The sequence below is a fragment of the Oratosquilla oratoria genome, chromosome 2, assembly GCF_046742065.1.
Source record: "Oratosquilla oratoria isolate Oo_2021 chromosome 2, ASM4674206v1, whole genome shotgun sequence".
NCBI lineage: Eukaryota > Metazoa > Arthropoda > Malacostraca > Stomatopoda > Squillidae > Oratosquilla > Oratosquilla oratoria.
Window position 1 is genome coordinate 75815860 of NC_134778.1, and position 61461 is coordinate 75877320.

General features: G+C 38.7%; 1 protein-coding gene across 3 annotated transcripts; it reads right to left on the minus strand.

The window, feature by feature from the left end:
- Window positions 1-6830: 6830 nt before the first annotated feature.
- LOC143040297 (protein argonaute-3-like) lies at window positions 6831-59391 on the minus strand. Of its 3 annotated transcripts, none has more exons than XM_076211156.1 (17): window positions 59260-59391; window positions 38677-38862; window positions 36987-37164; window positions 36171-36294; window positions 34703-34840; window positions 33751-33943; window positions 30703-30842; window positions 30065-30292; window positions 27999-28184; window positions 27034-27209; window positions 21015-21193; window positions 20127-20293; window positions 18839-19023; window positions 17931-18131; window positions 17163-17280; window positions 14837-15009; window positions 6831-7696 (listed from the first exon to the last, which is right to left on the minus strand). In XM_076211156.1, exons 2-17 carry the CDS (start codon window positions 38699-38701, stop codon window positions 7540-7542), a joined length of 2568 nt encoding a protein of 855 aa, XP_076067271.1. In that variant the 5' UTR covers window positions 38702-38862; window positions 59260-59391; the 3' UTR covers window positions 6831-7539. The 3 variants fall into 3 exon arrangements, with proteins under 3 accessions (XP_076067271.1, XP_076067283.1, XP_076067292.1); XM_076211168.1 differs by lacking the exon at window positions 59260-59391 and adding an exon at window positions 59024-59151; XM_076211177.1 differs by lacking the exon at window positions 59260-59391 and adding an exon at window positions 58998-59012.
- Between the last annotated feature and the right edge of the window lie 2070 nt (window positions 59392-61461).

A 61461-nucleotide genomic window follows, 5' to 3' on the forward strand; every position in this document is an offset into this window, starting at 1 on the left:
GACACGATTTTATGAACGGCCGTAACAGAATTTGTACCATACCTAAAGTGAAGCAACAAAGCCAACATAAAAATTCAAACTAAGATGCTGTGAACATGGGCAAATATCATGAATATTGATCATGTTTCATGGTGTTTAGGCCTATTTAAACATGAAAAATAAGATTCGATAGATACCTACCTATACCAAATATTTATATACGGTAGCCCATGCTGGCGTATTCTTTCATGTCACCATGGCTGTTCTTCTTGTTCTCACGGAACGTCACGGAGAAGTGTGCCTCCCGACTTTGTGACGGCCAACATCGTCACATTGTGAAAAAAAATTACACACACAGCCGCAGAATTTTTATCGTAGGCCGTAGATAATGCGCACCACCGGATAACGCGCACCCCCCATTTTTAGACCCTTCCAACGGAAAAAAGTCGCGCACTATACGCCGGATAATACGGTACTATGATTCAATGCCACTTAGATTCAATTTCTCCACCTGTCTGCTTGACACAATCTTCCACAGAGCTGTCCATTTTTCTTTGAGGACACACACCCTAAACATTCTTGAGGTTCCCTTACCAATAAGCACAACTAGAAAACGACCGTGTTGTGAACAGCTGCCCAGGATGTAACACTTCACCCCATACCATACAACACATAATGGAAGACTGCATTATACACAATCATGCACGCAAACAACACAACATACACTCTATAAAGGATTTGTGGGAAAACCCAGTTTCGGCTGTGGCCTTCCTTGGGGAGACGGGACTGCTCGGACAGACAGTCTAGGGAACGACAACAACAACAACTAGAAAACTTGTATTCGAACTATTACTACAACAATCTAAATAAAACTAGATGCTCTATTGTGTCAACATATCCCAATTCCAACTCAGCTGCTGGTACTGTACAGGGAAATTATTTACCCTTACTTCCAGCTGCTTGGAGTGACTTTGCCCCATCAGCATCTTACTTCTTACTAACGAATTTCAGCCTCTCCATGTCTGCCACAATATCTGTATCTCTTTCCTTTTAACCACTTCAGTACAACTCAAATTCTCACCTGCAGCATCAGCTGCCATCTGTAATTTGCATCACACTACTTGCATTATAAAATATAAAGTACATACATACACATACCAATAACTTATTCCCCCTACATGGGGAGAAGCCAAAAAGAAAAAGGTATAGAAACAACTTCCACCCATTCCACTCCCCTCCCTCCCTCTCATCTTGGCACCTCCTGGATGACGGGTCATCCCTGCATCCTGTCCCTGCCCTGGGTCAGAAGCAGTGTCACAAGACACAGCACATCCACAGCAAGGCCACTTCATAAATTCGTCGACCCCCCCCTCTCCATCCCCCCATGCAGAAAAGGAGATGGGGAGAAATCCCTTCGGGCTGTGTCAAATTCTTTCTCATACATACTTCCTTACCCCCAATCTCCCTCATGCATCACAGCATCATCTATACACAACCCCTCTCCATTCACCCTTATCTTCTGTCCTTCCTCAACAGACATTCCTCTCTTTTGTAATGCCCCTTTCACCCCATCCATCCATCTCATCCTAGGACGCCCCCTCATATTCACTCCTTCCACACTTCTTTTACTAATCTTTCTTCACTCATTCTTTCCATGTGTCCAAACCATCCTAATACTCTTTCATCAACCCTATCTCCCAGTTCCCTTTCCACCCCTGTTCTCCTCCTCACCTCCTTTCTCACTCTATCTAGCCTAGTAACCCCAATCATACTTCTCAGACATTTCATGTTAAATACATTCAAACTCCTCTCTTCCTCTCTATGTTCCATGTTTCTGCCCCGTACAATGCTGTTGGCACAATCACTCCTTCATATAACCTCCTCTTAGAATCCATTCCCAGATGTCTATTTCTCATTACACTTTTCAATCCACTAAAGCATTTACTCGCTTCTCTCAATCTAGATTCTACCTCCACCTCCACTCCTCCCTTTCCTGCCACATTCACACTCGAGTACCTAAAACTATCCACTATCTCCAGTCTTTTACCCTTAATGCTCACTTCCAGCCTGCTGTCACTCTCTCCCCTTGTACATCTCATTACCTTTCTTTTGCCCACATTTATCTTCAGCTTACTTCTTTCACACACCCTCTCAAACTCTGTCACTAACTTCCTCAATCCCTCCTCTGATCCTGCTACAAATGCAATGTCGTCAGCAAACAACTGGTTCACCTCCCATTTTTCTCCATTTTCTTTGACCATCTCCAATCCCTGACCCACTACCCTTACATTCACCTCTCGCACCACCCCATCCATGTAAAGATTGAACATCCAGGGTGACATAACACATCCCTGACGAAGTCCCACCTTTATCTCAAACCACTCACTCTCTCCATTTCCAATCCTAACACAAGTTCTACTACTCTTGTAAAAACTCTTGACTGTTCTTAACAGCTTTCCTCCTATCCCATATATCTGCAGTACCTCCCACAGTGCCTTCCTGTCTACCCTGTCTTTAGCCTTTTCCAGATCCATAAAAGCCCAAAAAACATCCTTCCCCTTTCCTATAGCTTTCTCACATATCTGTCTTACCACAAAAATCTGATCTATACAACCCCTACCTGTCCTAAACCCACACTGTTCCTCACCAATTACTCCTTCTGTTCCTCTCCTAATCCTCTCAATCAAGATTCTCCCATAAGCCTTCCCAACTACACTCAACAAGCTGATCCATCTGAAACTACTACACTCACACTTGTCCCCTTTTCCCTTATAAAGCGGAACTATACAAGCACTCCTCCAGTCCTCCGGCACTCTACCCTCTCTTAAACAAACATTAAATAACCTCACCTTCCTCTGAAACTACTACATTCACACTTGTCCCCTTTTCCCTTGTAAAGTGGAACTATATAGGCACTCCTCCAGTCCTCCGCACTCTACCCTCTCTCCAGCAAACATTAAATAACCTCACCAACCAGTCCACCATAACTGTACCTCCTTTCTTCAGACATTCTGCATGGCATCCATCCAGACCAGGTGCCTTACCTGCTCTCATCATCTTAACAGCTGCTTTCACTTCATCCTTCCCTATTTCTCCTCCATTTTCCTCACTCTCATTTTCTTAGCACTTCCCACTGCAACTACCTTTCCCTCTCTATCCTCCTTCACATTTAGCAACTCCCTAAAATACTCTGCCCACCATCCTCTCACTGCCTTCTCTTCCATTATCATCTCTCCATCTGCACCTTTTACCTTTTCTTCTCTACTTGATTCACCTCCTCTTTCTCTTTTAATTTCCTCCCAAAACATTTTTTTATTGCTTTCAAAATTTTCTGTTATACTCTTACCCCATTTCACATCTGCTCTCCTCTTTGCTTCCTTTATTCTATGCTTAACTTATCTTCTCTTTACTTTGTACCTCTCATACAGTCACTGCTGTATTATTCTTTCTTTTTCACTCCCATAGAGTAATGATACATACATACATATACCAAAGGCTTTTTCCAAGTACAGAAAACACGATCAAACCAGTTAACAAAATCCAGGGTTAACTCATGTACAACTACAAAAAATATATATATACATAACCAAGAAGCCAACGCTGGCATCTTTGTGTACACACTCACTCCTCATGATGCCTACGTAGGTGTCATTGTACCTAAGTGGTTAATGGCTTCATGAATGACTATTTTCTCAGAAACCAATTGTACCTCTCCTCCTTAATAGACCACACAGCATTAGGTTTTCTGAAAAGTCTCTTTTTTTTGTGTGTGTATTATTACTTTTTGTAGGAGTCAACTAATGCACTCTGGTCCCTGGGATCAGGGTCACCTGCATAAGAGCTGGTGGCAGTGGTGTGCTGTGGCTGTTTGACCCCAATTCTTGGGGTTGGGGGGTGGTCCCATGATGAAGATGATAACATTTACAACTCATTATGAAAGACTGTATTGTATACAATCATGCATGCCAACAACACAACATACACATTATATGGAATTAGTGGAAAACCCTGTTCTAGTTGTGGTGTTCCTCAGGGAGATGGGACTGCTCGCTCAGATAATCTAGGAAATGACAACAACAACAACAACAACCAATATGCTCTTTCTTCCATCTACAAGAAGGTTTTGCAATTCTATCTTCCCTCTGATGACTTTCTACTTGTCTGTTCATTGGACAATCTTTTGTAAAGGAAATCTCAAGACATTTCCCTTCCACTGACAATTGGTTTTGAATAGGTGTACTCCTATCATTTATTTATTTATCAATCTATTTATGTATCTAATTTTCATTCCAGAGTGGACCCCTAAGGTATTTTACTTTAGTACTGTAATTGCTTCAACTATTTTGCCATACTTGAAATATGTAGATAAAAGAAATAAGCAACACTTCATCCTTGAAGAGGTAATCAAAGACCAAATATAGATCAATATTAAAAACATCATAATTATGTCACATAACTGAGACAGAAAAAAAAAAATATATATATATATATATATAATATATATATATATATAAAATGAAAAAGACAAAAAATGAGCCTGTAGTGTACAAAACACTTTATGGAAAGACAGAGTTTTTGTGTATTAATTCTTTAAAATCCCTGGATACTTCACCAGTTTAAATGAAACCAGGAATGGTTCTCAACAATCATGAAAACATAGAAACCCTACAAACTGTACAAAACAAAGTCTTAAGACTAACAGGACATACCAAATCCATCCCAAGAGAATATCTACACACTAGAACCAAGATCTTCCCAAAGGACAGCACATGAAAATGACATGCACACAATTCCATGTAAGGGCACTGTCTCTCACATCCATCCCATTATACAACTAACCCTACCACCTGAAAAAAACAGCCCTACACAACAAGCACATACAAAAATCCATAAACACTTGGCTCATTAAATAAGCACTCAAAGACCAACTACCAAACTACCCCAGACTGCCCTACAGAGAAATCACATGGCAAGCAAGAACCACATTAGCATATATGCATGTGGGCCACCATCCAGCTTTGGAAACCAATATCAGGTGCCTGCATGTGGTGGTCCTGCAAGATGGACCGTCAAAACCCATCAACTTCCTCACCTTCATCAGCCTCCAGACCAGGCCCAAGATCTCTCCCAATCAACTTGAGTTTTATTTCTTACATTTTTTCACATGGAAAGCTAACAATCAGTGATAGCTCTCCTCTACCTATAAATTTGAGCAGGTAACACAGAAACAGTTCCACACTGATACAACACAAAAAAACAGTTCAAAGTTTCTTCCCAGAGAGATCTGTGGGAAGTTCCAAGGACTCTTGCCAGCCATTGTGGGGCTGTGGGTTTTCCACTTCATGAAACTCGGAGCAATGATGGATTGTTTGGTTCTCCTTTTAAATAGCACCAACACAGAATAGGCCCCCAGATATAAATCCCATAGAGAAAACCCTCCCTTTCTTGATAAGAATCATATTGGGATGCCAGTGCTCAGATCATTGAGCATTAACAGTACAACACAGAATAGGGCTGGCCACAGATTCAAACTGCCAAAAATGCAACCATCACACAGGAGAGACCGAACACTTCATACTACAATGCCCCACACTAACACTTCCCCGACGACAACACAATATCTCTAGTGAGTTAGGGTCCTACCCAAAGGATGATATCAGTGTCCTGGAGGCTGCAGGTCTTCTGCATGAGATTGACTGGTTGAGAAATAAGGGGCTCAACCTGCCAATATAATACATATACCAAAGGCTTTTCCCCCTTACAAGGGAGGTAGCCAGAACACAGAGGCATATCAAACCACTCCCACCCATTTCATCCCCAACATATTCCACTCCTACCCACTCTCTTATCTTGGCACCTCCTGGATGACAGGTCATTCCTGCATCTTGTCCACTGCCCTGGGTCAGAAACAGTGTCGCAAGACACAGCACATCCACAGCAAAGCCCCTTCATTAAATCGGCAACCTCCCCTCATCCAGAAAAGGAGAAGAGAGGGAGAAATCCCTTCGGGCTGCATAAATTTATTTCTCACCCACTCCCCCTCATGCATCACAGCATCATCCATACACAACCATTCTCCATTCACCCTTATCTTCTGTCCTCTCCAGTCCTTCCTCAAAGAGACATTCCCCTCTTTCCCAATGCCCCTTTTACCCCATTCATCCATCTCATCCTAGGTCAACCCCTCATATTCACTCCTACCACATCTGCCTTCCACACCTCTTTTACTATTCTTTCTTCACTCATTCTTTCTACGTGTCCAAAGTCCAAACCATCCCAATAATCTTTCATCAACCCTATCTCCCAAATCCCTTTCCTCCCCGGTTCTCCTTATTTCTCACTCTATCCAGCCTAGTAACCCCTATCATATTTCTCAGGCACCTCATCTCGAACACCTCTCTTATGTTTCATGTTTCTGCCCCATACAGTGCTGTCGGCACAATCACTCCTTCATACAATCTCCTCTTAGCATCCATTCCCAAATGTCTTTCTCATTACACTTTTTAATTCCCCAAGGCATTTTACATATTGAAACTACAAAGACAGTACAAACCGTTTTGTTGATCATGTCAATAGGGAATGGAATAATAATAAGTAGATGAAGAAGGGAAAAAATTGACTGAGGTAGTTGGATGTATAGTTCATAGTTGCAAAATTCATTTGGCTAAATATGTAATAATTATTTTTTCATCAAGCACTGATATGGACAACTTTATTGTTGTAACTCAAGGAAGAAATAAATGGGTAAAATTTAGCCAGAAGGAAATTTGTTGGAAGCTTTCATGCTAATTTAAGATGGTCATTCATACTGTTAAGACATCTAATTCTAGAGGGAAATTAAATTAAAAGAAAAAAAATTACATGATTTATTTCATTGTTACTGGGGTTAACATGACAAAAAGAGAAATCAGTACATAAATACATATACATATTCTGAGATTTATCTTTACACAAGGAAAGGTAGGAAGCTATGCTACTTCTCTACATTTATTGCAACACAAAAACAAACCATTCCTTGCACTTTTACTACCTAATACCATACAGATTCGACCCAAAATTATACAGAAAACAGGGTAAGTGCTTTGTGCAGTTATAAAAGTTAAATGTCCTTCTAATCTTAAAACTATGCATGCATTTCCCTGTGATGTGCAACATCACATTAATGCATACAACAGATATCTGTTAACTCAATAGCTTCAAAAATGTAATCCATATGTAGATTTTGTTGTAGCCTACACCACAGAACTTCATAAATCTGGAGAACCCTTATGCTAAATATTACTTTTAATGACTGTAACCCTGTAAGGGCAAAGGCAATCTATGCTAAAATTGTTTGGCATGACCACAACAAAGGCTATAAGATTTGTCACTCCAATGAAGAGGATGTAGATGGAACGAAGAAACTACAAGGTTCTACATGACTGTAAAAAATATAGATGAAAATATAATTTCATTTTTCAAGAGAAATAAGTTAATAAAACCTTATCTGGCCTTTCCATTACTATAGCTACTACAATACTACATGTAAATCTTTTTTAAGTAGATTAAGAACATTTGACATCAAAGAAAATACATCTTCCGCTGTGTTTCAGAATCTTGAGGTGTTTGGATTGCCTGGTCCACACTCTTATCTGAAGGAAGATTTGATGCCCTCCCATCACCTCCATCACGATCATATTCATAGCTACGAGTAAGATCATCCAGGTGCACTTTTGCTCTGCCAAAAAAACATTCTTGTGTAATAATCTTATCTGCTTCAGATCAATGAAAATAATGTTTATCTTTAAGTTCAAAACAGAGCAATTATGATTAATAGAGATCTTGAAGAAAGTGTGCATACCATACTTCCCATATCATTACATGCATTATCTTTAAAAATTGCACTAAAAAAACTTTGTGTTTTAGGACTAAAAGGTTGGATTATAGAGGAGTTTCCCAAACTTCAAACACCAACCATGAAATAATAAATATAATCTAAGCTTTTAATTACCATGAACATTAGTGAGAGAGAGAGAAATTACATACATACATACATATACCAAGGCTTTTTCCCCCTTACAAGAGAGGTAGCCAAAAAGGAAAAGGCATAAAATCATTCCCACCCATTCCATCCCTGAATACACTCCACACCCCTCCACCCTCCCTCTTATCTTAGCACCTCCTGGATGATGAGTCATCCCTGCACCTTGTCCACTGCCCTGGGTCAGAAGCAGTGTCGCCAGACACAGCACATCCACAGCAAGGCCGCTTCATTAAATCGGCGACCCCCCCTCTCTGTCCCCCCATGCATAAAACGAGAAGACGGGCTGCGTAAAATTTTGCTCACACATACTACCTCACCCCCTACCTCATTCCACCTTATGTATCACAACATCATCCATATACAACCATTCTCCATTCACCCCTGTCTTCTGTCCTCTCCCGTCCTTCCCCAACAGACATTCCCCTCTTCCCCAAAGCCCCCTTCACCCCATCCATCACCTCATCCTAGGATGTCCCTTCATGTTCACTCCCTCCACATCTGCCTTCCATACCTCTTTTACTAGTCTTTCTTCACTCATTTTTTCCATGTGTCCAAACCCTCCTGATACTCTTTCATCAACCCCTATCTCCCAACTCCCTTTCCACCCCCGTTCTTCTCACCTCCTCATTTCTCACTCTATCTAGCCTTGTAACCCCCATCATACTTCTCAGACACCTCATCTCAAACACATTCAAACTCCTTCTCTCTTCCTGTCTTATGTTCCATGTTTCTGGCCCATACAGTGCTGTTGGCACAATCACTCCTTCATACAGTCTCCTCTTAGCATCCATTCCCAAATGTCTATTCCTCATTACACTCTTCAATCCACCAAGGCATTTACTCGCTTCTCTCAATCTACATTCTACCTCCACCTTCACTCCACCTTTTCCTGCCACATTTGCACCCAAGTATCTAAAACTATCCACTTCCTCCAGTCGCTCTCCCTTAATGCTCACTTCCAGTCTACTGCCACTTTCACCCCTTGTACATCTCATCACCTTACTTTTACCCACATTTATCTTTAGCTTTCTTCTATCACATACTCTCCCAAACTCTGTCACCAACTTCCTCAATCCCTCCTCCGATCCTGCCACAAGCGCAGTGTCGTCAGCAAACAACAGCTGGCTCACCTCCCACTTTTCTCCATTTTCTTTAACCATCTCCAATCCCTGACCCACTACCCTTCCATTTACCTCTCGCACTACCCCATCCATGTATAAGTTGAACAGCCAGGGCGACATAACGCATCCTTGACGAAGTCCCACCTTTACCTCAAACCACTCACTCTCTCCATTTCTAATCCTGACACAAGCTCTACTACTCTCATAACAACTCTTGACAGCTCCTAGAAGCTTTCCTCCTATCCCATATATCTGCAGTACCTCCCACAGTGCCTTTCTGTCTACCCTATCATAAGCCTTTTCCAGATCCATAAAAGCCCAAAAAACATCCTTCCCCTTTCCTATAGCTTTCTCACATATCTGTCTTACCACAAAGATCTGATCTACACAACCTCTACCCGTCCTAAATCCACACTGTTCCTCACCAATTACTCCCTCTGTTCCTCTCCTAATCCTCTCAATTAAGATCCTCCCATAAACCTTCCCTACTACACTTAACAAGCTAATCCCTCTGAAACTACTACATTCACACTTGTCCCCTTTTCCCTTGTAAAGTGGAACTATACAGGCACTCCTCCAGTCCTCCGGTACTCCACCCTCTCTCCAGCATACATTAAATAACCTTACCAGCCAGTCCACCATCACTGTACCTCCTTTCTTCAGACATTCTGCATGGCATCCATCCAGACCAGGTGCCTTACCTGCTTTCATCATCTTAACAACTGCCTTCACTTCATCCTTCCATATTTCTCCTCCATTTTCCTCACTCATCACTCTTATTTTCTTAGCATTTCCCACTGCAACTATCTTTCCCTCTCTATCCTCCTTCACATTTAGCAACTCCCTAAAATACTCTGCCCATCTTCCCCTTACTGCCTTCTCTTCCATTATCATCTATCCATCTGCACCTTTTACCTTTTCTTCTCTACTTGATTCGCCTCCTCTTCCTCTCTTAATTTCTTTCCAAAACATCTTTTTATTACTTTCAAAATTTTCTGTCATACTCTTACCCCACTTCACATCTGCTCTCCTCTTTGCCACCTTTACCTTTTGCTTTACTTCTCTTTTCTTTTCTTTGTACCTCTCATATGACTCCCTAGTCCTATTGTGTAACCAATCTGTGAAAGCTTGCTTCTTCTCTTCTACAACCTTCTTTGTTTCCTCATCCCACCATTCACTACCCTTCCTTCTATTTCCTCCTGTCCTTCTTGTCCCACACACCATCCTTGCACACTTTGTGACTCCCTCCTTGAACCATCCCCATTCCTCCTCCACATCTAGCTCTACTCTATCCTTCACTCCCTCCCACTCCTCCTTCAGCTTCTTCTTGTACTCCTTCTCCTTTTCATTTAAAGAGTTCACTCTAAGCACCTCCCTACCTTTTGTCCCTTTCCTCTTTCTCCATCTATCCTCCACTCCCAACTTACCTTCCACCAAAAAATGATCTGATATTCCCCCACCCTCTCCCCTTAGCACATGTACATCCTTAACTCTTCCTATCATAGTCCTATTTACCACTGCATAATCCATCAACACTCTATCTACCACCCTTCCATCCACCACCCTCTCCCATGTGTACTTATGCTTGACTTTCTTCCGAAACACTGTATTTGCTATAATCAACTCTTTTTAGACACATTTCCACCATCAACTCTCCACTACGATTCTTTCCTGGAACTCCACATTTCCCAACCACTCCATCAATTGAACCATTTCCTACCCTAGCATTAAGGTCTCCCAGTACTATTACATTGACATTTCTCCCGAAATCCTCTATGTACTCATTTAAATCTATCCAAAAGGCCTCCCTTTCTTCTACACTCTTCTCACTGCCAGGCTCATATGCACTTACAAAGACCCACATCTCCTTTCCCAGTTTCACCTTCATCCACATTATCCTTGAGGAAACCTCCTTCCACTCCACTACACGTTTACCTATCTCTTCACTTACTAGAATAGCCACCCCTTCCCTCCCTCGCCCTCTCTTCACTCCTGATAACCTCCCACTTACACTCCCAAACTTACACTCACCCTTCCCTTTCAACTAGTTTCACTCAAAGCCAACACATCCATCTTTCTTCTCACAAACATACTACCTATCTCTTCCCTTTTACTCTCATCTGTACCACATCCACGCACATTAAAAGACCCAAACTTTAGGGTGCTGTTCCGAAAACTCCCAGACCCTCTTATGCCTTTACTTTTCCGTTTAGGAATGTCCCCTGTGGGGCTACAAGAAGGATGCCTAGTCCCACTCCCCGTCCCTTTCTTCTCGCCTCTTACGATCCAAGTGGAAATGCTTGGTGGCAGTATTCTTTTCCCCCACCACAGGGAATTCCCCCACAGCAGAAAATGAATACTCATAGAAATGGTACAGGACAGCAGCAAGGGGTTGGGAGACAGCATAATGGAGGGACAGTCATAGTACAAAAGTGTCATCATTTCTCTATGAAGAGTTTTCCTCTATCATAGACAAAATGATGTGTGGCTCTGGTCCATAGGGGCGCCCCATATAGACCCTAAAGTATCAACTGCATGCTACTTTGCCACAATAACAAGCAGCCAATACCCCAGATGGGGAAAGAGAAATTACCAACCAAATATATTCAACAACCTACCACCAGTACTACACAACACATAGCGACTCAGATTACTGAACAAGCTTTTCAGGAAAGATAACCAATACCCCCAGTCCTCAGCCCCATTGAAAAATCCTTCCCAAGAGAAGCAAGATCCACTCTGGCAAGCAGGACTGCATCCAGGATTAAAACAGTATCAACATAGAATATGCCTGCCCACAGAATCAAACTGTCACAGATGCAACCAGAGAAGAGGACACTGAATACCCCATCCTACCCTGATCCACCCTAACAATTCCTAGATAACAACATAGTATCTCTTCACCGGGCGATCTTTTGGCCCGCTTGTTGGGAGCTGTTGATCTCCTGCAACAAAACTGGGGCAATGGATTGAATGATTATATATAATGGGAAGAGAACTATGCTCGTAGTGACCCTCTATTGTATCCTTCAGCATCCAGTTTGATCTTAAATTCTTGTATCGTTTTTGCACTCTGTTTTCTAATTCAGTTTGTTCCAGATATCTATCACTCTGTTTGGGAAGTTATTCCTTTTTAAGTTTATTTTCATGTCCTTTTATTTTTCTTTTATCCCACTTTAGTAAATAATCTTTTGCACACCTTCCCAATCTTTGTCACTAACTTCCTTAATTCCTTCTCTGATCTCATTACAAGCACAGTGTCATCAACAAACAACAACTGGCTGATCTCCCATTTTTTTTACCATCTCCAACCCCCAGCCCATTACCCTTACATTTACCACTAGCACAACCCCATTCATGTATAAATTGAACAGCCAAGGTGACATAACATCCTTGGTGAAGTCACCTTTATCTCAAACCACTCACTCTCTCCATTTCTAATTCAAACACAGGCTCTACTACTCTCGTACAAATTCTTGACTGCTCTTAACTGCTTTCCTCCAATCCCATGTCTGCAATACCTCCCACATTGCCTTCCTGTCTACCCTGATACAAGCATTTTCCAAATCCATAAAGGCCCAAAAAATATCCTTACCCTTTTCTAAAGCTTTCTCACATATCTGCCTACCACAAAAATCTGATTCATGCAACCCTTACCTGTTCTAAACGCACACTGTTCCTCACCAATTACTCCCTCTGTTCCTCTCCTAATCTTCTCAATCAAGACCCTCCCAACTACACTCAACAAACTGATCCCTCTGAAACTAATACACTCACACTTGTCCCTTTTTCCCTTGTAAAGTGGAACTACAGACACTCCTCCAGTCCTCCTGCATTTTACCTTCTTTTAGACAAACATTAAACAAACTCACCAGCCAGTCCACAATCACTGTAACTTCCATTTTTAGACACTCTGCATGACATCCATCCAATCCAGGTGTCTTCCCTACTCTCATAATTTTGATAACTGCTTTCACCTCATCTTTCCTTATTTCTTCTCATTTTCCTCATTCATCACTGTCATTTCCTTAGTGCTTCCCACTGCAACTACCTTTCCTTTCCTATCCTCCTTCGCATTTAGCAACTCCTTAAAATATTCTACCCATTTTTGTCTTACTGCCGTCTCTTCCATTATCATCTCTCTATCTGCACCTTTTACCTTTTCTTCTCTACTTGATTTGGCTCCCCTTCTTCTCTTAATTTCCTTCCAAAACATCTTTTTACTACTTTAAAAAAATTGTCATACTCTTACCGCATTTCACATCTGCTCTCCTTTATCTTATGCTTTACTTCTCTTTTCTTTGTACCTCTAATATGATTCTCTCATCCTATTTTGAAACCAATCTGTGAATGTTTGTTTCTTCTCTTCTACAACCTTCTTTACTTCATCATCCCACCATTCCCTACCCTTCCTTCTATTTCCTCTTGTCCTCCTTGTTTGACACACCATCTTTGCTCACCTTGTGGCTCTCTCCTTGAAACATCCCCATTCCTCCTCATCTCCTTGTTCTACTCTATCCTCCACTCCCTTCCACTCTTCTCTCAGCTTCTTCTTATACTCCTTCTTTTTTTTTCTTATTTAAACAGTTTACTCTTAGCATCTCTCTACCTTCGGTCCTTTTCCTCTTTCTCCATCTCTCCTCCACTCTCAACTTACCTTCCACCAAAAAAATATCTGATAGTACCAAGGTATGGTAAATGTATTTCTCTAGTTATTTAATCCTCAATAAAGAGATAAATAAACAAAAGAGTAAATAAAATAAAAAAGCTAGTTTTAGGGAGAGTATGACCACTTGTAATGTCTTATTAGAGGAAACACTGAAATCATTTGAGGTTTGACTGCATAATTATATGAAGTCAATACTTTAGAAATTTTAGAGAAACCCCTACGGATCAGAATCACATAGCATTTGATATCAAAGACAAATTTCCATTCATAGTAGAATGTTGATCTACTTTTCACTTTTGCTGTCCTCTTCTTTCTGTTGCCTCCTCGGATCTATGATTTACAACTCCACAGTCTCCATCGCTTTATTTTCCTATGCTTCAACTGGGATAAAGATGCCAACACTGTGATCCCATGTGTGTTGCAGATCAACTCCTTGTAAATGATAATATACTATAGGTTTTTATTATGCCTAATGTCAAATAATTTCGTTCAGCCATGGTATCTCCATTCCAACCCCTTTCTGTATCATTCTAACATCACTAACTCCCCCTATTAGGAAGTTAGGACAGTGCCCCTCACAGAGGACTTTGTAGCATGGAATTTAATGAACCATCCCCTTTGTTCAACTTTGTCAGTGGCACGGTTCGAACCACCATCCCGCAAGTAATGACACTCTAACCCACTCGGCCACTGGGCTTCCTTTCTGCATCACATATTTCCCAATGAACCCTTCCTCTTCAAAAGAGGAGGTGGTTGAATCTCAGTACACATGTACATCATACACAAATAAATTCACAACATATTTCAAAGATTTTGTTCAATTTAAAACAAAACAATTATGTTCAACTTAGGAATCCATGGGTAGTTAAAAACTATGCCATCTCAATTAGCTCTAAACATACCATAGCATATTTTCAATATTTTGTTCAACTCAAAGCAACCCCTGTGACTGAATGTGTCAAGTATTCTATACATCATTAGCATTTTTTTGTAAAGTGAGATCTAGGGTTGTAGAAAATGACAGAAAACTACCAAAAGACTTACCTGAAGGCAGCCAAATGAGCATAGTAGGCAGGTGCTGGGATGGAGACGGATCTTGGACAACGTGAGTACACATGACATAGAGCATAGGTGAGACGCTCCAGTTCGTCTGCTGTCAGGTCTGAGTCATCCCAGAGTACATGGTAATGCGAGGGCTTGCTTGTGCCTTGGATACCCTGATAGAAAAATTGGTCAAGTAACATACCCATACCTGTTTACATTTTACATTGTCATTATCTACTTCCTCTGCTGGCCCCTGCTGTGAAGTTCTGTACCTTGCTGCTTTGTCTTTGACAACTTCATAATTGTATATTTTTGCCTAGGTGAACGGAAATATCTACTTCTGCATACTCATACTATTAAGTCCATATTCATAAGTATTTCCCAATACCACCATTATTCCAACATTGTGTATCTTCATGCAAAAGACCTTGTTTTGTTTCTTATTTTTCATGAGTACCAACCTCACTGGGGACAGTGTGGCAGGCTGAGCCTCTGTTATCAACCCTTTCGATGTCCAGGAGCAATACGTGCGCACACATGCATATGGAGCCAGAAGCACTCAAATGTCTTTCCATCTTCCAACCAATTCTCCAAAGACCATCTATTGTCACAGATCCTCCCAAGGGACATTCTATTTTCCCTAAAAGACTAGAGGACCGACTTTTCCACCCAATGCCCCGAACTGAACAATAGGCTTTGCAACATCTTGGGTCAGACACCTGAAACATCTGCTTGATCAAAAGAAACTGCCAGTATGTAGCTGAGACTCCCGGACACCTGCACCTCGTGCCACTCATTGTCATCCAACTGAACCTTTTTTTATATGTATATATGGCAACCCTTGTAAATATCTAATCTAGCAATTCCCCCAACCCCGAGTCTCCCTTGGAGGTTGCAATGTATATGTAGACCAGGGAGCAGTCTGGAACATTAAAGACAACTCCCAGACTTTAATTCACTTATGTAGAAGTAAACAACTCTACAGCATTAACCTCACTGGGGTCAGTGAATGGTAGCTGAGCTGAGCATCTGTCGCAAGATGATTGAAGGGAATATTCAATCCTTTAGATGTCTAGTGTGCACACATAAGCATTAGCTAAAGAAGGTATTATCCAACATCTCCAGAGAACTCCCACAGGACCACCTATTGTGTTTGACCTCACAGTGGTCATTTGGGCTGAGTGTGTTTGACCTTACTGTGGACAATTAGGCTGAGTATCTGGAGACCTGTGTCTGAAATTGCCAACTGCCAAATGTCATCATACAACCAATATATTTTTAACCTCTTCCATACCGTGCAGCCTTCGTAGGCGGCATGAGGAGCAAGTGGATACGCGAGGCTGCCATATCGGCGTCTTGATTATATTTATTGTAGTTGTCCCTGCATAACTGACATACTCTCTAAACTGGCTTCATCACATTTTCTATGGTTATCAAAATTCACGGGTGAAAGAGAGAACAATCGATATAAGCGGTGACTATTTTTTATGGTGTGAGTATTATGACGCAACATCGTACATCTGGCAGCTAATGCTGCCCGCGAGATTTTGGCCCAGAGTGAAGTGGTTAATGTGTTCCTATTGCTTGTAAATAAATCACCCATGCATAAATACAGTGTCCATACTCAGTTCACATATTGTACATTGCAGAAGTAGAATAGACATAGATAATAGAGAATAAATTGTATATAGCTCCTTGTTTTGGCAACAGCCACCATGTATGTTAATATCACCATTGGCAATTGCTAGTTTTCCTCAGGGAATATTTCAAGATGCAGATCAGTCTAGACCAGTGGTTCCTAACCTGTGGGGAATTCCCCACTGGTGGGGAATGGCGGAGTTGCCAAGTGGGGAATGACCGGTCGGACAGAAGAACCACTGTCTTTTTTTTTTAATTGATGTGTTTTTGTTTCTTTTTGTTTGTTTCTGGTGTTAGAAATGTCAACACTGCATGGGTTAAAATCGAATTTGTCAAAGACCGATGCTGTGGTGGGAAATGGAGAGTTGGCTCACTAAAAAGTGGGGAATTGGAGAAAAAACTTTAAGAACCCCTGGTCTAGACTGAGAGAATAAAGCCTACAAACACAAATTCGTTTGTCTAAATGCCTACAAACTCATGTAGATCACAAACACAAATCTATATTTATATGTCAATCTAGTCCTTGATTAAGCTATAAGATAACATAGTTTCAGTAATATTCAATCCAATACAAGTACAGTAACTTATCTATCATTTCATCAGAGATAAATTTTTCATATCTGCTCCTGAATCAAAGCAATAATTCATAATAGCATTTCATAAAAGTGGAACTAATCAGTGAACTCACCATATGTGAACACAAGTAGAAATCTCTTTCATAAGGATGTGTAATATCGGTGTCAACAACAGTCCCAGGGGGTACATTCTTGCATTTCCCAACTCCCTCTTGTGGACTGCAGAAAAACCTTGGGAGAAGAAAGAAAGACTGGGTAAGTTGAACTTGGGGTCCTGTACATCAGGGGAAGGGGGTGGAGAGTGGTTTCCAGATATATTCTTAGATAGAAAAGGAGTACATACCAAGGTAAAAGCAAGGTGTAATTTTTTACTTGGTTTAAGCAGGAAGGAGTGAGAGGGATGATTGTAATGGAAGGGAATGGGGATGAGGAGGTATGTTCCATGCTTAGTCATCTCATTCTGAGAGTAATGATATACAAATGGGGGGTGGGGGGTCCAGAGACAATTCTGATTAACTATTTTAAGCTTATTCATGACTGCCATAAGTGAAAGGTCTATCTATATGCCAACAGCTTCCCTCTTAGAAGGGAAGTGGCCAAGTCACTGTGAAATATATTTCAAGGGCTTTTTCCCCCTAATATGGGAGGTAGCCACATCAAAAGGCATGCACCCATTCCCACCCATTTCATTCCCATTGTGAAATATAGTTACTCAAAAAAAAAAAATATATATATATATATATATATATATATATTTATATATATATAAATAAAATCCCATGAATGAAAATTATACAAAACATTTGATAAAAAATTATCTATCATCAGACACTGAACTTTCGATATTTCTGGTTGTTTGCACATTGAGAACTATGTATTACCTAGTGTGGTGCCTCTTCTGCACAACAATAAAAGTCATGGCTGGTTTGAAGGAACTGTGTAGTTCTTCACAAGCTTTTCGCATTGCTAGCAGTTCAGAGGCAAGTACCTCTGTAAACTGTGACTCACTTACACCATCTCTGTACATGATGATGCGCTCTGGAATGAAATCCGTTCTTCTTCTGAATGTTGTGAGTAGCGACCTATGGAAGGGAAAGAAGGAAAGGAAAAATAGAAAAAAAAAAAAATAATAATACATGAATAATAATTTTCAAATGGTACATTTACTGGTAATGATGTAAAATATTCTACCCACATCTTCCAGGTTGTACATGGCAAGTCAGGAAACTAGAATTAATCTGGTCAACACAGGCTCTTCAGTCATTTACAAGGAAATCATTCTAAACTTTCCCATTAGCTAAAGTATATCGACTGCGCACATTACAAATTCTTCTTATACTGAGTTTTCTTAGAACCAAATCTAATATTACTCCATATGTTCTATGCTGTCCTGAAGGCTGTTTGAAAGACTAACCATACTCAATATTGAACAGAGATACAAAACTGATAATTAAGAAAAGGGGGAGAGGGAAAGGGAGGGAGGGAGGGAGGGAGAGAGAGAGAGAGAAAGAGGGAGAGAGAGAGAGAGAGAAAGAGGGAGAGAGAGGGAGAGATAGGGAGGGAGGGAGAGAGAGAGAGGGCTATTGGTGTTGATAGATAACTTCCTAATTGTGATATACAGGAAAGGAGCTATAATCATGGGACAGCACATGAGGGAAGAAACATGCCTGTATGCTCCCTAGTAATAATGATGATACATTTCAATTAATATGGTCTTGGATGTGGGAAGGAAGTAAAATTTAACAGCTGACTAAACTACTGCTATAAAAAGGTTACAGAGTAAACTTACTTGGTCATATTTTTGAGGTCCTCAATCACCTCTTTCCTACTTCTCTGGTGTCGTACCTCTACAGCATACTGTGTAGCATGCTTATTAGTGGATGCAACGACTGCAGCAAGTGAGGGAGTGTCAACATCTCCAGCAGGGGCATGGTTCACATCTGCACCCATTATCATGACTGGCTTTTCCAAGAGCTGTGCAAGCAAAATCACAGTCGCTAAGTTCTAAGTACATCCACAATTTATATTTCCTTGTTTTCATTTCTATCCTTTAGGGTACCCTTAGTGGAAATCTTACTACAACAGCCAACAGTGCTCCTTAGAGGATTTATGGGATAGTGACTGCCCGGGTTTCATGCGGTCAATATTTCAAATACATTGCCGTCAATATTTCAAAGACAGTGATATCCCTACAGATTAGAGTAACTCATCTTTTTAAGACTGGAGACTAATCAGCAGTCAAAAATAGAATGGTAATAGGTGTAGGATGGGTAAGGGGTGAGTATATGCTTTGATATTGGGTACACATACATACACATATACATATTTAGTATTTTAATTTTTTCATTTTTTCCATTGGCCCTATTGTCAAAGAATTTTTGAAGGAAATATGAAATGAGTATATGAGAGATGGAGAAAGAGGAAAAGGACAAAAAGTCGGGTGGTGCTTAGAGTAAACTGCTTAAATGAGAAAGAAAAGGAGTACAAGAAGAAGCTGAGAGAAGAGTGGGAAGGAGGAAGGAATGGGGATGTTTCAAGGATGAAGTCACAAGGTTTGCAAAGATGGTGTGTTGAAAAACGAGGACAGGAGGAAATAGAAGGAAGGGTAGTGAGTGGTGAGATGATGAAGCAAAGAAGATTGTGGAAGAGATGAAACAAGCATTCAAAGATTGGTTAAAAAACAGGACGAGAGAATCATATGAGAGGTACAAAGAAAAGAGTAGTAAAGCATAAGATAAAAAAAAAAAGACAAAAATGAGAGATGTGAAATGAGGAGGAGTATGACAGAAAATTTTGAAAGTAATAAAAAGAAGTTTTGGAAAGAAAATAAGAGAGGATGGGGAAGCAAATTAAGTAGAGAGAAAAAAGCAAAATGTGCAGATGGAGAGATGGTGGTAAGAGGAAGATGGGCAGAGTATTTTAGGGGATAGGGAGGGAATGGTAATTACAATGGTTGGCACTATAAAATGACTGATGAATGAGGCAAATGGAGTAGAAATGAGAAAATAAAAATAAATAAAAATAGGAAATGAGCACAATATGACTGCTCACAAGTAACTTTATTCCATTTTCCTTACCAGTGTTTCAGACCTGCGGCTTATGATGTTGTTTGTTCCACCAAGCTTTGCATTAATCTTAAGCAAAATGTTTACAATTGTTGTGGGCTGACACTTGGAGACATTTATGGCTTGGACACATTGCGTGAGGAGACCTAGTTCAATGTCTCCTGCCTTTTTTACAAGACCTGAAAATTACAATGGAATACATTGGATGTGTGAACCAAAAGGAAACCAATAGATCCATGACTAGGTTATCAAAAAAATATAGAAAAGAATAAGTAAATATGAATAAATAAAAATAGCAATAACAGGGATAGAGGAAGACGATTTATCATTTCATCTGTAGTAAAGAGCATTTCTATCCTTGGAAATGTTGCACCAAAGAGTTGAAGTCACTGAGGTGGGAAACAGGAGTTCAAGTTGAAGCAAGACAGCAGAAAGGAGAGATAGAAGTTGAAAAGCAATGAACATTATTTTTTAAGAGGTGATTAGTCTTCAAACACAAAAGGATGCCTTTTACTTAGAGGCATTACTCAAATACTAATTGCATAATACAGTTCACACTTTGAGGGTACGATGAAGAGGGAGAAGAAGAGGGAAGAAGGGAGGTGGGAGAATGGAAAAGATGGGAAGAGGGAGGGAGGGAGGGAGGGAGGGAGGGAAAGATGGGAGGGGGAGAGGAAGAAAGAAAGATAGAGATAGAGAGAGGAGCAAAAAAGGGTGTGGAACATAAAGGAAGGAGGAGAATGAAAAAAAGAGGAACTGGAGAAGAAAGTGGAAAAGGTAAGGAAAGGAATATATTGGGGAAAAGAAAAGGACAGAGGAGATGATGAGTAGTAAAGGGTAAGAAGACAGAGAAGAAATGAAAATGTAAGAATGAGATTATAGAAAAAAATAAGAACTCACCATATAACCCTTCTCGTTTGTAGACAATAACAAGCACAATTTGCAAGTCTCGAATTTTATGAGACAGCTTCTCCAAGTCACGTCTTGGGTTGGGAGATCGAGCATTCACTATGTCCTCTGGTAAGGCAATGGACATGCCATGCTCTCTACCCAATCTTGCAAGTGTTTCAACAAATTGCCTGCATGTGAAGAGACAGGAACAAATTTATTAGAGAACTAGATGAAAAATATTCCTTTAGAGACACCAAATTTAATTTATCTTACTAAGGACCAATCAATCAAATCAGCCATCCCAATGTGTACTTATGTTTGACTTTCTTCCTAAACACTGTATCTGCTATCATCAACTCTCTAGACACATCTCCACCCTCCACTACAATTTTTTCCTGGAACCCCACACTTCCTAACCACTCTGTCTATTGGTTCATCTCCTACTCTAGATTAGATCTCCCAATACATTACACTGACATTTCTCCCTAAACCCTAAATGCACTCATTTAAATCTATCCAAAAAACCTCCCTTTCCACCTACATTCTTCTCACTACCAGGCCCATGTGCACTTACAAGAACCCTAATCTCCCTTTCCGGTTTCACCTTTACAACATTAACCATGAAGAAACCTACTTCCACTCCACCACATACTTACCTATCTCTTCACTTACTAGTATAGCCACCCCTTCTCTCCCTCGTCCTCTCTTCACTTCTGACACCCTCCCAACTACACTCCCAAACTCAACCCCACACCTCCCTTTCAACTTATTTTCACTCAATGCCAACATATCCATCTTTTCATGAACATACTGCCTATCTCTTCCCTTTTATTCTCATCTGTTCCACATCCATGCACATTAAAAGACCCAAACCTTAGAGTTCTGGTTGGAAAATTCCTCTCAGACCCTCTCATGCCTTTGCTTTTTTTTAAGAATGTCTTCTTTTGGGCTACAGAAAGTAGGATGTCTAGTCCTATCCCATTTTTGTCACCTTTTATGACTTACGTGGGACCACTCGGTGGCAGCATTCTTTCTCCCCTACCACAGGGTTTGGCAAAAAAGGAAATGAATATTTAGAGAAGTGATGCAAGACAGTAATAAAAGTGGGGAACAGCATAACAGAGGGTCAGTTGCAGTATAATAAAGTAGCATTATTTCTCTCTGAATGGAGATGTGTGGCTCTGGTCCATAGGGGCAACCCATATAGACGCCAACCATGGAACAGACAACACCTTCGTTGCTGGGCCCCAGAGAGGATAAACAACAAAAACGGAAACCTGGTTTGTATTGTATGGGAGGGGAGAAATTGTGGGTGTCCGAAATGACATCTCTGCAGTGTTAGTTAAATGTATTAAGACATAATCAGAAAAAGAAGAAGGAAAAAAAAAAAAAAAAAAAAAAAAGAAGTCTGACTCGAACGACAACTTCGAATCAGAGCCATCTAGTGACACCATGCCGAACCCCGATGTAAACAAATTTTACAATACTCCAGTGACCATGAGGGAATATCAAAACAATGCTTTTTCTGGATTCAGTAAGTATGAAAGGAGTTTAAATCAAATCTTAGAGATGGAGGGAAATGAGCAAAAACAGGATACGGTGAGAGAATGAAAATATGGACTTAAGGAACGAAATCGTTGGACTAATGGATTGTTTAGTGCAAGCAAACATTGAAATTTCCAACCTGAGGAAAACTAACTTGGATCTAAGAAATGAGATTAAGGAAAATTAATGATACTACCAATAGTGAAAACTTAAAAAGAGGTAAACAACAAATTACAAGAAATGACTGAAAAAAATTGAAGAGAACTTAGGTGAATAAAGTATCCGAAAGATTAAGAAATGGAAGGAAAGCACTGAAAATAAAGAAATTGTTTTCAAAGAAATAGTCCAACAACAAATACAGAAAAATGCAAAAGACACAATTATCCAAGTAATTAATGAAAAAGCAAATTGGGTCAGAGACACAGCGGATAGGAAAAAAATGTATTGTGATATATGGACTAAAAGAAAAACATGGTCTGGCGAGGTACATGAGAGAAAAAGAAGAAAAAGAGAGCTATAGCAGTCCTAAAAGAAATTGAAGACGGAGACCAATATGCAGCGAAAGAAGTAGACGATGCTTATAGTATTGGTCACTATTCTAAGGATAGAAATAGACCCCTAATGATAAAACTAAGATCACAAATGGTAGTAGAAGACATATTTGAAAAAGTAACTTGGCAAGGAGTGAAAAGTACAATAAGATATGGATAAAAAGAGAAATGAGTACTGAGGAATTAGAAAAAGAGAACACACTAAGAGATGAAGCAAAGGAGAGTAATCATCATGAGACTGAGGAAATGGTACATCAGAATGGGCAAACCAAAGACAGAAAAAAAAAATGGAGAAAGAAGAAAATTGAAAGTGGCCTATACCAACATCGACGGATTAATTTCAGGACTGAACTTAATGATTACCTGCTAGAAGAAAAACCAGACATAACAGGAATTGTGGAGACTAAACTAAGGGGTGAAATACCATCCATCGATGTTGGACATGGACTATACAATTACTGGATTAAAAACAGACAAGAAACAGGGAGGAGGAATCATGTTCATGGCCAAGAAAAACTTGATGTGACAAAAATTGCGGAGGGCAAAGGCAATGTAGAACTGATCATGATAAAAGTCGAAGACAAGAACATGAAAAGCAGAAAGTTCGTGGTGACTTATGTGCCCCCAAAAACGAATGCTTGGAAAGAGAACGAGCACACAAAAAGTAAATAAGATACTAATGGGCGGGGGTAATCTGGTAATTATGGGGGACTTCAATTGCAAAGAAATTTGTTGGGAGAACAGGACAGTGAGAGAAGAATTGTGGGGTAATGTACTGCTGGACATGACCATGAAATATACAATGACTCAGTGGGTCAATGAAAACACCAGATACAGAAATAATGAGGAGCCGTCGAAACTAGATTTAATATTTACAACAGAACCTGAAATTATGGATAAAATCCAATACAAGACACCAATTGGAAAGAATGACCATATACTCATTGAGACTGAACTAAAGGAAGAAATATACATGGAGAGAAATGAAAAGCATAGGAAAGGAAGATTGATGTACAACAAAATGGACTTTGCAAAACTAAAGAAATTCTTCCAGAATGCAAACAGGGAAAAATTTTACATGGAAGAGACAAAAGTGAAAGAAATGGGATATCTTGATGGATAATTACAATGGGGTGAATAGGCATGTACCAAGACAGAAGCTAGAGAGACTGTACATTAAATGCGGGTTCAACATAAGATGCAGTGAGGTGAATAGGCACGTACCAAGACAGAAGCTAGAGAGACTGTACATTAAATGTGGGTTCAACATAAGATGCAGTGAGGCAAAAGATAGAAGGGACAGAGCTTGGAAAAGATGGAGAAAAGATTAAAAAAAAAAAAAAAAAACTGGAAAATGGAAAGTTTATATAAATTATAGAAATGAGTATGTTAAAGTGAGAAGAGAGGAAAAAAGGAACCATGAAAAGAATATTATAGATAAATGCAAAGAGCAACCCAAGCTATTCTATCGATACATGAATGGTAAACTTAAAAATAAACAGGAAATGGTGAAACTACGCCAAGGGAATATAGAATACACAGAAAAATTAGAAATGGCTGAAGTCATGAATAATCACTTCAAATCTGTCTTCACTAGAGAGAAAGTACAATATTGGGACTAAGGAAATGAAAGGCAATCTCCCCCATGAGCGAGATAACAATAACACAAAAAGAAATAATGGAACATCTATCAAACCTTGACGTCAGGAAATCACATGGCCCGGATGGAATTGCAAATTGGATTCTAAAAGAATGCAAAGAAGAACTAACGGACAAAATACATAACATAATAAGTTGCTCACTTACAGAAGGAAAAATACCAAAAGACTGGAAAAATGCTAACATTGTACCAATATATAAGGGAGGAAACGAGGAGGAACCAACTAACTACAGGCCAGTCTCACTAACAAGCACTATAGCCAAAATTTGTGAGAAAATCATCAAGAATAGATGGGTGAAACACCTGGAAGACAATACAATAAACCCAAGACAATTTGGGTTCAGACAAGGAAGATCAGGTATCACAAACTATGTTTCTACTCAAGATTAATAGACATTGTGCAAGAAAGGAATGATTGGACTTACTGTGCCTTCCTGGACTTACAAAAAGCTTTTGACAAAGTACCACACAAAAAATTATTAAAAAAAAACTGGATCATATAGGAAGGATAATACAAGGGAACCTACTAAAATGGATGGAGAACTTCCTGATTGGTAGAAAGATGAGAGTAGTGCTCAGAGAAAAATATTCAGGTTGGCAAAAGGTGATCAGTGGAGTACAATACAATACAGTGGAAGACAATACAATAAACCCAAGACAATTTGGGTTCAGACAAGGAAGATCAGGTATCACAAACTATGTTTCTACTCAAGATTAATAGACATTGTGCAAGAAAGGAATGATTGGACTTACTGTGCCTTCCTGGACTTACAAAAAGCTTTTGACAAAGTACCACGCAAAAAATTATTTAAAAAAAACTGGAACATATAGGAAGGATAATACAAGGGAACCTACTAAAATGGATGGAGAACTTCCTGATTGGTAGAAAGATGAGAGTAGTGCTCAGAGAAAAATATTCAGGTTGGCAAGAGGTGATCAGTGGAGTACTGCAAGGATCTGTATTGGCTCCAATAATGTTTGCAATTTATGTGAATGACATGAATGATTATGTGAAATGTTACATGAACTTCTTTGCAGATGACGCCAAACTGTTAAGGAAAGTAAAAACTGAAAAGGATTGCTAATCACTGCAGGAAGACCTGAATAAGGTATGGAACTGGAGCAAGATATGGGAAGTGGACTTCAATATTAACAAGTGTAGCATAATGGAGTTTGGAAAAAGCAAAAATATAATATCAGGACAATATAAAATTGGAGCCAAGGAGGTAAAGAAGGAGAAATTCGAAAAAGATTTGGGAATAATTATCTCAAACAACTTATCCTATGACAAGCAGATAAACAAAATTGTCGAAGAATCCTATAACTTGCTAAGATCAATAAAAGTGGCATTTACATATTTGGATGAAGAAATTATTAAAAAAATATTGGTCACACTGATAAGGCCTAGACTAGAATATGTGGCGACATTGTGGTCACCCAGTACCAAAAAGAATATAAAGAAAATAGAAAGAATCCAGAGAGCAGCCACAAAAATGGCACCTGCACTTGCAAACTTGTCATATGAGGAGAGATTGGCTAAACTGGAGTTACCGACTCTGGAGCAAAGAAGAGAGAGAGGTGACCTACTAATTATCTACAGAATCATGAAGGGCACAGAAATACTCGATAGAGAGGACTTGTTAAACTGGGATAAGAGAAGCACACAAGGACATGGAAAGAAAATAAAAAACATAGCTATAGAGGAGATCTGAAGAAAAAAAAATTCCACATAGAGTGGTAGACACTTGGAACAAGCTGGACAATGAAATAGTGTACGCAAAAACCATTCATGAGTTTAAGAGCAAACTAGATAATGTGAGATTCAAAGGCGGGACACCATGAGCGTAGCTCCCCTTCCCACAAAATACAACTAGGTAAATACAGACCCTAAAGTATCAGCTGTATGCTACCGAGCAGTTTTTCACCCCACAATATTATGCAGCCAATAGTTAATCACTACAACATCAATAGTAACAACACATGCGATATGTTCATATGTTGATAGAAGGGCAGCTCATTTCTCTCAATGTTAGGGGTACTTTATCTTTTGTAATATCTCTCCACTACTGACAGCCTACTTACAACACTCCCAAACTGTACTTCATCTTTTGATGAATGCTAACACAACCACACAACCATCTGAAACAAACTACCAACTTCCTCCGTTTTACTCTTACTTATTCTAGGAAAAAAAAAAAAGTTAAATTTCCATCCAAGAATACAGAAGCACAACTGTTTTACACTCTATAATGTTTGCAAATAAGGAACTCACTTGATTTGACCCACATGCGTCCGATTATCATAGTTGAGAACAGCCCAAGTGTGCAAAGTTGCAGGTGTCATGAACTCTTTATCTCGCAGATCCCAGACCCCCGACTTTGGAAAGAAGTCTTTCTCCTTCATTTTCAAGTTGATTGGAGGGAGAACTCGTCCCATGATGTTCAAAGGCTACAGAATCAGAAAAGAAAATACTAATTAGAGCCATGCAGTCTTCCCCTTTCATTATTTTACCCTTATACTTCTCAAACATGTTCAGGTTCCTTTCCACCTTCCTTGAATTCAAAGTCTCTGCTCCAGTGTTGCGAGTAGTCACTAGCTTCTTCTTGTTTTCATTACCAGACCCATTTCTCAAAACACTTTTCTTTCCCCCGACACTGAATCACCTCTTTTACTCTATTATTCACCTCCACCTTAACTCCTCCAGATACCAGTTTGTGACCACAAATATTTGAAACTCTATTTCCTTCAGCATCTCATTCTTCAAACTCATACCCAAACCATCCCCACCACTCCTTGTACATCTTATTTTTGCCCACATCATAAAGAAAACACAATCAACCACCCCTCCTATCTCAGCACCTCAAATAAATCTGAGGCCAAGTTTGAGCAATACAGAGATGAGACCCCACGAGTTTAGCTCTTTTTCCTGCACACTACTATCTACCTATATCAAGGGCATCTTCCCCTTATTAGAAAGGTAGCTAGCCACCTGCACCTATTCAACTCTCATCCATCACCCATTTGTTTCCCTCTCCTCTTAGCTCCTTGTGGAGCACATTACAATTAGATAAATACAGGCATATGTCCTCATATACTGCACAACAATGGCAGAATAAATACATAATACCCTACTGATACTACTGAAACTCCTTCCATCTTCCACTTTCAGTCTGTATGGGATGGCTCCCAACATGAGTTATATCAAGATAGATATGCTACTATGAAAATTTCTATTACCTCTTTGCTGACGTCAGCATTCATGATCTTGACTAATGGGTCATTTGAGAAATCATTCTTGTTAGAAATCTGACAGATACGTTCAAATCGCTCTGATGGTTGCACAGCTGTTGAGCGGATAAAGGTAGCCACTTCACGTTCTGTTAACTTCTTCTTCACCTTCTGTCCTTTGGCAATTATACATAGCTGTTGAGACAAACCAAAGCAAATAAATATTATTAAAATTTAATTTTCCTTGAGAGGCAGACCAAGAATGAGGTGGATGGATGGGATGAAGGGGGCTTTGGATGCATGTTAAATGTCATTCAAGCTAGGAAGAGAGAATGCAAAGGAAAGGAAGAAATGGAGGGAGATGATGAGAGGATGAAAGATGATGCAGCACTTCATCTCAAACACATTTAGGCTCTTCTTTTCTGCCTCCTTCATATTCAGTCTCTGGTTCATACAAAAAGCCTTTGGTATATGTATGTATGTACCAGATACCTATTTGTTATGACACTTTTCATTACCTCCAGACATTCACTTCCTTCCCTTACTCTATAATTCATCTCCACTCCCATCCCATCACCTTACTATTACCCACACTTACTTTCAGCTTCCTCTTCTTCCAAATCCTCCCACATTCTGCCACTACATGCTTCAGTCTATCCTTTGACTCAGCTACAAGAACAATGTATCTCCATTCTCATGAATACCAAACCCCTTCCTAGCACCCTCATGTCTACCTCCTTCACTACCCTATAATACATGCTGAGCAACTATAGTAACATTACAAATAACAGTACAGCCCACCTTCACTTCAAACCACTATTTATCTCAATCTCATACCTTCACACAAGCTCTACTATTTAGGTCAAACTTCTGACTGCCCTCAATAGACTTCTATCCCAAACATCCATAATATATCCCATAATGTGTCAACCCCATCATATGCCTTCTCCAATCCTTAAGAGACTGCAAAACATTCTATTTACATACCCTCTTCTCTTTCAAAACCTTCATTACTCATCATTAATTTCTTCCTGTTCCCCTTCTAATCCTTTCAATGAACACCCTCCCATGTATCAACAATACTTCATTGACCAATTTCTCTAAAACTACTACATTCTTGTTAGTCCCCTTTTCCCTTGTATAAAGGAGCACACTTCCTTCCTTGTGGCACACACATAACCTCACTAGCTCTTCATATAATCTTTTTTCTACAGCCCAATCATTCTTCTCTTACTTCACAGTCATTTACCTGACACCTTCCATTGCTATAGTCAAAAGCTTCCTATCCCCTTCTATATACAACAAATCTCTGAAATATTCTACCCATCATCCACATACCACCTTCACTTCCATCAGCATCTTTTTGTACACTGGAACAAAGAAGAGAAAGAGGAGATCTACTGGCCATTTACAGAATTATGAAAGGGATGGAAGTCCTCGACAGAGAAGATTTATTAAAAGTGGGATAAAAGAAAAACAAGAGGACATGAAAAGAAATTCAAAAAGGATAGTTATAGAAGAGATCTGAAAAAGAATAGTTTCCCACGGAGTGGTAGATATCTGGAACAAATTGGGTGAGGCAACAGTGTGTGCAAAAACTATATAAGAATTTAAGAACAAACTTGATGCTGAAAGATACAAAGATGGGTCACTTCGAGCATAGCTCTTCCCGTATAATACAACTAGGTAAATACTTCACCTCCTCTCTACCTGACCTACCTCCCTCTCACCCTTTTCACTTCCTACCAAAATATATTTTCATTCTTTTCAAAATTCTCCTTCAAACACCTACCCCATCTCATATATAAACAGGACAGTCAAAGTCCTAACACTTTTTTTTTTGGGGGGGGGGTTAACATCACACACTCCCCCCTATCAGGAGGCTTGGACGGTGCCCCTCACAGAGGACTTTGTAGCATGGCATTTAATGAACCATGCCCTTGGTTCAACTTCGCCGGTGGCAGGATTTGAACCGCCCTCACTTCGACCTTTGCCGCAAGTAAAGACGCCCTGATATACTTAAATCATATTTGGTAAAACATCTATAAATCATAACACAATAGTCTCTGACATACCTCCATGGGCAAATATGTGGACTTCTTCAGTGGAGCACAGTGCAAGAGGTTAAGATGGGGATACCTAAGCTGCACATTATAGCGCTCCTTAAAATATTCCTGAACAGTGTATTCCTTCTTTTCACCTGTGGTCTCATTCTCCAAGGTAAAAGTTTGCCGAGCTGCACCATTTCGTACAATATCTTCAATACGGTATGTCCTCTTTATAGCTGTGTGAATCGCTCTCACCTGGAGGCAAAGAAGTGTTACAGAGCACTGGAAAGCATAGACTGCATAACATTTATACTTAATACACAGAGAAATAGAGAGAAAGAGGTGAGAGAGGAGAGGTGGGAGAGGGAAAAGGAGAGAGAGAGGGAGAGGGAAGAGTAGAGGATAGAGAGAGAGAGAGATAGATAGAGAGAGATAGAGAGAGAGAGAGAGAGAGAGAGAGAGAGAGAGAGGGGGGGGAGGGAGAGGGAAGGAGGGAGGGAAAGGGAGTGAAAGAGAGAGAAAAGAGACAGGAAGCAATATTACTGTGCAGACATGACAGTTGAATAATTCTAGAAAGATACACATGAAAACACACAATGGGATGCCCAACCAAAACGTGACTCTCTAGTCCCTCATAATACTATTACAAACACTTCAACACAAACCTTTAAACCTTTCACTTCCTTCAAAATCATCCTTCTTCTATTTTCATCTACTGTTCTCCTGAAATCATCATCTCGAAAGTTGAGGACTTCCTTTAAAAAGTCAAGGAGTGGCTGTTCCTTGTAGAAGGCTGTGTTTGCAACTGCAATCAATCAATTAATTAAAATCAATTTGTTGCCCTGGTTCTTTCTTGCAAAGTATTTGGGCCCCCAGTACAACCCTAAAGTTGCTCACTAAAGTGATTTTGTGGTGTTGTCTGGGGGTATTGGCAGCATGTTATTGTGGCAAAGTAGCATGCAACTGATACTTTGGGGTCTATATGGGGTGCTCCTATGGACCAGAGCCACACATCATTTTGTCTGTGATAGAGGATATCTCTGTACATAGAGAAATGATGACATTTTTAGTATACTGCGACCGTCCCTCCATTATGCTGTCTCCCAACCCCCTGTACCATTTCTCTGAATATTCATTTCCTTTTTTGCCTAACTCTGTGGTGGAAGAAAAGAATGCTGCCACCAAGTCTTCCCACTTGAGTCGTACGAGGCAACAAAAAATGGGACATGGATAGGAATAGGAATCCTGCTACCTGTAGCCCCAAAGGGGACATTCCTAAAAAAAGTAAAGGCATAAGAGGGTCCAGGAGTCTTCCAACCAGTACCCTAAAGGTTTGGATCTTTTAATGTGCATGGATGTGGTACAGATGAGAGTAAAAGGGAGGAGATAGGCAGTATGTTTGTGAGAAGAAAGATGGATGTGTTGGCATTGAGTGAAAGTAAGTTGAAAGGAAGCGAGTATGAGTTTGGGAGTATAGATGGAAGGTTCTCAGGAGTGAAGAGAGGACAAGGGAGAGAAGGGGTGGCTATACTAGTAAGTGAGGAGATAGGTAAGCGTGTGGTGGAGTGGAAGGTTTCTTCAAAGTTAATATGGATGGTGAAGCTGGGAAGGGAGATGTGGGTTTTTGTGAGTGCATATGGGCCTGGATGGATTTAAATGAGTGCATAGAGGGATTTGGGAGAAATGTCAATATAGTTGTACTAGGTGACCTTAATGATAGGGTAGGAAATAAACCAATTGATGGAGTGATTGGGAAATGTGGAGGAAAAAATCGTAATAGAGAGTTGTTGTTGTTGTCGTTCCCTAGACTGTCTGTCCGAGCAGTCCCGTCTCCCCAAGGAAGGCCACAGCCGAAACTGGGTTTTCCCACAAATCCTTTATAGAGTGTATGTTGTGTTGTTTGCGTGTATGATTGTGTATAATGCAGTCTTCCATTATGTGTTGTATGGATAGGAACACATCCTGTGTTACATCCTGGGCAGCTGTTCACAACACGGTCGTCCAGCCTCTTCTGGTAGCTTAGAAGTGCTGGGTGGTGGGTAATAGAGAGTTGATGGTAGAGATGTGTCTCAAAAGAGAGTTGATGATACCAAACACTGTGTTGTTATCTAGGGATAGTGTTAGCTTGTGTAATAAATGTCCTCTGTGTAATGGTTGTATCTAGGGCAGGATGGTGTCCTGAATGCAACTGTGCTAGTGTGGTTTTTATTTCTCTTGATTTTTTTTTTCCTGTGATGGATGATGTGGGGGGGGGGGGTTAGTGGTGTAATGCTGATTATTTGGTGGTTGGAGTATGAACTTTTTTGTGTGGATGTATTTATATATATATATATATATATATATATATACATATATATATATATATATATATATACAGAGAGGGAGAGGGGGAGAGAGAGAGAGAGAGAGAGAGAGAGAAGCAGAAGCAAACTACTTACACACTAATTGTAGAACCCAAATAGAATACTGGTTGGGGTTTTTGTATATTGTGTATGGAAAGCTGCACTTGTGTGATATATTTACCTCATTGTATACAGGAAAGAAGCTACTCTCATGGGGGCCCATGACCTTTCTCTTCATTGATTGTACAAACACACACACAATATTGTTGTACCTCCTATCTTAGTCCTCATGTATATAAGGTTATCCCTGTCTTCTGACACATTTCTCAGATCAAAGGCAATGCAGCAAGACATTGTACATAAAATTTTCCAGGAACTACTAGGCACACATATATAAACCAAAAGGACCTTCCCTCTTTATATGAGGGAATGGCATACCATAAGCCAACTCTACAACCATCCCACACTCATTAAACCCCAGCCATTGTCACTCTAATCTCATTTCTTTCTGGATGAAGAGTCATCTTTGTCTTCCAACACAATGCTTGGATCAGAAGCAATGTACCATCTCCAGAGCAGGGTCTTACAGCTTGAACTAGATACCCCCCATTGCTTGATTGCATGTTGACCCTCCTATCCTCCTCCATCCACTCAAGAAACATAGAGCAGACAAGACATCCTTTTGGGCCATGTTCTGTAGGTTAATTTTTTTAAACACATTCTCTCAAAAACATGCTATCAGATGGAGCCTTTTGTGCCATGTAAGTATGATGTTAACCTTCATTTATTAACAGTTTTTTCAAAAGCCTCTACATGTTATCCCAAATTAGAAATTATTGAAGAACTAGTTAAAGTTTTTTTATAGTACAAAAGCATCTCATCATTCCTTTATTCTTACTATAATGCATACAAAAGGTGTGTGGCTCTGTATTATAGAGGCATCCCAAAAATAGTCACTAAAATACTGACTACATGTCACTATGCAGTCACATAGGGTGAGAATGTTCTTTTTCTTTTTTGCCTATAGGCATGAAAGAAAAAGAAAAAAACTCACTCTTTCCATTCCTTCCTCTTTTAAACTATAAGAAAACTCCACCATAAACATATAAATTCTCTAAAACATAAGAAGTCATGTTGACAATACATCATCTATCTATAACTATATACCATGGTCTTTTTCCCCCTTATCAGAGAGGTAGCCAAGTCAAAAGGTATACACCCACTTATGTTATGATAATATGACAATCATGAAGGTGAAAATAATGTGTGAAAATAACATTGACAATGATGACAACAATTACTGTCATGATCTTCCCTTCACTAATTAATTTCTACATCTACTGGCAAATTGATACCAATAAGGATTCTTACCATTTATATTTAAGAGGACAGAGCCATCTTTCCACTGTGCTGGACGAAGTGAGCTGAAGAATCCAACTACACCTTGTTTGCCACCTCCAATATTTGTATGCTGGCCAAACTCAGGCATGATGGGGAAGAAGCAGCGACGACCAACCTGCTCATAGCGCACTGCACGGTTATGGCGGAACATGATCTCACACATCTGTAATATGTCGTTCCACCTTGAAATTACACAAATGTGAAGAAATTGAGAGATGTATTATGAGAAAGGAGTGAAGGGTTCCCATACAAGTTTATGGAACTCACATTAGAAGAGATAATAAGTTGGGAAGGAAGGAAGGGGACCTGTCACCCTTAAGTGAGTAGCAAGTAGAAAGCACCCACTGATTCTAAACTCTCATATGAAAAATGGAAGAAATACAGTTGATTTTGATGGAGACCTTGGTCCCTGTCTGGAGTTGCACCTCCAGTTGGGGAATCCAAGATAAGCAACAGAGACGATTCAGACATCTTGCAGGATTACAACATAAAGGTACCAATCACTGGTCTCAGGGAGAGGGAAAGTTAGTGTATTTTTTTTATTTCATTAGTGATAGCTGATGCTTCAATTCCACACTACAAAGCCCTTTGTAAGGGGTACTGTCTAAGCCTCCTGGTAGGGGGGAGTCTGTAATGTTAAACTATATCATCATCTATCCTAGGAGATAATATTGTACCAAAGAGTGTCATAGGGGTGTAAAGAAGAAAATCTAAAAGGGCAGTAAAAAGGAGGTGCATTAGAAGTTGAAAGTAATTAGTATGGTTTGTTGGAGGACATTAGTCACCAATCATAAAAGAATGCCACTTGACTGGCATGTAGGGATGTCACAAAGTCAATATTGACTGCATAAAATCTATGCAAGCAATACCTCAAACTGGGTTGAGGTAAAGAGAGACAGAACTAGGGTAGAACACAACTAACCTGGAATATGTTGGCTGGAATAACAGTCTGGTTATCTGGATTGTACTTCAAGGACTGCAAAAGCTCTTTCAATTTTGCATGACCAACAACCTTCAAAATCACAGTGAAAGTCTCGGGTCGCCCTTCTTCTAAGGTGACCTGAAATTTTGAATTTAACCAGAGTATAATGAATGTTGGTAATTAGAGGAGAGAGGAAAAAAAAAAAAAAAAAAAAAAAAAAAAAAAAAATCCATTGCAGAAAACACGCTACCGCCAGCCGCAAAGTGTCCTTACTACCATACCGGAGCCACAGGCCCTTTCATGGACCTCTTCCAGGAAATCATTTATGAGTAATATACATACATACCTATACCAAGGGAGGTAGCCAAAAAAAAACAAAGGCACATTCCCACCCATTCCACCCCCACATACTCCACTCCCATCCACCCCACTCCTCCCTCTTATCTTGATCATCCCTGCATCTCAACCACTGCCCTGGGTCAGAAGCAGTGTCGCAAAACCCATCATATCCACAGCAAGGCCATTTCATTAAATCTGCACCCCCCACCCTGTCCCTTCATGCAGAAATGGAGAGATATTCCTTCGGGCTATGTCAATTCATTTTTCACACATACTCCCTCACCCCTATCCCCAACATGCATCACAGCATCATCCATATACAACCATTCTCCATTCACCCCTAATCTTCTGTCCTCCCTCAACAGATATTCCCCTATTTCCCTTTTACTCTATCCATCCATCCATCTCATCCTTGGTTGCCCCCTCATGTTCACATCTTCCACACCTATTTTACTAATCTTTCTTCACTCATTCTTTCCAGGTGTCCAATCCATCCCAATACTTTCATCAACTCTATCTCCCAACTCCCGCTTTCCTTCTCATCTTCTTGTTTCTCACTCTATCCAGCTTAGTAACCCATATCATACTTCTCAGGCACCTCATTTCAAACACATCCTCTCTTATGCTCCATGTTTCTTTACCATACAGTGCTGTTGGCACTATCACTCCTTCATACAATCTCTTTAGCATCCATTCCCAAATGTCTATTTCTCATTACACCTTTTAACCTCCAAGGCATTTTTCTCTGTGACCTGTGCATGTCAAACATGGCAGTAGAAACAAACAAGAAAATACACTATTAATAACAATTACAAGCATGGGCTTTAGACAGAAGTGTCCAAACAGTTCATAAAAAGCACACTTGACTACATTTTCACAGCACAATTTCAACAAACAATTTTTTTTTTTTTTTTTTTTTTTTTTTTACAAAATAAAGCACTAAGAATAACAGGATGCAAAACCATCCCTTAAGAACACCTCTCAAAAACCAAAATCCTCCCTATAAGATATGAAAATGATAAGTACACAGCCCTATGTTTAGAGCTCTCAAGCCCACTCTTTACATCATACAAATGCAACCATAAATAAATCTAAAGGTCTTCTGAATATAGTCAGTGACAGTACTCACCTCAAAAGTTTTGCCTTTTGTTGGAAGGCAGCCAACACTATAGGCACATTTCTCCTGATCATAAGCTATGGGAAACTTCTGAAATGTCTGGGAATGGACCTGAGTCATGCGGTTAAAGACCATCCTACGATAGAGGAGGGGAAGACAGAGATTAGGATATGAAGTAATATATCTACTACAACTGTATACACAAAATGTAATAACTTTATTCATATATGGTGCTAAAGGAAACAATAAAAATATCCCAAAATATCATTATTCTTTTCTTCAGGAACATATATGTGTCATCATATTGTAGTGGATTGAGCTGTGTCTTGCTGTGTTGCCTCTGACCTGGCCAGTGGGTAAGGAATAAGAAAAACCCTTCATCCACAAGTAGCTGAGATAAAGGGGAAAAGGGAAATGGGTGGGTGTTGGTGTATGTCTTGGTTGTCTACCTCCCTTATAAGGGGGAAGAAGCCTATTACAACGCAAGTAATAAAAAACTATCTATATGCCAAGGGCTTCTTCTACCTTATAAGGGAGGTAGACAGTCAAGGCACACACCCATCCACCACTCTTCGTTTCCTTCTCATCTTAGCTCCTTGTGGATGAAGGATCCTACCCAAGTTAGAAGCAATGCAATGTGTACTTGATTTTTATCGTAAAAATAAAAATCAAGTATGGCATAAACAAAGAACTGCGTTTGTTCTCAAACCAGCCAACCACACAGAACACACATATCTATCTATATACCAAAAGTTTCTTCCCTCTTATAAGGGAGGTAGCCAGAACACATACATATATATCATAGTAAAACACTAATTATTTCCTCACATCTTCTTTGATTTGGGAAGGGTAGTCCCTCCACGTTGATCCTTGATCACAACATCATACTGATAAAACTCGATATTTGGATTTTTGAAATGCACTGGGAAGAAGTTTGTCCGCAAGCGAATGGGTCTGCCTTTGGTGCCATGGCCACCCTCAATAGGACGTACAGGAGGTCTTGGGTCTATAAAGAAGAGAATATCAATATTGAGATTTTTCAAGGAATAATATCCCAATCTTCTACTGAAGCAACCTTTTTTCTACTTCTTCCCACTAATTGTCAACACATTTGTTCACTACCATATTGCAAATGTAAATAAATTCCCACTAATTGTCAACACATTTGTTCACTACCATACTGCAAATGTAAAGAAAAATTTACCATATCCTCATAATTCTGTACTATTATATCCAGCCAAAGTGGAAACTTAAGCAAGATTGTAAAATATACTCTTAACTCTTAAGGTCACTTGAAGCTTTAATGGCAAAAGACAAAGTAGAAAAAGTTAAATCTGGGATTGAAAACTTAAAGGATAAGATAATGATATGTCCATGATAACTGAAATTTGTGCAAAAAAATGAAAACATGTAACATGTTCACAAAGATGACAATGAGGATGTAAAGAGGATCCCAATGAAAAAGAAATGGCTGTTGAACTTTAGGTACATAATCATCATCCTACTAATAAAATGATCAAAGCTAAGAATATAAGAACAATATTCCATTACAAAAGGAACTCCCTGTATCAGAAACACATTATTATATATTGGAAGAAATAAAGTACATGAACTATGGTGTACTTTCATGTTTTGTGACTACTTGGGCCAGTCCCACACACTGCCATTATGCAATGTAAATGAAGACGTTTTAATTGCACAAATATAAGAACACTGCAGATATAAAGGCAGAAAATGATATTGTGTTCAATAAATTATATCAAGAATAAAAGAAAAGAAAATCGGAACAGAACTAACCATGGTGAAAGAAAAGAATATATATTATCTTATAGTTCGAAATAGAGCAACTCGATATAGAATAATTTAAATAACACTAGTATAAACATCAACCACGTAAACAAAACAGGTTCAAACAGTAGACAAACCAGATTCAGCAATATAACGACTTGTGCCATGGCTTTCAATAACGCAATTATCATTTTAATTCATCTAGCATCTCGGAAATTCTTAATAACATATTTCTATAATATATCATATATGACGAGAGAGAGAGAGCGAGAGAGAGCGAGCGAGCGAGCGAGAGAGAGAGAGATTGAATGAAATCTCTGCGGAACGAAAATGGAAAGTTATGTCTAGTAAGATACCTTCCTTCATTTTCTGAACATGATACTCAGCAAGATGGACGTCAGGATTATCTCCCTATCGCCCATCTTCACCTATTACGCCCTTGACTCTATCTTTTGTTAATGACATTCCAAATCATATGCACCGATGGCAAAGTCCCACAATTCAAGGTAAACAATAACCCTTGCAATTCTTCCCGGACAATTCTGATAGAAGGGCCGATCGTTGACAGCCATGACGGAGCTGCGGATTTTTTGTCGGTCAAACCTATGGCAAAAATTGTTATTATTTTCCGAATGTTACTGCGTCTGATATCGGACCTGTTTGCAAATCAAATGAAACCAGGAGTGCCATTTACCTGAAACATAAAATAGTAATTACAAATTGTACGTACCTTCTTTCAAGTCCTTCCACGTCATCTTGAATGTTCACTTAGTTTTATACAAGTTTGGCAGATGAATCTGCTCTCAGGAACTGAGGCTCACTTCTCTCGGGTGTTGTTTTATACCTTCGAATTCGTTTTGTACCTCTACGACGTCAGCGAAAACGTTAAGCCAGGTGATTACGTCATGTCGCCTCACTAGGAAAAAAAGCAAATTACAACAATGTACATTTTATATATATATATATATGTATATATATATATATATATATATATATATATATATACGTATAATAAAACTACTTGGAAAATAAAATGAAAGGTGACCGAACGTTTTCGTCTAATTAAGACATTTTCAAAGGTCACCTTTGCAAATGTCTTAAATAGACGAAAACGCATGTATGTATAATAAAAACCCATTGGAAAATAAAATAAAAGGTGACCGAATGTTTTCGTCTATTTAAGATTTTTTCATTTATAAAACCCCGTTAGATTTTGCTGATAAACAGAACAACGCTTTCGCATTGTACGAATACCTATATTCTCTATTCAGGTATTCATTATCCCTATTTATATCCAGAGATATGTCATGTGCTCATCTGCCCACTGAATACTGCGCACAATTCACGGGTCTTCAATGAAGGGTGTAGACAGTACGTGATTTAAAAATGGGCGATGGTTACAGTATGATTCGAAGGTATGAAATGAAATGTTGAAACAGTACAATTAGATTTAATTTTAAATATTCTAATAATAAGTGGATGTGCATTTTTGGGTATCAATATAGCATACGGTGGTAATACTTAAAATATGTCTGTGTTCAGTCACTAGTGTCGTTTGTTTTGACTATTTCCCAAGATATTTGGTAGCTTACGGCATACCGTGAATCTATTACAAACTACTTCAAAATTAAATACTATTATGTGGGACGATATGCAGACCGGAAAATGTGGCAGCAGCGCATGGTGGGCGTGTACAATGATTTTCACTGATTCGCCAAGCCCCTGGCAAACGTTTTCGTGATTCCTGAACGTTCTGAAAGACTTAGATTACATTTGTACAATTTTATTCACATATAAAGTTCTGGAAGAGGTTCACACCTGTGACTCCAGCTCGATAACCTGATTGTCGTTATTTCCGTTATTCTATCATTTTACCTATAACAGATGTCATACTGATTGGCCTGTAGTCGTGTATAGACATTTTATCACCTTTTTTTGAAAACAAGAACAATGTTTGCCTGCCCCCAAGAAATAGGCATGAATCCAGTGTCTACCAACTTATCAAATATTTCCATTAACTGGTTGCAGGTTTCTAATTTACACTCTTTAAATACTTTTGGAAAAAAAACTTCGTGTGGATCTGAGGATTTTGTAGCTTTAAGTCTGTTTAACTACTTCCTTATTAATGCTCATGTTTGTCATACCCACTGAAGATCGGGTCGCAGTCAGGTACCATATCTAACTTCATCTTTGTAAATACTGTGAGAAAATATTTACATACATATACCAACGGCTTTTTTCCATCTATAAGGGAGGTAGCCAAAAAACAAAGGCATAAAAACCACTCCTACCCATACCCATTCCACCCCTATCATAATCCACTCCCCTCTACCCTATTGGCACCTCCTGGATGATGGGTCATCCCTGCATCTTGCCCACTGCCCTGGGTCAGAAGCAGTGTCACAAGACACACCACATCCAAAGCAAGGCGACTTCAATAAATTGGCAACCCCCCCCCCTTCTCTGTCCCCTCATGCAGAAAAGGAGAAGATGGGGGGAGTTCCCTTCGGGCTGTGTCAAATTTTTTCTCACACCTACTCTCTCACCCCCCACCCATTCCACCTCATGCATCACAGCATCATCCATATACAACCATTCTCCATTCACCCCTGTCTTCTCTCCTGTCCTTCCTCAGCAGACATTCCCCTCTTTCCCAAAGCCCCTTTTACCTTACCCATCAATCTCATCCTAGGTCAACCCCTCGTGTTCACTTCTTTCACCTCTGCATTCCACACCTTTTACTAGTCTTTCTTCACTTATTCTTTTCATGTGTCCAAACCATCCCAATACTCTTTCATCAACCCTATCTCCCAACTCCCTTTCCACCCCTGTTCTCCTCCTCACCTCCTTATTTCTCACTCTATCCAAACTAGTAACCCCTATCATACTTCTCAGGCACTTCATCTCAAACTCATTCAAACTACTCCTCTCTTATGTTCCATGTTTCAGCCCCATACAGTGCTGTCAGCACAATCACTCCTTCATACAATCTCCTCTTAGCATCCATTCCCAAATGTTTATTTCTCATATTTTCCTTCAAATCTATCAAGGAATCTTTGTCATTTTTAATTGGGCCTATTCTTTCCTTATATTTTATTCTGTAAAGATGGAAGAAGTACTTTGCATTGTATCTTGCTTGTCTGGCAACCTTAATTTTGTAGTTATATTTTGCTGTGTTCTTTTGACCAATCCATATCATACTTAGGTCTATGGTGTGTTTACCTTTTTTTCTTTTAACTCAGACATAAAGCCCTCTTTTCATTCTGATCTAATTTTTCATTCTATCCATCATGCACTTGAGAGTATTAGTATTCGTCCTTATTCGCCGTGCTGTGTCTTGCTGCATTGCTTCTGACCCAGGCAGTGGGCAGGTGTCAGGGATGGCCATTCATCCACAAGGAGCTAAGATAAAGGTAAATAAATGAGTACTGGATGGGTGTCTAGCTTGTCTGGCTATTTCCAGACAAGGCATACACTCATTTCCTCAATGGTTTTATGAGAACATTACTCCAGCTTTTTTTTTTTTTTCTAATTTCTTCAAACTCCAGAGGAAAATACGAAAGATGTCAGAATGTGGATCCATTTTATACCGACAGTTGTTTAAGCCATTACGTATGACCATCTTCAAGGTTAGCCTGAATACTGTACCAAATTACATGGTATGGTGGAGTTAGGTTTTAGCGGGGCACTTGAGGTGTCACCCTGCTAAAAAGGATATGGCTACATCACTCTTTTCTGTCCCAGTGCTCTCCTGTTCCATGGATCTTTTTTTCATACTTGAGGAGAGAACATAATTTGATGATAACTGAACATTCAATTCAGGTTTTTGCAGATTGATACCACCTCAGCAATAATTAAATGCCCCTAATGAAATCTTGTAAGGGCTGCCTCTTGTCATGAGCATCAATAGTGTTGATAGATGTATCTGTTATTACGATGAGTTAGCAGGTTGTCATTGTGTGACTGATGTAGCTAGTTTGATCCTCAACTTCACAATGGAGGACAGTAAGGACACAACCCTCCCTTCATATCCTTGTTGAACAGAAGCCAGGTCATTATGCCACATCTATCTTCACGAAGGCCTCCAGAGTAGGATGATGCTTGAATACTGAAGGAGAGTGCCCAAACTCTAATAAGAGGTTTGCCTTCATAAGGAGAGTGTCATGATCTGGCATGTTTTGATTTGGTGTACATCAAACCTGGTCATGATTTGATCAGTTCTATCAATCCAATTGCCAGCGTGCTTTATGCCTGTCGTTGGGAGATTTTCTTTCTTACATCAGATATGAAATAAAGGCAAAATGCAAAATATAACAACTCTACTTACATAATAATATGTACAGAGTGAACTTACTGGATATGTGGGGTTTGAATGAAGGCATGAATGTGTTCACACAGCATGCAACCCTCTTTTTATATGTGGAGCACATACAAATGCCGATGGCAGGTACCATTTTGCTATGTCCAAAGGCCTAGTCTATATCCCTATTTACCTGGCTTCACACAATCCTTCCACTTTATTTTTGTGTCAAGGTTTACAATCTATCATTTGCTATATACAGTCAACTCCCCGTTAACACAATTTCAATCTTGCACGACTTAAGATTTATTAATATGTATTCTGATAACACGAAATGTCCGATGTTACGCGAGTTGAATATCTCGCTGCCAGAGCGCAGGAGAGATGCTCTGACTCCCGCGCTCCCGCTCTCTGCCTCTTGTCCTCAGTGTGAAGCCAGCCCTCACAGCGTGTGGAACTCATAAATAATTTTATCAAAGTTTTGTGTTACATAAATTCGTGTACTATGGCACCCAAGCGTCCTGGTACCCCAAGGGAGAGTGCAGCAAAGAGGTCAAGAAAACTTGTGACCATAGAAAAGAAGTTAGATGTGTTGGATCGTTATGATTGGGGTGAAAGAACTTCTGTTATTGTCCATGCTACCGGACTGAATGAGAGCACTTTGTGGACCATCAAGGCGAATGCTGACAAGATCAGAGCCAGTTCTGTTGCTGGTACATCAGCCTCTTCTTCACAATGTTCCCGAGCAAGATCCATGGAGATGGAGAGGATGGAGAAGTTATTGGCACAATGGATCCAAAACCAAAAAAGCATTATGTCCCTATCAGCATGGCCATCATACAAGCTAAAGCTTTAAGTCTCTACCAGGATGTGCAAGACAAGAATGAGGAAGACAAAGACAAAGCCAAGACCTTCAATACCAGTTCTGGGTGGTTCTCCAGGTTCAAGAAATGATATGGCTTCCACAATCTCAAAATGACTGGGGAAGCTGCATCTGCCGATGTGGAATCAGCCAAAACATATCCGGCTACCCTCAAGACCATCATTGAGGAAGGTGGCTACACTTCCAAGCAGATTTTTAATATAGATGAGACAGGTCTATATTGGAAAAAACTGCCTAAACGGACCTATATCTCGGTTGAGGAGACGACTGCACCTGTATTTAAGGCCTCCAGGGATTGTCTTACGCTCTTGTTCGGTGCCAATGCAGAGGTAGACTGCAAGCTGAAACCTGCCCTTGTCTACCACTCGGAAAATCCACAAGCATTGAAGGTGCGTATGTATGAATGTTGATTATTAGTCATGAAAGCTTTGATATTTTTTACCGAGATTGTAAATGCTAATTTTTTTCTGCACCAAAACAAAAAAGAAAATCGTGTCACCAACTCACAATTTACGGCACACTAAACTAATTTTGTTTGTTCTTGTATCTTCACAGGGCTACGTCAAGACCTTCCTACCCTGCTACTGGTATTCCAACAAAAAAGGATGGATGATGGGGAGCATATTCAAGGACTACTTTGGGAAATTGGAGAAAGAGTTAGAACTTTACTGCGAGAAGAAAGAGATTCCATTCAAGATTCTCCTGATCTTGGATAATGCTCCCAGCCATCCCCCGTCAATAGAAAATCTCTCCAACAACATCCAGCTCGCTTTCTTGCCACCAAACACCACTTCCATTCTGCAGCCATGTGACCAAGGAATTATTAAAACCTTCAAGTCATATTATCTACGTTCGACCCTGACTGACATGGTTGAGAGGACACAAAAAGACAAGATGACCGTGAAGGAATATTAGAAGCAGTTTACCATCAAAGATGCTCTCTGGTTCATTAAAGAATCTTGGGAGAAAGTGCCAAGGAAATGCCTAAACCGGGTTTGGAAACGTCTGTGTCCTCAGTTGGTGTACGATTTCGTCAGCTTTGACATCCAAGAAAATGTCTCTAAAGCTAACAAGGAAAGTCTTGACAAGGCCAGGGAAGCCGGGGTTTGACCAACTTGAGCAGAAGGACATTGATGAACTGCTAGAATCGCACACAATGGAGTTGAGTAACAAAGAACTATTACAGATGGAGACAATACAGAATGCGGAGTTGGAGGCAGCTGCATCTCGGCCTATATCAGAAACACCAGAGCCTGAGAGAGTCTTGACCAAAAGTGATCTCGAAAAAGCACTCTCGTTTATATGAGAAGGACTGGATATCTTGGAAGCCAAAGATCTGAATATTAACTGAAGTGCAACAGTGGCCAGAAAAGTTATGTCAGAGCTGAACTGTTACAAAGTGATGTTAGATAAAAAAAAAAAAAAAAAAGACGACGCAGACGAAACTCCACCATTTCTTAAAAAAAAAAAAAAGACAGTCAAGGAAGAGGAGGCATGGTGAGGTGAGGAGGGAGAGGAAGGTGAGGAGGCAGGGTGAGGCGAGGAGGGAGAGCAGAGTGAGGAGGCCGAGCGAAACTGGCACCAACGCTCTCAGAACTATCTTATGAGGAGAAGCTGGCAAAACTTGAGCTACAGACATTAGAGCAATGAAGAGAGGAGACTTTATAACTATTTATAGAATCATGAAAGGCATGGAAATTATTGATAGAGAGGATCTAATAAAACGGGATAGTAGACATACAAGAGGACATGGAAAGAAAATCAAGAGAGACAATTATAGAAGAGACCTGAAAAAGAGCTTTCCCCACAGGATCATAGACATTTGGAACAGATTAGATGAAAATGTGATGTGTGCAAAAACAATACACAAATTTAAAAACAGTCTAGATAAAATGAGATATGGAGATGGGACATCATGAGCATAGCTCCCCTTCCCATAAAATACAACTAGGTAAATACACGATTGTTGAATTGATGGCGAAGATTGGAATTCCGGGAGGAAAAAAAAAAAAAAAAAAGGGATTTCAACGACAAGGGAGTACCTGTGTTGTATTAGTAGGGAAGGGAAAAGCTCGTGTAGTGGGAAGGTGAAGAAAAAGGAGAAGGGGAGGGATTATTGAGGAAAATGGAAGAAAATGAGGAAGGGGACAAATGGGCCCCGGACGTCAGAAGGAATGTAAACAAGAGATGTGCAGACAACACAGGTGAAGTCGAAGAAATCAATAAAGGCATTAAAATTAGAAATATATGTAAGAGCAGTGCAATTGAAAGTGGAGATAATTATTTCTATGGATATAATGAGGAGATGACAACCTCCGCCGATTAGCAAATCTAGAGGAAAAACTAACATAAATGAACAAATCAAGGGAGGTTAGATTTAGCCAATTTGCACCGATCACACAGAGTTGATAAATTGGAAAAATTAAAGGAGAACCAAAACCTAAATAAAGAAATAGAAGAATTATAAAGACAGTTAAAAGAAGTAAAGGATGAGAATGAGGAATTAAAGAATAAAGAGCCCATAGCAAAAGAGGTAAGCGGTTGGAGAAAGGTTCAGGAGAATAACAAAACTGAATTTAGAGATATAGTGAAACAACAGATGAAGGAACACACTAAGGACACAGTTATTAAATTGATGAGAGAGAAGGGGAATGTAGTAAGAGACTTAGCAGATAAAAAGAAATGTATAATTATATTAGGAATGGAAGAAAAACATAATCCAAATAGGACTACAAGAGTAAGAGATAAGAAAGATTGAACAAGGTACTAAATATATTTCAAGAAGGTGAACAGGAAATAGGGGAAAAAATTGAAGAAATATATAGACTGGGGAAATACAGTACAGACAAGACCAGACCAATTAAGGTTAAATTCAGGTCACAAACGGCAGCAGAGAATGTCTTATCAAAAACAGGAAAACTAGCAGCAAGTGATCGGTACAAATAGGTATTGATAAAAAGAGAGGAAGAGAAAAAAAGAACCAAAGCTAAGAAAAAAAAAAAAACAAGAACAGAACAGAGTCAGACAAATTGGAGAGTAGTGGATATGAAAGTGAGGAAATGGTTCATAGGAGAGAAAAACAGAGGGGAAACAGAAAACAGGATGGACGTAACAGAAAATTAAAAGTGTCCTTCACAAATATAGATGGATAAATAACAGGTTTGAATGAACGGAATGATTACCTGATGGAAAAGGAACCTGACATAATAAGAATTGTGGAGACAAAATTGAAAGGTCCATTACCACCCAACAGTGTAGGACATGGTGTATATAATTATTGGATTAGAAACAGAGAAATAAAACAAGGTGGTGGAGTTATGTTCCTGACTAAGAAGGATATAATTGTGAGGAATGTTACATATGGAAAGAATAGAATGGAAATAATTATGATGGAAATGGAGGACAAGGACAAGAGAAGGTTTGTGGTAAATTATGTGCCTCCTAAAATGGCTTCGTGGGAAGAGAGAGAACACAAGAATATGTTAGAAGACACAAGGATAACACTAAATAAGATAATGGAAGATGAAGAATAGTTATATTGGGTGACTTTAATTGTAAAGAAATCTGCTGGGAAGAGATGACAGTGAAGGTTGGAGACGACCTATGAAGAAATGTACTACTTGATTTGATTATAGAACATACAATGACACAATGGATACAAGAAAATACTAGGTATAGAAATGAGGAAGAGCCATCGAGACTAGACCTAATAATCACATCAGAACCTGAAATAGTGGACAAGATTGAATATAAGACACCACTAAGTAAAAGTGACCACATATTAGTAGAACTGGAACAAAATGAAGAAAAATACATGAAAAAATGAACAATATAGAAAGGGAAGAATGATGTTTGGAAAAACAAATTTTGATAAAATGAGAGATTTTTTTTTTTTTTTTTTTAAGTAGACTGGGAAAGGCCCTCAGGTGAAAGGTGCTCAGATGAGAGGGAGGGTGGGAGGGGTGTGGAGTGTATTTAGGGATGAAATGGGTGGGAGTGTTTTTATGCCTTTCCCTTTTTGGCTACCTCCCTTGGAAGGGGGAAAAAGCCTTGGTATATGTATGTATGTATGTAGACTGGGAAAGGATATACAAAGAGGAAACAACAGTAGAAGAGAAATGAAAAATTTTGACACCAATTTATAAGGGAGGAGTGGAAAAGTATGTTCCAAGACAAAAACAAGAAAAAGGAAATGTAAAATTTTGGTACAACAAAAGATGTAAAGAGTTAAAAGATAAAAGGGATAAACCTTGGATAAAATGGAGGAAATACAAAAAGCCTGAAAAATGGAAATATATACTGATTATAGAAATAAATATGTACAAGTGCACAGAGAAGAAAAGAGAAAATACGAAAAGGATGTCATAGAAAAATGTAAAGATCAACCAAAACTATTTTATAGATTTGTAAATAACAAAGTGAAAAACAAACAAGGTTTAGAGAAACTACGACAAGGAGGAGTTGAATACACAGAGGAAATAGAAATGGCAGAAATTATTAACAAGCATTTTAAATCAGTGTTTATGAGGGATGTCGAGTGGGAGGGGAAAGCCCCCCCCTATGAAAGAGTTAGAAGTAACAAAGAATGAAATAATGAATCACTTGTGTAATCTCGATGTCAGAAAATCGCATGGTCCAGATGAAATGGCAAACTGGATTTTGAGAGAATGTATTGACAAACTATCAGACAAAATACATAGTCTAATAAGCAGTTCATTGAAGGAAGGAAAAGTTCCAGAAGATTGGAAAAGAGCAAATATAGTACCAATATATAAAGGGGGAACAAAGAAGACCCTACAAACTATAGACCGGTCTTTCTTCCAATCCGAGGCAATTTGAATTTAGACAAGGAAGATTATGTGTCACAAACTTGATGTGTTTCTATTCAAGACTAATAGATATAATACAGGAAAGAGATGGATGGGCTGATTGTGCATTTCTAGACCTAAAAAAAAAAGCTTTTGATAAGGTGCCACATAAGAAATAGCTAAAGAAATTAGAAACTGCAGGAGGAATACAGGGCAAACTACTTAAGTGGATGGAAGACTTCTAGCATGAAAGAAAAATGAGTGTGGCGATAAGAGACAAACATTCCAATTGGGATGAGGTGATTAGTGGAGTTCCACAAGGAACAGTACTGGCCCCAATAATGTTTGCTATATATATTAATGATATGGATGAAGGAATTGAAAGTTATATGAGCTTCTTTGCAGATGATGCAAAAATGTTGAAAAAAGTGAACACTGACGAAGATTGTGAGTCACTGCAGTGATCTCAATAAAGTATTGGAATGGCGTAGGAAATGGGAGATGGAATTCAACATTAAGAAGTGTAGTATAATGGAATTTGGAAGCAAAAAAAAAAAATAAAAAAAATAGTGGGATCATATACATTGGGGGAGGAAGAAATTAAAAAAGTGGAAAAAGAGAAGGACCTAGGAGTCATTATTATGAATAATATGTCCCATGAGAAACGTATGAAATTTTTTTTTGGAGAAACTTATAATAGGATCAAAGTGGCATTTACGTACCTGGACTAAGAAATGGTGAAGAAAATACTAGTCACTTTGTTAAGACCAAAATTGGAGTATGCAGCGATGACGTGGTCACCAAGTAAAAAAAAAATGTATAACACAACTTGAAAGAATACAAAGAGCAATATGAAATTGGCACCAACACTTTCAGAACTATCATATGAGGAGAGGTTGGCAAAACTTGAGCTACAGACATAGGAGCAAAGGAGAGAGAGAGAGGAGACTTGATAACTATTTATAGAATCATGAAAGGCATAGAAATTATTGATAGAGGGGATCTAATAAAATGGGATGGTAGAGATACAAGAGGACATGGAAAGAAAACCAAGAAAGACAATTATAGAAGAGACCTGAAACAAAAAAACAGCTTTCCCCACAGGATAATAGACGTTTGGAACAGGTTAGATGAGAATGTGGTGTGTGCAAAAACGATGCACGAATTTAAAAACAGCCTAGATAAAACAAGATATGGAGATGGGACCCCATGAGCATAGCTCCCCTTCCCGTAAAATACAACTAGGTGTATATATATATATATATATATATATATATATATATTGGTGTAGCCAGGTAGTATATTCTCTTGTAAACATACGAGGTTGAAGGCTAAAGAGGATTCACTGTTGATTATTTTATTGCGTGTAGCTTCGATACAACGCACAATATTTTTGTCTTCAGATTTGACGTATCTTAGTAGCTGTCCTATTGTGGCCGACGTTTCGGAACTTCCTGGTTCCATCTTCTGGGCGATCTGATGTGCAGTGTCTGTGGATGTCGTATTTATTCATGGAGTTGGGATCATAAGGCTTTAGCAGGAAGAAGTCTCCTCTGATTGGTTGCCTTCAACCTCATATGTTTACAAGAGAATATATTTATATATATATATATATATATATATATATATATATATATATATATATATATATATATATATATATATATATATATATGCTAATAAGAACATGGGCACGTGTGTTCACTTATGCAAAGTAGACCACTTGGAAAAAGTGGTCTACTTTGCATATATATATATATATATATATGTTTGTATATATATATATATATATATATAAATACATATATGCATATATATGTACATATGGAAATTGGTATGTTATAACACATTTGTAAAAGTTCACTATAAACCCACTATTGGAGAAATAATAACGGAAAGTACAGGGAAACTGTATATTTCGACTACTATCTGTAGTCCTCTTCAGCAGAATGCTTACATGAAGTTAAGGTACAAGTATATATGAGGAAATGAGGGGTACATAGAAGGGGATGAGGAAAGTGGGGGGGGGGGCTTAGGTTACATGCCCTTGAAATGGTTGGGTCAAGGAAGGACAATGGGTGATATTTTGTCCAACCGCTCTCGACATTATTTTGTTGACCGCTAATTTGGTAATACAATCTGGGGGCCACTGACCTTTAGAGGTACTAAAGTTAGGATAATGTTTTATTAGAGAAGATTCTACAATTTTTCTTCGATAGCTACAGTGTGATTTATAAATAATTGATGCATTATCCCAATCTAATCTATGGTCTTTTTGGCTGGCATGAAGGAACACAGCAGAGTTAACTTGTCCATATTTTATAGAGTTTTTATGTTCCTTTAATCCACATCATCCCTCTGGTGTACATTAACTACCTTTCTAAAAATGCTGTTTGGATAATTGTAAATAAATTTGATTTGGTTATTAGGTAGAAGTTTGGAGACCGAGTTGATAGAATCATTAAATGGTACAATGATATTATTATTACCTCATTTAAACTTCTCCCTGGAGTTATTTGGTGTATAAAAGTTGGATTTGGCTTTATGTAGGGCTTTCTTTAGAAACCATTTCAGATAACCTACGTTAGATAGTTGTTTATCAATGATGTCAAATTCTATTTGCAGGAATTGTGGACTACAAATCCTAAGGGCTCTTAAGATATAGGCCCGATGCAACACTCATATCTCAGAGCCCAAACTTCTACCTAATAACCAAATCAAATTTATTTACAATTAACCAAACAGCATTTTTAGAAAGGTAGTTAATGTACACCGGAGGGATGATGTGGACCAAAACTCCGGGATATATAAATAGCCTTGTAAAGACTGTGATGATGTCTACTAGGGCCATACTGGCAGGAATTTGTCCGCGAGATTAAAGGAGGACTACAGATAGTAGTCAAAATATACAGTTTCCCTGTACTTTCCGTTATTATTTCTCCGATAGTGGGTTTATAGTGAATATATATATATATATATATATATATATATATATATATATATATATAAACACACACACACACATACACTTCAACGAACGGACGGCTTAGAAGACGTTCTGAAGAAAATTGAAGTATTGTGGATCCCAACACAAAGAGAAGTGCCTATTGTATTTACAGGGTGGGGGGGAAATTGCTCGTGGGGTAGTAGGAAAGTAGGGAAAGAGGAGAAGGGGAGGGATTACTGAGGGAAATGGAAGGAAATGAGGAAGGAGTAGACTTGGCCCAGACAGACAGGCGAAAGGTAAACAAACGGCCCCCCGACGACGATGAAATGTCTAATAAAAATGTAAAGATTAGAAGTATAGATAAGAGCAATACAGTAGAAAGTGATGAGAATATTTTCCAGGGATTTAAAGAGGGTGGGGGGGACACAAACCCCCCCCGACTGACAAGACTAGAAGAGAAGGTCGATAAGATGATCGAGGACTTGGAGCGTAGGTTCGGTCATGTTAACAATATTATACGGAGGGTTGAAAAATTGGAAGAACTAGAGAAGGCGAACAAAAACTTAACTGATGAAATAGAAAACCTGAAAAGACAGTTAAAAGAAGTAAAGGTGGAGAATGAGGAATTGAAGAGGAATAGTAAAGAAAACAGAGAGGGATGGAAGTCAATAAAAGAAAACAGTAAAGTTGCATTTACTGATATAATTAAACAGCAAATGAGAGAACAAACTGAAGACTCAGTTATTAAAGTGATGAGACAGGAGAATATAGTAAGAGACTTAGCTGACAAAAAGAAATGTATAATTATATTAGGAATGGAAGAGAAACATAACCCAGATAGAACCTCAAGAACCAATGAGGAAAATGAAAAAGTAAGCAGTTTACTAAAATTAGTTCAGGAAGATGAACCAGAAATTATGAAGGAAATTGAGGAAAAATTCAGGCTCGGAAAGTATAGTAAAGATAAGACCAGACCAATTAACCCCTTCCATACGGTGTTAAATTCAGGTCACAAACGACGGCAGAGAATATCTTATCCAAAACAGGGAAACTAGCAACAAGTGAACAATATAAAAAGGTATGGATAAAAAGGGAAATGAATAAAGAGGAAAGAGAGGAAGAAAAGCAGAAAAGACTTGAAGCTAAGACAAAAAACGAGAACAGAACAGAGTCAGAGAAAGAGAGATTCTATTGGAGAGTAGTGAATATGAAACTAAGGCAGTTTGACATGTACAAGAGAAAAACAAAAGGGAAACAGAGAACACAATGGAAGTGACAGAAAACTAAGAGTGTCTTACACAAATATAGATGGATTAATAACAGGATTGAATGAGCTGAATGATTATTTGAAAGAAAAAGAACCGGACATAATGGGAATTGTAGAAACAAAATTAAAAGGCCCACTACCACCCAACAGTGTAGGACATGATGCATATAATTATTGGATTAAAAACAGAGAGAAAAAGCAAGGGGGTGGAGTTATGTTCCTGACTAAGAAGGATATAAACGTGAAAGTGTCATATATGGAAAGAATACAGTAGAGATGATTATGATAGAAGTGGAAGACAGAGATAAGAAGAGCAGAAAGTTTGTGATAAATTATGTGCCTCCGAAAACAGCCTCATGGGAGGAGAGTGAACATAAAAATATGTTAGAGGACACAAAGATAACATTAAATAAAATAATGGAAGATGGAGGAAGAATAGTTATAATGGGCGACTTTAATTGCAAAGAAATCTGCTGGGAAGAAATGACAGTAAAGGGTGGAGACGGCTCATGGGGAAACGCTCTACTTGAGATGATTACTGACCATACAATGACACAATGGATACAGGAGAACACCAGGTATAGAAATGAAGAAGAACCATCGAGACTAGACTTATTAATTACATCTGAACCTAGAATAGTGGACAAGATTGAATATAAAACACCAATAAGTAAAAGTGACCACATATTGATTGAACTGGAACTTAATGAAGAAAAATATAGGAAAAGAAATGAGCAATATAGAAAAGGAAGAATGATGTATGAAAAAACAAACTTTGATAAAATAAGAGAATTCTTTCAACAAGAAAACTGGGAAGAAATATACAAAGAAGAAACAACAGTGGAAGAGAAATGGAATATTTTGACAAAAATTTACAAAAAAGGAGAGGAAAAGTATGTCCCAAGACAAAAACAAGAAAAAGAATATGTAAAATGCTGGTACAACAAAAGTTGTAGGGAGCTAAAAGACAAAAGAGACAAAGCCTGGACCAGATGGAAAAAAGACAGACCTGAAAAATGGAAAATATATACCGGTTATAGAAATGAATATGTACAAACGTGCAGAGAGGAAAAGAGAAAATATGAAAAAGATGTCATAGAAAAGTGTAAAGATCAACCAAAACTATTCTACAGATTTGTAAACAATAAACTGAAAACAAACAAGACTTGGAGAAATTAAGACAAGAGGAGTTGAATACACTGAGGAAATGGAAATGGCGGAAATTATGAACAAACATTTTAAATCAGTGTTTACAAGGGAGAACATACAACCTGAAGAGATTGAATGGAAAGAGAAAGTCCCCCCTATGGAAGAAATAGAAGTAACAAAGAATGAAATATTGACACACTTGAGTAATCTTGATGTCAGAAAATCGCATGGACCAGATGATATAGCAAACTGGATTCTGAAAGAATGCAGGAATGAACTGGCAGACAAAATTCCTTGAAAGAAGGAAAAGTTCCAGAAGATTGGAAAAAAGCAAATATAGTACCTATATATAAAGGAGGAAATAAAGAAGAACTCAAAATGGGATAAAGTAATAAGCGGTGTTCTGCAGGGAACAGTACTGGCCCCAATAATGTTTGCTATATATATTAATGATATGGATGAAGGAATTGAAAGCTATATGAGCTTCTTTGCAGATGATGCAAAACTACTAAAAAGAGTGAAAATAGAAGAAGATTGTGAATCACTACAGAGAGATCTATATAAAGTACAGGAATGGAGTAGGAAGTGGGAGATGGAGTTCAATACAAAAAAATGTAGTATAATGGAATTTGGAAAAAGCAAAAACAGAATAACAGGATCATATAATTTGGGAGAAGAAGGAATAAAAAAAGTAGAAAATGAGAAGGACCTGGGAGTCATTGTTATGAATAATATGTCACCTGAGAAACATATAAATAAGATTTTTGGAGAAACTTATAATCTAATAAGAACAATCAAAGTTGCATTTACATACCTGGATGAAGAAATGGTGAAGAAAATCCTAATCACCCTGATAAGACCAAGATTGGAATATGCAGCAACGATATGGTCACCAAGTACAAAAAAATGTATAAAAAAACTTGAAAGAATACAAAGAGCAATTACAAAACTGGCACCAACACTCTCAAAACTATCATATGAAGAGAGACTAGAAAAACTTGAACTACAGACACTAGAGCAAAGAAGAGAGAGAGGAGATTTGATAGCTATTTACAGAATCATGAAAGGCATAGAAATTACTGATAGAGAGAATCTGATAAAATGGGATAACAGAAATACAAGAGGACACGGAAAGAAAATAAAAAAAGACAGCTATAGAAGAGACTTGAAAAAGAACAGCTTTCCTCACAGAGTAATAAACAGTTGGAACAAGTTAGATGAGAAAGTAGTGTGTGCAAAAACAATACATGAATTTAAAAATAGTTTAGATAAAATGAGATATGAAGACGGGACCCCACGAGCATAGCTCCCCTTCCCGTAAAATACAACTAGGTAAATACACTTTCGTCGGATGGACGGCGAAGATTGGAGTTCTGAAGAAAAAGCGAAATCTACGTGGATCTCAACGTCAAGGAAGTACCTTATTGTATTTATATGGAAGGGGAAAGCTCATGGTGTAGTGGGAAGGTGATAAAAAAGGAGAAGGGGAGGGATTACTGAGGGAAATGGAAGGAAATGAGGAAGGGGAGGACTTGGTCCAGGAGGCCAGGCGTCTTGTAAACAAGAGAAGGACCGAGGATGATTTTGGAGATGATGGTATTAACAAAAATGTAAAGATTAGAAATATAGATAAGAGCAGCACAATGGAAGGTGAAGATAATAATTTCCAGGGATTTAATGAGGGGGGGGCATACCAACCTCCCCCGATTAGCAAGACTAGAGGAAAACTTGAAAAATGACCGAACATTGGGCAAGTAGGTTCGGTAACATAGCAAAGATTGCCAAGAGAGTTGAAAAATTGGAAGAACTAGAGAAGGTGAACAAAAACTTAACTAAAGAAATAGAGGAATTAAAAAGACAGTTAAAAGAAGTAAAAGAAGAGAATGAGGAATTAAAGAGGAATAATAAAGACTTATTGTCTTTATTATTCCTCTTTAATTCCTCATTCTCTTCTTTTAACAAAAACTTAACTAAAGAAATAGAGGAATTAAAAAGACAGTTAAACGAAGTAAAAGAAGAGAATGAGGAATTAAAGAGGAATAATAAAGACTTATTGTCTTTATTATTCCTCTTTAATTCCTCATTCTCTTCTGTTAACTGTCATTTTAATTCCTCTATTTCTTTAGTTAAGTTTTTGTTCACCTTCTCTAGTTCTTCCCCCTACAACTTTTGTTGTACCAGCACTTTACATTTTCTTTTTCTTGTTTTTGTCTTGGGACATACTTTTCCACTCTTTTATAAATTTTTGTCAAAATATTAAATTTCTCTTTCACTGCTGTTTCTTCTTTGTATATACCTTCCCAGTTTTCTTTTTGAAAAAATTCTCTTATTTTATCAAAGTTTGTTTTTTCATACATCATTCTTTCTTTTCTATATTGTTCATTTCTTTTCATTTATTTTTCCTCATTTAGTTCCAGTTCAATCAACATGTGGTCACTTTTACTTATTGGTGTTTTATATTCAATCTTTTCCACTATTTTAGGTTCAGATGTGATTATTAGGTCTAGTCTCAATGGTTCTTCATTTCTATACCTAGTGTTCTCTTGTATCCACTGTGTCATTGTATGGCCAATAATCATCTCAAGTAGAACATTTCCCCATGAGCCATCTCCACCCTTTACTGTCATCTCTTCCCAGCAGACTTCTTTGCAATTAAAGTCGCCCATCATAACTATTCTTCCTCCATCTTCCATTATCTTATTTAATGTTATCCTTGTGTCTTCTAACATACTTTTATGTTCACTCTCTTCCCACGAGGCTGTTTTTGGAGGCACATAATTTATCACAAACTTTCTGCTCTTCTTATCTCTGTCTTCCACTTCGATCATAATCATCTCTACTGTATTCTTTCCATATGTGACACACCTCACATTTATATCCTTCTTAGTCAGGAACATAACTCCACCCCCTTGTTTTGTCTCTCTGTTTCTAATCCAATAATTATATGCATCATGTTGGGTGGTAGTGGACCTTTTAATTTCGTTTCTACAATTCCCATTATGTCCGGTTCTTTTTCCTTCAGATAATCATTCAGCTCATTCAATCCTGTTATTAATCCATCTATATTTGTGTAAGACACTTTTAGTTTTCTGCCACTTCCATTGTATTCTCTGTTTCCCTTTTGTTTTTCTCTAGTATGTCATATTTCCTTACTTTCATATTCACTACTCTCCAATAGAATTTCTCTTTTTCTGACTGTTCTGTTCTCGTTTTTTTTCCTTAGCTTCATGTCTTTTCATTTTTTCCTCCTCTCTTTCATCTTTATTCATTTCTCTTTTTATCCATACCTTTTTATATTGTTCATTATATTGGCCAGTCCTCCAAATGTTGCTATTATTATTTACTTATTATTGAAAGAAAATATATTATTAAAAGAATTGAAAAAATACTTATATATCATTTCAAGTAACAATATTTTTTGCACATACTGTGTGAAAACAAAATGAAATTTATGAAACAAATTATCTAAATTGAAATTATAAAGTGCACCAAGCCAGGGCAAGCCTTCAAGCTTAAAAGGTTGTTTTCGCTGGGCCGAAATGACCGGTGATTTCGGCCCAGAAAAACCCTGGGCCAAAATCACCTTGGGCTAAAATCACCTGATCCTGTTGATCCATACCACCAGTGATCATGGATGGCGGGCTGGACGAATCGTAGCTGTGGTCTGTAATTTACCAGAGGCTAAAAATGCAACTTCTCTTTCATTTGAATTCCCCCTTCCCCCTACACACACACATACCCGACCTACGTTTGTGCTGAATTACACAGAATTTTCATAAGTTTACTTTATTAAAAATTCCAATCATACCTTACTCGTAATTCAGCATAAACATGGGTCAGGTATGTGTGGGGGGGGGGGGGAAGGGGGATTCAAATGTAGAATTTACGCCCAGCGAGCCGAGATCAACCCTGGCACGACCGACATTGGAGCGATTGATCAAATTCAATAGTAATTTATGGTACAAATGACAAGGACTGTTGGTTTTAGATTATGTTTACTTAAAAAACGGTAAAAATAACGGGAAGAATTAAATGGAGTTTTGACCCTAGTTAGGACGTGTTGACCAGGGGGCATTTTGACCCGAGAACGTTTTAGTCTCACCCGGGGACGTTTTGGTTTCACCCAGGGACGTTTTGACCTGGGGACATTATGACCCAGGAACGTTTTGACCGGTAAGCTCTTGGGCAATTAACAGATGGTGGCAGAACCCCGTGCTCTCTCATAAAGTCCAAGGAACCCCTGTTGTATTTGTAACAGTGCTTATCAATGTCACCTGGAGTTGGAGAACACCACAACATGAAAGCCATCATCTGATATAGGTAGGTCAAACACCACCAGAGGCGCCACCGTCAATGATGAGCACAATAGCGCGTCATTTTATGTGCATGCCATGCAAACGGCCAAATTTACATACCGCCAGAAATTTAATTCATACAAGTGTTCTGCGAGTGTATTTACTACGATCGTAGTAAATTTCAAACAATTACATCATCAGTTACATGTCGGTACATAAAAACAAAAGATAAACATGGCGGCTTGCATTCAGCAGTAAATCGAAAATTGGTTTATGTTTCAGCGTAAAAAATGAGCTAAATTGATTCAGTTTTGGCAACTAACCAAAATAAAGGAAATAGTCTCGTGGATTATTCTAATACCAAAATAAAGGCAGCGTGTTATGGTAGAGCTGAGAAATCGGTGGTTTTAATTTTTTTTTTTTCTATCGGGTCGGATTATCGGATAACAACATCAACATCCATCCTGCCATCTTATCTATCACTGGTGGTATGGATCAAACTTCACTCTATCAAGTTTCTTACTATTTTGTTATTAGTGCAATAGACTTATAGTTGAATTATTTGAACTAGTTTCTTTAAAATGTGTGATTTTCATGTAATTTGATCAAAGAGAAGTTACGTTTTTATCCTCCGTAATATTACGGACCACAGCTACGATTTGTCCTGTCCACTATCTATGATCACTGGTGGTATGGATCAAACTACACTATTAAATTTGTTACTATTGTGTTATTAGTGTAATAACTTGCATATAGTTGAATTATTCAAACTATTTTCTTTAAAATGTGTGATTTTCATGTAATTTGACGGTATTCGTAGCTGTGGTGGGTAATTTTGTAGAGGATAAAAACGTATTTCTATGATCAAATTACATGGAAATCACACATCTTAAAGAAAATAGGTCAAATAATGCAACCATATGCTAAATTACTATATAAAATTGTGCCTGTCAGTAAGAACCGTCATTGTTTACGTTTGATCGGTGATTAGTCAGACCGCACGTTTCGGCCGATTTCCTGGGACAAAATAGGCCCGATTTAATTCCATTCAAAATGCAATATCTCGAGAACTAGGACAGCTAGATGGATAATTCAAATTGCATTATACTCATAGCAACTTTCTGCATCCCATGAGAACTACTTCAGCTCAAATATCAGGAATTCCATTTTCATGTTGACCTAACTATCTGATAGTGACTGGACTGGCATGGCATCTGGGCCATAACCCAACTTCATTTGTTAGTAATTTTTTTTTTTTTTTTGCTCGTAGCAAGGTTTTTTTTGTTTTTATTTCCTCCAAGAAAATCGCATATTACGTTTATGTATTCTAATTTACAAAGTTAGTATTTAATTTTCTAATGCTACGAGTATATCGCGTAGGTGTGCACAACTAAAATAATACCCGATGTTTCTCCCCCTAGACCGTACTCATCCAAGTTAATCGCTGCTCGCATTGTTCTAGAAGTCTTTACTTTTCTAAGCTTAGCTCACTTAATCGAAGTAGCCATTGTCACATTGTGTATCGGGCTGGGCTTCTTCATTTATTCCTCTTTGAAACCCTGTGACTCTCTCGTCCAAGATAAACTTCGCTACGTCGTTCATCTTAACTTCCCTCACCATCCTATTTCACTTCTATCTTCCTCCGTATGATTTCTCTCTCTTACCTGTAAAAATCCCTCGATGTCGTAATTACTGTCAATACGATTTAAACTGCTTGAGCGTAACATTTTTACTTTTCTATTTGTATGCCTATTGTATGTAAACAAACTAATGTGGCAAATGCGATTATGTTTTTATGATCGATCACGATTCAAATGCGGCGAATGCGATTATGTTTTTATGATCGATAACAGTTTAAATGCCCTCGATGTGACCTAAATTTTCTCTTTTTTTCCATCTGCTCTCATGTATTTTGCACACACCAATTATTTCACTCAATGAATAAGAAAAATAATCAAGGTCAGACCTTCACTTATAGGTCACGATCTATCAGTCAAGTCTTACGTTTTTGCGTAAGTTATGGTTTGCAAGTCTTACAGCGTAAGTTGAAAATCTTACGCTTTTTCTCCGCATGCGATGCGTTTTTTAATGTGTTTGTTTTAAACAGTATTGTTGACAAGAACCTTTGTTAGCATTACTGTTTTTCATTATGTGGTGTTCATACTGTGTCGTGTGTTTATATTGTGATTTCATTTTGCATTTGTTTTGAAACAAATAAATATTGAATTACAAAAATATCGTTTTCTTATGGTTTAATTGCCGTTTTATACACAAACTTATGGTCTCTAAAAAACGCAAAATCTTACGGCAAGACGCCACAGTAGCAACAGGTATACGATCTGTCGTGCTGTTTTTGATTTGCTGCATCAAACCTGGCCACTATTCCATCAGTCCTATCAATCCAATTGCCAGCGTGCTTTATGCCTTTAGTTGGGAGATTTTCTTTCTTACACCGGACATGAAATAAAGGCGAAATGCAAAATATAACAACTTTATTTACATAATAGATATGTACAGATTGAACTTACCAGATATTTGAACTAGGGCGCAACTTCTATATATGTGGCATATACAAGTGGCAATGACAGGTACCATTTTGTTGTATCTATAGACCTAGTCTATATTCCTATTTACTTGTCTTCACACAATCCTTCCACTTCTTTATTTTTGTGTGAAGAAGGTTTACAATCTATCATTTGCTATCTATCTGAATCTTGCTAAGAACTAAGCACGATTTGTAATGGCACTACTTCCCTATACTATCGTTATTATATTGACCCTTGACCCTTCACTACAAATCGATCCATTTGTGTACTCCACAGCAATTTTCCTATAACTGATAATTTATCATAAGCTACCTATTATTATAGTCCTATATCTCATTATCCAGCTTAAGATAGCCTAGTTGTGGTCTAATTCAACATCAATTTTAGTATTAGCAGTTACAAGGTTATATATAACTCTCACAGGAATACATGGACTAATGTTACCAAACACAACTTACATAAGCAACTGCGTTACACTTGCATATCTTTGTGTCATATCGTGATACGTTATGACACATCATGGATCATCATGACAAGAGTCTTCTTCCACTACATCAAGTGGGAAGCCGTCTACGTAGAACTGGAACCCGCAAGGCAGTTTTAACGAATAATGGGTAATCTAGCAACATCAATGAGGACACCATAAGGAAGAATATAGAAGAATTCCACACCCAACTCCAAACCATTGTAGAAAAAGACAGAATCATAACTACACCATGGGTTAGATTATGGGGCGACCCACAGGAAGGAGGCATACACTGTAGGATCTAAGGCAGGGGTTCCCAAACTGTGGGTCATGACCCCCAAAAGGGTTATGGACCTTTATCTGGAGGTCGTGGAGGATCCAATTGTATGTACATTCAACCATACAGAACCGCGTGAGTGGTTCGAGGTAAAGGTGGGACTTCGTCTAGGATACGTTATGTCTCCCTGGCTGTTCAACTTATACATGAATGGGGTGGTGCGAGAGGTAAATGCAAGGGTTGTGGGTCAGGGATTGGAGATGGTTAAAGAAAATGGAGAAAAGTGGGAGGTGAGCCAGCTGTTGTTTGTGGACGACACTGCGCTTGTAGCAGGATCGGAGGAGCGATTGAGGAAGTTGGTAACAGTTCGGGAGAGTGTGTGAAAGAAGAAAGCTGAAGATAAATGTGGGTAAAAGTAAGGTGATGAGATGTACAAGGGGTGAAAGTGGCAGTAGACTGGAAGTGAGCATTAAGGGAGAGCGACTGGAGGAAGTGGATAGTTTTAGATACTTGGGTGCAAATGTGGCAGGAAAAGGAGGAGTGGAGGTGGAGGTAGAATGTAGATTGAGAGAAGAGA

Bases quoted from the DNA above. Each gene is read 5' to 3' on its own strand.
- LOC143040297 (XM_076211156.1), bottom strand. From the start codon at position 38,701: ATGACGTGGAAGGACTTGAAAGAAG. The intron at 20,294-21,014 runs GTGAGTTCTTAT...TGTAATTTTCAG, and splicing joins CAAACGAGAAGGGTTATATG to GTCTTGTAAAAAAGGCAGGA. The intron at 7,697-14,836 runs GTAAGTCTTTTG...TTTTTTTGGCAG, and splicing joins GCTCATTTGGCTGCCTTCAG to AGCAAAAGTGCACCTGGATG.